The following is a 72089-nucleotide window of genomic DNA, read 5'->3' as shown; positions in this document are numbered from 1 at the left end:
GTGAAGAGTGGGAGAGCATGATGTGGGAATGTGGGAAAGGCTACTGCACTCGTCACAAAATCACTTCTTAAAGTGTAACTAACCTCCAAAACACTTTTTTTCAGCTTTTAACCAATATATATGACTTTGGGGGTGATGTGTGAAGAATTCTGGTCAAAATTTCCACATTTGACACCAAACTGTTGCCATTTGACCATTTGTATCATTTTTCAGCAGCATATCTGGCATAAGCGCCCTCTAAAGGTCGAACACTGCTTTTTTTTTTTTCTCAAATGAATGGGAGATTTGGTACAACCTGACGTCAGGTTGTCCCCAAAGACTATGGGATTTCAAGATAATTACTCCCCTACCCCCCCCCCCCCCCTGTACCCTTTCGGCTCCTCAGAACTCCAAGCCTATTCTTATTGAAGTTTGCTCTTAAAATACTGAACCAAACGTCGTCAAAGTTGGCACATGTCTTAATTATAGTTAGTTTCCCGCTGAATGTGTCACTACTTTATTAATATCTTACCTGGATAAGCTCGAATGATGATGTTTATATTATCAGTCCGAGTTGGAAGCACTGTCTCCAGCCCAGCCAGGCGGGAGCGGGCGGGAGAGAGTCGTACTGTAACCTCATGCACTAGCACCAAGCTCCGGGCGCGCGCGCAGCAGCAGCAGCAGCAGCAGCAGCAGCAGCAGCGTGAAACGCTGTGGGCGGTTCCAGCGGCAGGGGGCGCGAGGTAAATGGACCAATCAGACACGGAAATAGAGCAAGACAGCCTATCAAGATGTAGCATCAAAGCGGCTTTTTCAGCAGGCAAGCCGCCGAGCGCTTCATGATGTGCACGTACCGAGCACAGAGAGCACAGTCTGACATTTCCGCGGCTATCAGTCCGACTTGGAAGCACTTTCTCTCGGCCAGTCTGCTCTCTCATGCACCCGCGGGGGCGCGCGGCAGCAGCACACAGCAGCAGTGAGAGGCGGGGGCTTTCAACAGTCTGACATTTCAGCAAACAAATCTCGTCGCAGTTTAGCGGACATGTAAAATATAACGCTATACTACGACGTGACAATGTGACAAAGCTTCTCTAAACATATCGGCTAATATAATATCATCACTGTGTACAAGCAACGCCAACTTTTCTGGAAATCAAGTCAGCAGAGCAGAGCGACTGGCTCTGTCTGTGTGTGTGTGCTGCTCGGGGGGATTCGCATGGGAACAGTGTGAGGAGGAGAAGAGCTCTGCGCTGCCTCCTGCGCCCTGAGAGGAAAAATCAGAGGTGTTGTAACTTTCAACAAGAATCACGAAAAGCCCCAAAACGCAAATTTTAAAACGGATTTCATTGCGCGGTTTATCTCTAGTTAGACGAGGGAATTACGTGGAGAAATCTCGCATTGTGTTACCCCAGAGCGAGAGGTTTGTCCTCACTGTGTGCTGTGTGCTGCGAGCAGCGAGGCTCTTAACGTAAGTTTAGACAAGCCACGCACACACACATGGGACAAAATGGGACAAAAATAATTAAATTTCTAGTTCGCCACTGAATGGCCAAATTGATATAACTATCAACCATTTCAGGATTTTCTGTTTCCATACAGGCCACCAGCGTTGGCTAGTTGTTGATATTTATAAAGATATCGCCCCTTTCAAATAAATTATTTTTGAGGCAGTAGGCAAACTGTAATGGCGTCGATTTCCGAAAAAAAATCTTGACTTAACACAGCCAAAGAGTCTAGTATAGACAAGAGTATATGTCATTTCTTGGTTTTTTCCATAGGTATTTTCAAATCACTGTTCTAATACATATCTAGGGGGTTAGTCCCCCCTTAAACTGAACCTCCATTGATGATATCAGAGTATCCCAGGGTGGATTTATCCTTTAAAAGGCCAACTGAAACATGTTGGGACCAGTGGCCACTGAGATCAATCAATACGGAGAACCTCCACCTTCTCTCATATGCTCTCGTGAGGCCAAAATACCCAAGATTTAGGAAGCGGATTCTGCGCAGTAGCTCTGTTGGGTAGGAACCATTGACGGTATATATTATCTGGACGATATGAGCGTGACATCACCCATTGGGTTTTGATACAACAAAATCAGGTTGAAATCTCCAGCTTCCTGGTAATGTTTGATTGGATAAATGGATTTTTGTGCTGCGGAAGCAGGCGGGGGAGTAGTGACGTTGACGGTGGGTCTGACCACGTAACCGTCCGCCAGGCTTGTGTCCTTCTTGTGTCTTCACACACACACACACACACACACACACACACACACTCACACTCACACTGTGCACTCTTTGCTTCCTCAGACCCATATGTGAAGGTGAATGTGTATTATGGCCGTAAGCGCATCGCTAAGAAGAGAACGCAGGTGAAGAGATGTACGCTGAGCCCAGTGTTCAACCAGTCCTTCGTCCTGGAGGTGGCGGGGGAGCTGCTGGCCGATGTATCGGTGGAGTTCCTGGTGGTGGACTTCGACCGGACCGCCAAGAACCAGGTGCTGGGGCGTCTCCTGCTGGGCGGACAGAGCCCTGCGCCCATGGGCATCAGCCACTGGAGGGAGGTCTGCGACAACCCCAGTCGGCAGATCGCCAAGTGGCACAACCTGGACGAGTATTAAAGAACTACTTCCCAAAAAGGCTAATAGAGAATAGAGCCAAAATCACGCCCACTTCCGGTTTAGGCATACGAACCAACGGATTTCACCCGCCATTCTTTTATCCATGGACATTTCGTAAAATGCTTCTAAAAATAGTTTTGCTTGGTCAAACTAAGCGATTCTGCTATATTTAGAATCAGGAGAGAACAGAACATTTCACTCGGTCCAAAAAAAAAAGTTTTTGAGTTTTGGTTCGAGTGAAATGTTGTATGGTCTCTCCTGATTCTATTTCTAAATATAGCGGAATCACTTGGTTTGACTGAGTAAATCTATTTGTATAAGCATTTTAGGAAATGTCTCTGGAAAGAAGAATGGCTAATGAAACCCCTTGGTTTGTATGCCTACAGTAAGCCAGAAGTGGGCGTGACTTTGGCAATCTATAAGTGATCATCCGCGATGCCCCCCTTTTTTGGCACCATTTGTTGGTGCTAAAGGGTCATTGCTGTGGTGTTTTTGCACTACACCTCCCAGAACAGCCCAGTACTGTACTGTACTGCCTGCACTGTTCATCATGTTTCAGTTGCTATAGGCGGCTCATGCTAACTATCCACTTCCTATATTTATTCCAAACAAACCGGACACATAATAAAATGCATCACTTCCTGTGTGCCAGAGGATTTTTCCGAGGAAAGACCTACCAGATATCGAGTGTTTAAAACAACAAATAAGCTCATTATTGTGTTATATCTATTGGCAATCGAGAGTAGGAAGATATTTATTTATTTGAAAATATCATGGATTATTACTTTTCTTCAAAATGGCAGAGTTGGTGGTCTTATCCTACAAAGCCGTCCTGACTCTATAGGCCGTTATTAACATAAGACTTGAATGAAGATGGAAAAGAAACCCACGGCTCTGTGATACAAGTGAAAGCACACCTCAACCCCGTATCAACTCAAAGGACCTTCAGATGACCACCGGACTGAACAAACAAACAAACAATGATGAGACTTTTTGGAATGAATCATTACTGACTTGAACATATGTACGGTACTGGAACGTACCAACACAAATTTGCATTTACAGACTGTTACCCATTTGAATTTGTCTCAGTGAACAGCGTGGCGTGGTGTTTGATGAGATGAGTCTAAACAGAATTCATATTAGGATCAGAAAGATCACGCGCTCCAGCCCCCACTCCACCATCATATAGCATACGACTCACTGCATGTCTAAACAAATGAAGAAAAACACGTTGGTAACATAAAACTCTGAGGCCCAAATTCACAAAGAAGCACTGGCGTAAGGAAGAGCGCTATATCACCAAAATGACTATCATCAGTAAGACAATAGCATGGCTAACATCAGTAAGATAATAGCATGGCTAACATCAGTAAGATAATAGCATGGCTAACCACGCTAATCATGTGCCATGAGTGGAAAGCTACCTAATAGTGCTGGTCAAAACAGAAAGCCTCCATACATCAGATCGGCAATACGTCATTTTGTAGTTCACTCTCATGCATGTGCCATTTTAAAACACTTCAAGCAAACTATTTAAAATGGTTTAAATTAATATAGAGAGCCAAAGTGAAACATCACTTCCTGCTTTCTCCCTGTACCAAAATATGAATGGCAGTGAACGGAGAATAACGTTACTTTTTTGATCCTGTTTGAATTGTGCCACCGGGTGCCAACGCTAATTTTGTCAATTTAAAACATAACTTTGCACGTCAAGAAAGACGCAGTTTGTCGTCAAACTCAAACGTAGGGGTTAGTTTCGTATAAAAACTACATAGCTCATGAAAGCTTGTGGCATCTCGCCGGTCTTCAGCTTTGCCGGTAGAGAAAGTGACGTCACTTAGGCGACAGTGTACTGTATGTAGTCTTTCTGATTTATAACTTCTAGTGCAACAGTTTGGTGACAAACTGCGACTTTCTTGACATGCAATGTTATGTTTTAAATTGACAAAATTAGCGTTGGCACCCCGTGGCACAATTCAAACGGGATCAAAAAAGTAATGTTATTCTCCGTTCACCGCCATTCATATTTTTTCCAGCACTGGTACAGGGAGGAAAGCAGAAAGTGACGTTCACTTTGCCTCTATTGATATGCCGACGAGTTGCTCTGTTGTTGGTTTCACTAACAACAATAATAATAATAAAAAGACTGATCTGCAATATTTTCTTTTAATAGAGTAGGGTTGACAATGCTCATATCAATGCATGTAACCTGGTGGAACCCCATCAGTGGGCTGGATACAGCGTTCATATAAGGCAAATACTAACTAGCCACATAATATTAGCTTGCTTCAAAGCTTCTTCCCCCTCCCCTGACAGTCAAATCCTGTCGCTATTTTTGCTAAAACTACCAAGAGATCAGCTAAACGTTAGCTTGCCCCCTTTCCTTATGTGGAGAGGCATCCACACCAAACTCCATTCAGAAACCTGGCCTATCGGAAAATTAAATGCCGCCAGATTACAAACCTTACGAATTGTTAGATGCCACTCTCCAATTCGGTAGGATACATATTATCTCCCAAGAAGCACTTTGTGAATGTCAAATCTCCTGTTTGGAAGCGGTTCACTCTGATGCTAAACTACCGCCCTCCATTTGACTGTGTGTGAGAATCACCGGCGAAACATTTGAATATACTTGGAATGTGTGCTTCTTATTGAAGTATGTGTATGCCGAATTAGTGACAGTAGTCACACAACGTATGTTTCCATAAAAAATCTCAACTTGTATGTTTAAACCATAAGTTGCCAACTTCAAATGGAGACTGCAGACAGGTGGACAGTGTGCTCTGTAACTAGGTCAAGACACAGAATGGACATGAGTCACATGACTTAAGAATGATGGATCAAATGACTATTTTCGATGTATCTTGCTCATTCTATGGCCGGCCGAGTTGTAATATATTGTCATGTCATGGTCTCTTTGGGTCATTTATAAACTAAACTCATTTTCCCCCCCTATCCATTTCTTTTATACCGCTTTTACATTGAAGTCAATAGCGACTTAGCAAGTGGCTTGTGTTTTCCCCCTAAAAGGGGGCGGGACCATATTGCCGTTCTGATGTACCATGCTTGTCATGGACATGATATGCAAATGATCTGTACTGTAGTCTAAATATGATGTTGTCCACATAGGCCCAATTTACTGAGACGTCACGACAGCTGCCCAAAATGATTGTAGCACATTATAAGATCCAATGAAAGGTGATGTCAAACAGATTTCCATTCAGATCGGCTGATATCATTGGCTGCAAGACGCAAGCATCGTTCACAGTTAGTCAGGAAAGCAAGTTGTCTCTTCTCGACCCTCAGGCCAAGCGCCAATTCTAAAGCTAAGGGGCTTTACAACGGTGCCAGCCTCAGTGGATTATAGCTGGACCATGGTATATATAGCTGTATTATATATAGCTGTATTATATATAGCGGTATATATATAGCTGTATATATAGCGGTATATATAGCATGGTATATATAGCTGTATATATATAGCTGTATATATAGCGGTATATATAGCTGGACCACGGTATATACTGTATAGCTGTATTATATATAGCTGTATTATATATAGCTGTATTATATATAACGGTATATATAGCATGGTATATATAGCTGTATATATATAGCGGTATATATAGCTGGACCACGGTATTCACGCTTGCAATTGATTGCAAGGGACTATTTACTTGCGCAGTGCTATTTTTATTGACTTGATTTAAATGAATTTCTTAGTGAACAAGATGGAAACTCTCCAAGCAACTGACCTAAAGACCAGAGCAAATTGCCTCACAATGCAATCTTGGTGTATCTGGACTGCAGTGTTCTGCTTTGATCTGTTTGTATTCAATATCTTTGTCTCTCTTTAGAGGCAAACGCTGGGATTCAGGAAGTGTTGAACAAGATGGCTTTGCAGGTGGCGTATCTTACAAAGGATACTACTGTATGTTGTGGAATGCTATCAAACACTCACAGTTTTACTTGTTTTCAGATGGACAAAATGGAGGTGCTACTGTAGCAACTCATAAGTCCCACTGTGACATCATCACAGTGATGTCATAAACCACTGATGACATCAGTCCTACTGATGACATCATCAGTGATGTCTTAAACCACTGACATAATCAGTGATGTCAAAAACCACTGACGACATTAGTCCCATCATCAGTGATGTCATCAGTCTGAGGATCACTGGAGAGTCTGAGGAGGCTGAGGGAGGCAGGCAAGGCCACACAGCGGCCGAGCAGCGAAATAGAGCTGCAGGACGGGCGAGGCTGAGGTAGCGGGCCCACCCAGTGGGCGAGCCCGCACAGCGGGCGAGCCTAGGAATCGAGCACGCGAGATGCCTGTTATATTACAGTTACTAATCCAAGTAACTTCAAGTTACTATTTTCTCAAGTTACTGCTTTCTCCAGCGCTGGCACAGAGCTAAATCAAAGTGTGCAGATAGAGCTGGCTATGAGAGACTACTGTGTTGCCACAACGTGAACAAATCAACACAAAGTGCAGTTTGGCTGATTGTTGACTCCTCCTGTAAGGTTACTTAGTAAAGAGGATTCCGTTCTAAACAGGTTGTACCTCTCTTTGTCGGAAGGGCGGTGGGCAGCAAAAGTAATAGTAAAGTAACGAGTAACATAACTAATTACTTCTGATACCAAGTGATACACTAAGTCAAATTCCTCGTTTGTAATCTGATTACTTACTGTGGCAATAAAAGTGAAACTGAATCTGAAGTTAAGTAATTGTATTACTTTTTAAAGGAGTAATAAGTAACTAATTACAATTCCTGAGTAACTTGCCCCACACTGGTCTCTAGTGTCGTCACGTTGCGTCCCCTTCATGTTGTCAGCAGGACAGGATGACATCTTGTTGGAATGCCCACCTCCAAGATGACTGAATTTAAAATCAACTTTAAATGACCAAGGTCAGATTAGCACCCCAGGGGCCCCTGGGCACTGAAGATGCCCAGGGGCCCCACATGGTAGATCCGGCCCTGGAAAGGGAAGTGAATCATTGCCACCAAAATGCAGTGAATAATCTCTTGGTCAGAATATGGTAACTGGTAGCATACAGCATTAATAGCATTGGTCGTAGTCTTGATGTGTGTTTGTGTTGTCAAAGCAACTTCAGGGATGCAGTAAACAAATTATCTCTTCATTATAAATAAAGTAGTACATCATTCTCAAGTCCTGCACTTTGAACAGTGGCTTTTTGTGACTGCTGACAATCCCCCCCCCCCCCCCCCTTTGTGAGTGTGGCATTCCCCCCCCCCCTTTGTGTGTGTGTGTGTGTGTGTGTGTGTGTGTGTGTCACTTGTCTAACCCTAACCCCCTTTGTGTGTGTGTGGCACTTGTCTTCTTTTTCTTTTTTTTAAGCCATCCCCCCCGCTCTGTTTTGCTACTTTTTGAAAACTTGTAAATTGTGAAATTGTATTCAAATGGATAAAAATGACCTTACCAAATGGCGGTGACAATGACAATGTTCTTCCTTCCCACAGCTCATATACTCTACACCAGGGCGTTTCAAAGTCTGAGACTGTGGGCCTCCCCCAAGACAAAGCCTGGAAAAAGGAGCCTCCCTCACTCAATTCCTGGATGCCTCTGGGATCATGATGTTGTTGTATGATCCCATAGATACTCAGCAATTGAACCAAGATAGCCTGATATTGCCGTTTAACGTACTTAGTTCAGACTGTACCAAATACATAGAAAAGTCCCTTTCTGATGGCATTTCTTAGTTTCTGACTCTGGGACAAATTCCCCCAAACTATTATATCTCTGAACTATCTCTTTAACCAAATCACACAAATGTAGGCTAGTCTATGTGATCTCCTTTTAATAACTAATCTAATATTTTTCCACTTCCATTCACTGAGCCTCCCTCCCCTGAAACTGCTTGGAGCCCCCCTGGGGAGGTCCGCCTCCCACTTTGAAAACCTGGACAAATATATTCAAATGTATTCAAAATCCATCCAACTTTCATAATCAAAGCCTAATTGAAGCCTGTTAGGTTGGTGGGGTGACCGTGTGGTGGGGTGACCGTGTGGTTAGTGTAGTGGGGTGACTGTGTGGTGGGGTGACCGTGTGGTGGACTACACACATCTGTGTTCAATGCAAGCACACTCCTTCCATGCCTCTCTTTCACTGTTATTTCCTAATTGGTCTCAGCTGATTAGCCTCTCTGCTCCGTGTTTCTAGGGGGAATGCAAATAAAGAACTGTGTTGCACCTGCATAACGCTACTGACTCCATGCTGATTCCACTAACGCTGACTTGTATGTTGGATTTGTTAACACATTGAACGTGCAAAATAAAATAAAAAATCACAAACTGTCAACCTACTTTGGCCTAGTGTTTTTCCCACTGCGCAGGGCCAGCTAGAGGTCCCGCCAGGGTCATAAGGTGGAAAAGTCACTAGTCAGTCATAGACGTTTAGTGAGTAGGGATGAAACGATAACCGGTTTAATCATAAACTGTGATCAAACTCCTGACGGTAACCGTACCGTTTCAAATGTTCATAATCATTAAAAGCGTCATGGGCGATTATACGTTGGTGCACTGGCTGCACGTGCAACCCCTAGTGGCCAGATTTTTTTTTTTTTTTTTTACCTTTTATTTATACAGGGGGAGTCTCACTGAGAGCACGCCCTGTTCACATTCACACACACATTCAGACTTGGAAGCTGACCAGTACAACCACAGTCTGATCTGTTGGCCACTGAGCAGCTCCACTGGAGCGGTTGGGGATAAGGGCCTTGCTCAAGGGCACCTCAGTGGTGGTAATGAGGGAGGGGCAAGCGCTGCCTTTTCACTTTCCCCACCCAGATTTATCCTGCCGGTCCCAGGTATTGAACCGACGACCTTCTGGTCACAAGCTCGCTTCTCTAACCGTTGGGCCACCACTGCCACATAAACGATTTAAACCAAATCTAATCGAATATATTATATATATCATGTGTTGTACATATCTATATGTCGTTGTATTCGACATTATTCAATGCAATTTCTCGATTCATTGTGTTTCTGAAGAAAATAAATCTGTACTTGACCTCTCAACTCAGCTCACGTGATGCGCGCTGGTCGTGGTGCTACGTGCTACTACGTGCTTGCGTCAGACGTCAGCAACAGCGTGTCAACAAAGGAAACATACCGAGACAGACGAGACAGAGATATTTAACATGGCTAAAAGGGTGAACCAAACTCTCGACCGATTCTTCTCTAAGAAAACTAGGACTGATACAGAGAAACATGACTGCAACAATAACACCATGCCGGTCACCTCAGCAGCAGCCGGCAGCAGCAGCAACATTGTTCTCAGTTCGACAGTAGTGTGAGAACAGATCGAGACATCACCTGACTGCAGCTTGGGTAAAGTTGCATCTACTGTAGGTGTCATTCAGCATATTGTGATATGTTGTTGGAGAATGTGTTGTCATATCCTACTATAGCATTCAGTGTCTCCTATACAGTTATCTATTTGTGGAGATACACCACAATAGATTTTGAGCACCACAAATAGATTTTGACTGCCACATATTAATTTCAAGTAGTTGACTGCAAACACCTGCTTTAGGAGCCCACTACATGGTGCTCTGAGGCCCACCAGTGGGCCACGGTTCAGTGGTTGGGAAACACTATCGTGCAGATAGAATAGGCTATATAAGGAGACAATTATTTTTTCATCACTGTAAAGCCACAGCATAGTGAAGAGGATATTAATGTGATGTGTGTAGTTCTTCATATCTACTAGCCTCTTCATTTTGCTCTCAGAGTGCCCCAGATTAATGCATTTTATTTTAAAATTTACAAAATTTCTTTAAACCCCCCTACCGGAGTAATATTGACTACTGGGTGGTGCAACCCCTGTTTGGAAGGTCTATAATCGCCTATGAAAACCGTGTTACCATGATTACAACACTTTGAAAAACACCGTAAATAAGGTCCATTATCAACCAAAGTTAGCAACAGTCTCCCAGGCGCGTGCAGGCCTTGGTGACTGTGATAATTCTAATTTTGGTCACTATAATCATGATATGAAATTTCCATATCTCTTATTAGTGAGTTTAGTGGTTAAAGGGCTACAGCTAGGGACAGGAAGGTGGTAGAGAGTCGGCATTAGAGTCGTGGGTGGAGTAGTGGTCAGGGGGATATGGGTGGTGTTTGGGGGGTACTACAACACTAGCGCGACACGCCCAGTTTTCAGGGTTGGTTTGGGGTCACGTGGAGGCAGAGTCATCCCATGGACCTGAAGGAGAGTGGGGGCCAGCACCGCTGCAGATGCTATCCAAGTCGTTCATCCCAACAGCTGGCCAACGACTTTCAACCAGTTCACAACCTTTTTAGTCTTGTGACCCCACTTTGACATCTCAAAAATCTTGGGACCCCATTGTTGTTTTTTTGCTCAAATTAATTTGTTAATAGTTTGTAATACTATTTTGTGTTAAGCGCGTGAGATGCCTAGTACTGTAAAGTTACATCTGACATGTTTTCCATTCTGCGATTGAAGTCAAATTCTGACTTTCTAACTCAGTAATCTGACTTTAATCTCAGAATTCCGACTTTAAAAATGAGATTATAAGATTTTCACATGTGGCCCTAATCCTCTTCCATAGTTTTAAATTGTGTGTGGCGTTTAAAAAGATTATTATATTGTATTGTTATATATATATATTATATTATATTGTTATATTGTGTGTGGTGTTTAAAAAGAAAAGAACTAAGAAATTGGGTGACCCCATTTGAATTGACCCTAAGGTTGGGAACCACTGGTTTAAACACACAGAGTACCACAGGAACCACTGGTTTAAACACAGAGTACCACAGGAACCACTGGTTTAAACACAGAGTACCACAGGAACCACTGGTTTAAACACACAGAGTACCACAGGAACCACTGGTTTAAACACAGAGTACCACAGGAACCACTGGTTTAAACACAGAGTACCACAGGAACCACTGGTTTAAACACAGAGTACCACAGGAACCACTGGTTTAAACACACAGAGTACCACAGGAACCACTGGTTTAAACACACAGAGTACCACAGGAACCACTGGTTTAAACACACAGAGTACCACAGGAACCACTGGTTTAAACACACAGAGTACCACAGGAACCACTGGTTTAAACATACAGAGTACCACAGGAACCACTGGTTTAAACACAGAGTACCACAGGAACCACTGGTTTAAACACACAGAGTACCACAGGAACCACTGGTTTAAACACACAGAGTACCACAGGAACCACTGGTTTAAACACACAGAGTACCACAGGAACCACTGGTTTAAACACACAGAGTACCACAGGAACCACTGGTTTAAACACACAGAGTACCTCAGGAACCACTGGTTTAAACACACAGAGTACCACAGGAACCACTGGTTTAAACACACAGAGTACCTCAGGAACCACTGGTTTAAACACACAGAGTACCACAGGAACCACTGGTTTAAACACACAGAGTACCACAGGAACCACTGGTTTAAACACACAGAGTACCTCAGGAACCACTGGTTTAAACACACAGAGTACCACAGGAACCACTGGTTTAAACACACAGAGTACCTCAGGAACCACTGGTTTAAACACACAGAGTACCAAGGGAACCACTGGTTTAAACACACAGAGTACCTCAGGAACCACTGGTTTAAACACACAGAGTACCACAGGAACCACTGGTTTAAACACACAGAGTACCACAGGAACCACTGGTTTAAACACACAGAGTACCAAGGGAACCACTGGTTTAAACATACAGAGTACCACAGGAACCACTGGTTTAAACATACAGAGTACCACAGGAACCACTGGTTTAAACACACAGAGTACCAAGGGAACCACTGGTTTAAACATACAGAGTACCACAGGAACCACTGGTTTAAACATACAGAGTACCACAGGAACCACTGGTTTAAACACACAGAGTACCTCAGGAATGAGTCCGGAAGTAGCAAATTGCTGCCATGCTGGTTTGTAAGGGGAGAAGTGAATGGGATTTTTGTATGGCGATTTCAGTTAAATGCATGTTTGTTTGTTTTTACACGATTTTCAGAAAACGCTTCAAAAGTCATAAAAGTGGTGCTTGTTTGTGAAGATGATCTTGCTGAGTGCAAACTTCACTGTTTCATAAACCTTTGTTAACCACAGACCTTATTTCATGCATATAACCAAAATCCCATCCACTTTTCCCCTTATGAACCAGCATGGCGGCAATTTCTGTGTAATACTAAAAAAAATGCATCATCCCTGCGGTACTCTATAGTCATGTCACTACAATCCACATATTTCATTGTGAAATCCTGACATTTTCCAACCACTTCAGATGAACATGAAGTCATCTAGACTGGTGATAACTTCACTGTCTTACCTGATTGGCAGGAAGAAGCCAAATGATGTAACACCAACAAAACAGACAGCCCTCTGCTGCCATCAAGTGGTTATATGTATGGACTTATATTTTCATCAAGTATTAGAATTCAGATCCAATAAACTCATCAAACAGTATTTCCAATGTCAAACAGGCAAAATGTGATGTGTGGTAATTGCACATTATTATTACACAATTACACAAAAAAGTAATTACACAATATTGCATCATGGTATTTGAAACTCAACTATGTTGAAGTGATTATGATTTAATTGGTTCTATTCTCATGTTGAGGCAGATAATTGGAATTAAAATGGGCACACAGCAAAGTTGAAGGGTTGTGAGTCGCCGCTGCGCTGCAGAATTAAAAGAAATTACACCCAGGTGCTGAAGTAAGCGGTGCAGACAATACACCACCTAACCAATTTTAACTAAGAAGAAGACAATTGCTCGAGTGACATCACTAATGCCAGCACAACTGCCTGATGACATCAGTCGAGCAATTGCATGACCTTATTTCCAGTTGAGTGATATGACTTCACTCGCACACACACACACACACACACACACAACTGCCCGACTGACATAATTTCTGTCACAAATTGTGACAGATAAGATCACAGTTGGGCAATTGCAAATGCATTCAACATTTGCTCGAGTGACATCACTGAGACATCAAAACTTCCTGATGATATCACAGTCAAGCACATCACTCGCCAGTGACATCACTCGCATGAGATGGATTCGCCCAGGTCAACTGCTGACCTAGGTGACATCAGGCAGTTGTGATGTCATTACTGATGTCACTCGAGCAATTGCAAATGCATTCAACACACACACACACACACACAACACAATTGCCCGACTGACAGATCTGCCGGGGGGGTCCTGGCCTCCCCCCGACTTCCAAGTCCAGACAGGGGGTTTTACAGAATGTAGGGAAACAGCGGATGGATAAATCCAGAAGCTGGCGGTAATGCAACATAAAGGATGCCAACTGCCATAAAACACCACAGAACAAGAACAAATTGTGACTTAAGATAAGATCACAGTAGCTTGAGTGACATCACAGTTGAACAATTGCACACACACTTCTTCACTTGCTTCACTTGCAGGTGATCTCTTAGTGACTTCTCAGGTGACTACATCAAACTACCTGATGCCATCACAGTCGAGCAATTGGGTGACATAATTTCCAGTTTGATGACATCACTTTACACGAGATGGATTGGCCCAACTGCTGACCTACAGGTGGATACGGACAAAGTCACGCATGGAACCGACGAAGACCAACGGTTGAAACACGTTGCGTTCTTGTGTTTGCCCGTATCAATTGCAGATGTATTCTGGTTTGTAACTCTTTGCAGTACACAGATACAATTACTTCTTATTAAATAATATATTATTTTCAAACTCCAAGTAGCTCCTTTTTTGCCTTGTATTCTATTTTGCCTGCTGAGCTGCTTTGGTCCACATTTTTTGTGCTTTCCTACTTTAATAAGTATAGAATTGATGTCACCAGCGATGTCACTCGTGCACTCGATGATGTCATCAGTGATGTCACTCGAGCAATTGTGATGTCATCAGTGAGTGATCTCTTCGGTGATGTCGTCAGTGATGATGCCACCAGTGATGTCACCCAAGCAATGACAATTACGTTCTGAGCATGCTCAGTTGAGTAATTGTGGGTTGCCGTGCCACGCCACGCCGGAACGTACGATGGACATTTTAAGATCTCTTCCTCTTCCATTGTGACATCATCATTGACAGTGATGTCATAAACCCCTCTCTACCACGCATTGTGACATGTTCAGTGATGTCATAAATGTCATAAAGGTTGTTTATCCTAGGAGAGGAGAAGAGTAACTAGCAGGGAGAGGTACGAGTGTGATGGCAGATTTCTCACCGTATCTCACTAATGTGAGCATTTCACCGGGGCAAGCTATGGACTCTGAAAAGGGCCCGATGCCGGACTTTGACAGTGCGGAGATAGGGCATGGGCGGGTAAGGGTGCCCCGGAGGACCATCTACTTTGCCAGCGGGGAGACCATGGAGGAGTACAGCACTGATGAAGAAGAGCCTGTGAAGGAGGACATCATCACTGTAGACCCGTCCAAGCTGACCTGGGGTCCATACTTCTGGTTCTACCTGTGGAGAGCAGCCGCCTCCACACTGTCAGTGTGCGACTACCTGGGAGAGAGAATGGCCTCTCTGTTCGGCATCACAACTCCCAAATACCAGTACGTTATGGACGAGTACTACCGCAACAAGGAGGAGGAGGAGGAGGAGGAGGAGGACTGGCTGTGTGAGCAGGAGATCTCCCCCAACACCCAGCAACCTCCTTCATACGCCAGCTTTGAACTGGAGACCTCCCCCCTCCCCTCCTGAACATGCACACATACACATGCATGCGCGCGCAAACACAATGCATAAACACACACACACACACACACACACACACACACACAATCATTAACAGACTTCTCTCAGTTGAGAAAGGCTCCCTTTACTTATGTTGTATAGATTCATGTTAATGCTATTTTTGTTGTGTGATTTGATGTTGTAAATAAAAGTCCTCTCTGTACACAGTAAAAAGGATTGTTGAAGACACTGTTTGCTGATATGAATGCAATTCTGTGTATTGTGTAACCAGAGTTGGGGAGTAACGGAATACATGTATTATGTAGTTACAGTTTAAATTGGTGGTATTCTGAATACAGTTTACTTAATAATAAGCCCGGATTTGCTATATGCCAGGCAGCATGTGTGTTACTGATGTCCATCGGGGTGAGGAGACGGTGGGGAGTTATATATATATATATATTATAATATAATATATTATATGTGTGTATATTGTTATGTTATATATAATATATATTATATATCGAAGAGAGGTAAGGAAGGAGATGGAGTGTGAACAGAAGAAGAAGGGAACATGGCATCAGCAAGCTTCCAGCGACGGAGGAAATAATCTACGGAAAAGGAAATAAGAAAAGGAAACAGAAGGATTTGAGTGACTCTGATGACTCAGTGACTCTGATGACTCAAGTGAGCAAAAATGAGTCTTTCTGGTTGGAATGGTGGCTGTGACATGATGGCATGACGGGAGGGATCCACATGAGGTCGGGAAGTTTATTGGAGGAAGTCGGAGATGTTCATTCGATTCGAATCACAAGTGGTATGGTTGTGATTGAGTGTCTGAGAGTCAGAGGAAGAAAGAGGCTGCTAAGAGGTGGAGATGGGAAAGAAATGAAGAAAGGGTGGAAGTACATAAGGAACCGGAGAAGGAAAAGGATGGAACTAGACAAGAAACAGTTCCTGGCCTTCATTGCCGTGGTTCTAAACTGTGCTGCTGGTTTGAGTGGGAAGACGGAGGTTTGAGATTGTGCTCGACGCGGCTAAGAGGTTCCTGGATGAGGTGGACGTATCTGGAACAGAGATAGATAAAATACTGAGGGATGCGTTTGCGCAATCAGGTGATGTTCATCGAGCAATTGTGATGTCATCAGTGAGTGATGTCATCAGTGATGTCACTCGAGCATTTTGAGGATTGTCAGCCAGTCTGCTTCCTTCCTTCACACTCCTTTGCTCCTCCTCCGGCCCATATATATATAGATATATATATATATATATATATATATATATATATATATATATATATATATATATATATAATATCATATATATATATCCTCCGGCCCATATATATATATATATATATATATATATATAATACATGCATCTTCCAAAACTGATTTGACTGGGTTCCCTTGTTGTCCCCTTAGTTACTGATATACTTCATTGCTGGTTTTGTTCGCTGGATTCTCAGTGCAGGATAACTTAACTTAACTTACGGTAACTTAACCTCAGTGCAGTTTCTCCCATTTCTACCAGTAAAGCTCCAATTGGAGGTTTATTTATTTATTTGTTTGAGAAAGGGACAGTGCATATTAATGAACAGTACAGTCAGTACATGTAAATATGCCAGATTATAGCTCGAAGGCTAGTTTCCTTCTGGAGTCCCTTGGCAGGTTGATGTAATTCAAAGAAAAAGCAAAGTGACAGAAAACATATACATACATTACATAGGAAATATACAATATCAGTAATGGTACAATTAGTAAAAGAGAGAAAAATAAAAATAAATGATTAATGGTCAAAGTTAGTACATGTGTGAGCATCCTGCACAATCACACATGGTCACAGGACTGGTTCCTTCTCAGCCACGCCTTCAGATGGCCTTTGAAGGTGGCCAAGCTGGAGCTTCCCCTTATAGAGGGAGGTAGGCTGTTCCATACAGCGCTTCCTTTAACAAGTGTTTTAAGTTGGTCATAGAAATCATTCTTGGCTGAGGGTTTGCGATACATGCAGATGGCTGTTAGAGACATTTCATTTGACAGGGAGATATTAACAACGACACATTCCAGAGTGTTGCCACTTGGCCACACAATCTGATTGCATTTTAATATAACAAACCCCCCCCCCCCCTTCCCCTGGCCCCTATCTTTCCTAAACGTATCATAGCCAGGTAGTGTTCCTGCAGCTTCGGGAGAGGAGCTAGACAGCCACGTTTCAGATAAACCCATAAAATCAATATTAGAGTTGCACAGTAGGTGTTCTAGCTGTTCCCTTTTGGGCACCATACTGCGAACATTTAGATGCCCCCCAAGTAAACCGTACTTGCACACTGGGTCCCAAATTGTCCTCGCTTGATTTAGTGTCTGAAGATGTGTTGTGATCTGTGTCTTTTTAATAACTTAGCTGTGATGGGATGTGTAGTTGTAGGATGATTAGAGTCAGGCAGTGGCAAGGACAGCTGTGATGGCCTGGGCCGGACGTGGTGGTAGCTGGGCTGTTGCTGCTGCTTGGGCCGGACGTGGTGGTAGCTGGGCTGTTGCTGCTGCCTGGGCCGGACGTGGTGGTAGCTGGGCTGTTGCTGCTGCCTGGGCCGGACGTGGTGGTAGCTGGGCTGCTGCTGCTGCCTGGGCCGGACGTGGTGGTAGCTGGGCTGTTGCTGCTGCCTGGGCCGGACGTGGTGGTAGCTGGGCTGTTGCTGCTGCTTGGGCCGGACGTGGTGGTAGTTGGGCTGTTGCTGCTGCTGCTGCCTGGGCCGGGCGTGGTGGTAGCTGGGCTGTTGCTGCTGCTTGGGCCGGACGTGGTGGTAGTTGGGCTGTTGCTGCTGCTTGGGCCGGACGTGGTGGTAGCTGGGCTGCTGCAGGTCCGGAAGATACACAACATACTCAGTGCCTTTGCCTGTACTAACCCAGCCCTGGTCGCGTGGCAATTAAAGTTCTATTCTATTCTATTCTATTTGGCTGCTGTTCCATAACATAAACAGCCATAGTCTAATCTTATCATTGCTCTGTAAATCAGTTGTGTGTCCTGACCTGCACCCCATGTACTTCCTGAGAGGAACCGTATTACATTTATGACCTTTTCACATTTCCTTACAATGCTTTGATCAAAGTGCTGTCCATACATAAACCCTGACATTCAGTTATCTTATTACCAAACACAACATACTTTGTTTTTTCTACTGATATCTTAAGTCCCCACCTGCTTATGGAGCTCATATTCAGACACATTTATGTTCAAGGTTAAAGTTATGATGACATCACTGATGACACACCGCCGCCGCCCCACTTAGCTAATTTGAACTAAAGATAAGATCACAGTTGCTCGAGTGACATCACAGTTGCTCGAGTGACATCACAGTTGAGCAACACAGTGGCGGTGTCACTTCCGTCACTTTCGTGACCAAAATTGTGACAGACAGACTGACAGACAGACAGACTGACACCGCCCACACAGGGAATTTGATATGAGATGGTTCAGAATGAACACCTACATTCTGCTCGAGGGAAAGTGGAAGGCAAGGGAAATGTCCTGCAGGATTGTTTGTTGTCATGATTTGTCTCCTGCTTGCATGACGCTCTGCTGTTTGTGCTGCCAGTCAATGTGATGCTTTTATAATACTTGCTACCAAACCAAGCAAGTGATGAAAGTTGAACTTGAACTGTGCTTGTAGTCTGACAGCTCGTGTGTGTGATTGCATGGAGAGTGAGAGTTGAGCAGTGCATTACTGGGAAAGAACACGCACTCACTCAGCACACATACGTATAAAGAAATAAACGTTTGAAAAGTAGGCCATTGTAGGGCATTTTCTGTGGATGTCCCCTCTAGATCCCGGTGTAAACGAAGGAAGGCAAGATTCTCTGGAGTTGACCCCTCAAAAAAACTAAAGTCAAGTCTGATAGACTGCCTACAAATGTCACTCCTAAGCCTACTGTATAACTGATGCAGCTGATTGATATCCAGCGCATGGTGTTCCTCCATGCAGCCTGGTGTTCCTGCATGCAGCCTGGTTGCAGTGTGGCTGGTCAAGGCTTGGCCACAGCTGGCCCATCAGGGAGTGGGGTTAGCGGGGGAGGGCGGCCGGCCGGCCGGCCAGCGGCCCTCTGTTCAAATGAATATCAATCATGCTGAGCCCCTCCCCTCCCACACCCTGGAGCTGGGATTGGCTCAGAGGAGACCAACCTGCCAGTGGCCGGTGAAAGCTGCTGTATCAATGTCCATTCACCTACAACAATGAGGTTGAATAACTAATGTGTGCTGTCCAGAGTGAGGTGTCTTCCTCCTACTATTCTTAGAGTGGCTTTGGACATGACCAGCAGCCTTCCGCGGGCCAAACCCTGGACCAGGGAATTTAAAGAAGAATAACAATGTTGTAGAAATAAGAATAGCCATTTTTATAGCTTTATCACCAAAGAAGACTGATAATAAGAAGAGATAGTACGACACCTTTGGAATACTTTTTTCATCTATTTGATTTTTGGAGGGTCTATGGGAAATAAGCTTTGACACCAAGGAAGTCGGAACGAAAACCAAAATGAAACCAAGAATTTTACTCACCTTGTTGGCAGCTTTCATCTGTTGGAGTAAGTTTGCTTTATGATCTTTTGAAATCAATCGCTGTTGAAAAGTGTGGGATGAGACTCTGTGCACTCATGTTGAGGGACAGCTTTGACTCAAACCTTCTAGCACACAAGTTCAGAATTGTTCAGTTGACACTTTGGATGTCATACCCATCATTGGAGAACAGACACCTCACTGAAGGTCCAATTATAGGTACCACTGTTTCCTCATCTGATAGCCATGGGAGTGCCATGGAGGCACCCACTAATGATTAAATAAGCAATCCCATTCGTATGATTCCAATCAAGATGATTGGAGACTTTTGTCAATATCCACAATGTTAATTGGTTTTGAGCTTCAGCCATATAAGCACACTATTCAAAGTCTAACCCATGTGTCTTGATGTCAACCTCCAGTAGAACGTTGGATCAGATAAATGTCATGTTTTACTGCTGAAAGTGCATTGAACCATGCCTGATTCTCTCTGTTGTGCTTTGCAAAAGAACTACTGAGTTAAAACTGATGTTGTGAAACTATTATGCAAATTCACTGGCTAACGTGTCAACTTCCACCCATAGTACCCCCAAAGTACTCACTCTATCCATCTATCTATCTATCTTGAAATCAGTGAAAACAGTCAGCTGAATGGAGTTGAATGTGGATGGAGTGGTCTCCTCAGCTTTGTCAGCGAATAACTAAAATCATAATAAACTTGGTAGATATGGTTTAATTAATGACCCAGGCATGTGCATATACATAAAAAGGTTACATTTGGCAGCCATTATATCATCAGTTTAATTTGATTGATCAGAATATTTAATTCATCAGAGTATCGTTCATACAGGCCATACTGTGTTCATTTGGAGCTATACTTTCTGTAGCCAGTATTCATTGATGCTCATATTTTCTATTCAACATGTAAATAAATAAATAAATAAATAAATAAATAAATAAATAAATAAATAAATAAATAAAAACTCTGTGAAAGGATCAGATTTGGAAACCTGGAGGTCAACATTCCATTTTGTCCTAGTTATTTCCAGGCATAAACAAATGTAAATCTTCAAAAAGTTAGTTCTAAGTTTAAGGAGGGCTTGACAAAAATTATTAAGAATAAATAATAATAATAATAATTTAAATGGCACAGAGCTTTTTGCATGAGAAAGGGAATGATCCAGACGGTGTGGGAGACCAGAGCGAGGGGTTAGGGTTAGTAACCTCTAACCTTTTGGAGGGATGGGGAAGGGGGGGGGGGCTCTCAGGGTTGTCCTGGTCATCAGAGCAGTCGGCGGAGGGGAGGGGGGAGGGGGGGGGGGGCAGAAAGAACAGGGAGACAATAGTGTCCACCACACCCCCCGTCTTCAGTGACCTGACCCTCACACCCTCATCTCCATAACACTACCCCCTCGCTCCTCAGTCTGCCCTCAAATTGAGACCTTATTAAAGATGTGTGTGTGTGTGTGTGTGTGTGTGTGTGTGTGTGTGTGTGTGTGTGTGTGTGTGCATGCAGGGTAATCCCCCTACAGCTGCCCATGACCGTGTCCTCAATACCCTCCTCCTGCCAGCTCTCTCTCTCTCTCTCTCTGTGTGTCCAGGGTGAGATAACCCAACAGGCCTCCCCCTGCTTTAATCCACAGTGGGGCACAAAGGGCCTGTGGCGACTGGTGTGACAGAGCAGAGGCTAACGTCTCTATCTGTCTGTGCAGGCTTGATGCTAATGCTAGCATGGCTAACGTCTCTATCTGTCTGTGCAGGCTTGATGCTAATGCTAGCATGAGCGGATTGAATCCTTGTTAACGTGAGATCGCAGTGCTGAGCTGACTTTCCTGTCAAAGCTCACATCCAAGCCCTCTAATCCACCCAGCAGCTGCTGTGTCATGCAGTGTACAGCATGTCCTGTATCTGAGCATACAGGACATGCAGTGTCCAGCATGTCCTGTATGTGCATACAGGACATGCAGTGTCCAGCATGTCCTGTATCTGAGCATACAGGACATGCAGTGTCCAGCATGTCCTGTATCTGAGCACAGGTCATGCAGTGTCCAGCATGTCCTGTATGCTCATACAGGACATGCAGTGTCCAGCATGTCCTGTATGAGCATACAGGACATGCAGTGTCCAGCATGTCCTGTATGAGCATACAGGACATGCAGTGTCCAGCATGTCCTGTATGAGCATACAGGACATGCTGGACACTGACTGTGAGGCTTCACTGGGCCAATTAACTCAAACCAACTCTCAACTGTCAAACTAAATGAATGCTTGCAAAACTCTCATATGTGTGAGATCATGTGCAAAATAATTCAGCATTGTTTTTCGGCAGAGTTCTCAGTAAGGGTTTGCCCAGGGGTGGAGATGGGATTCGAACCCACGCTCTCCCACTTCCAAATAAGTGCACACGCTAAGTGCAACACCAAGAGCTAGCTCCCTTGGTGGAGCTGGTTGACTAGAGTGTTTTTACTCACATGTATGGGTGCATGCTTATCAGTGATAGAGTTAATAATATGAGAGAAATGATCCGAAGCTAACTCGGGATCAGGGATTAAACATAGTCTCTCCAGATCAGAGTGAAATAAATCGTGTTCTGTGAAGTCTTTAATGAGGCTTTCTGATCACATGGTCAGTCTAACACAAGCTATGGCGCAATTGGCCACTAATGCCCTCAGCAAAAACTCCCTCTGAGGATATTTGAATGGTCTATTAGTTAATACGATGTCAATCAGAGTGGATTTAGCAGGACTTTTTATATTTGGTCTTGTGAGATATTGAATGAGTTGAGTTGATACAGGTCCAGTTCCAAACTGCTTTAGACTGATTGAGGTCTCTGAAAGCCAATCCAAGTTCAGGTCACCCAACACTATCAATTCAGAAGAGACGTAATTAGACAGGATCTCCCCAAGATCCTCAGGAGCCAATTTCGGCACGGAGGGTGGGCGCTAGTAGTGATCGTAGTGATGCTCACCTCACTACGAGGTGAGCATCGCCTCCCACACAAATATCCAAAACAATGTACTCGAAACATTTTGGAATGGAGGTTGCGAGAACACGAGTGACTAAATGTTCTCTAACAAATATCACAACAAAAAAACATTTATGGCAACATCTGAATCAGAAATTCTGCCAGATACCCATGTTTCTGAGATGACGAAGATATCGGGAGCGGTATTATTAATTAGCACATTAATACAATCCATTTTAGGTAGCAGACATCTGGCGTTCAAATGTAAGAATTTCAAGCCACCAGCAGCTTGAAACTCTTCTGGTGACTCGAAGTTAGTAGAGATCACATTATGCGAGGGAGCATAAGGAGTATACCAGGTTGCCCTCTGTGACTGCCCTCGGCCTCGAGGTATGGTGAGGAAGACGCACAGTAGAGGGGCTTAGAACAACAATATCATAGAAGTCAAAATCATAGTCATAACTGGCACTAGACAGAAGCACTTCACGACTAGACGAATCAGAAGTAGACAGTTCAGCAGTATAACCCAATAACCCAAGCCCAGATTGGGGGGGCAGTTTGAATGTGTTCAAAAGTCTGGTTGGCTGGGAGGCTTGGACTTCACATCAGAGGGAAGACCTTTTGGTATCTGGCTCGCATCTGAAGGAGTCCAGAGCATATTGAAAATGACTCGAGACAGGTTCAGCACCATGGAGAGCTCCACAGTAGAGGAGCCCCACAGGTGCTCCAGGGAAGTGGACTATGAAAACCCTCTGGGGGAGAGAGGAGAGGCTCCATGCCAACTCTGAGTGAGGCCTGACTCAAATTGAATGTCCAGTCACGCAGGTATTCCTCTATTAAAGATATAACAAAATAACAAAAAAACTATGTGACTAAACTCATGGCCAATTCTAGCCCTAACCTTACCAAAGTCCTTAAACTAGTTAACTGAAGAAGACCTTTGACCCGTGGACTAGCAGCCTAAAGAATACAATATTGGCAGTTTACATTTCTGCAAGCCACAGATACGTTGAATGGCAACTTTGTGAACCAAAATATGTTGCATATATTTGTAGATAATTATGTGTATATAAACATTATATATGTCATAGAGCCTATTGCCTGCTATTGAAATAGCATGGTGGCCAGTAGTAAGGTGTTTTGGTTGAGGTTTTTGTTATCTAACCATATAAACCCTAACCTTAACCAAGTTGTTTTATTTCATTTTATAAGTCCAAAACTGTTGTGTGTAAATAGGATGGACTCTTGTGTGACAGAGGCTTTGCCATAGAGTACCATACGCTTACCCACAAGTCCCTGCACTTCCTGGTTTGTAGGTGTTACTAATAGAACAAAGATGCTCCCTCACACGACACTGTCTCGCCTTCTCTGGAGAAATATTTTATTATTATTCATCAGGTATTATGTAAGTATAATATTGATGAAGGTCTGATGACCGAAACGTCTGATAGCATCCAATAATAAACAATATTTCTCCAGAGAAGGCGAGACAGTGTGTGGTTGCATCCTCCTCCTCCTCCGACGCACCTGTCATACACTTAGGTGTGCAGAGACTTTATTCAATGGGGTTTTTGTGGGGATTTAGGTTAAATGGATGAAATAAGGTCTGTTTATGAAACAGTGACGGTTGTGTTCAGCAAGATCATCTTCACAAATGAGGAAAACTTGTATGACTTTTGAAGCGTAAATGCTTTTTTTAAGACTTTTGAAGCGTAAATGCTTTTTTTAAGCAGGATTTTCAGAAAACGCTTCAAAAGTCATAAAAGTGGTCCTCATTTGTGAAGATGATCTTGCCGAACACAAACTTTGCTGTTTCATAAACTTTTGTTAAGCACAGACTTCAGATTCCATGTATTTAACCCAAATCCTCATACAGAAATCACATTGCCTTTTACACCGATGAGCCGGAAAGCGTCCAGGTCTTCCGGACTCATACCTGCGGTCCTCTATAGATCACACAGTCTTTTTCAGACAAATTATTAATTAAAGTATAGTCTATCTTAAAACATGTTTAGAGGGGATCTTTTAAGTTTAATAGTCTTCAAATTATATTAATATGAGTTTAATGTGAGTTTCTGTTATAGCTTTGCACAGAATCATACTTATACTTGAGTAAACAAGTTGAATCAGTATTTCTACTTTACCAGGCTTTTTATACACAAGTAAATCTAGGCTACTTCTACTTATGTAAAGAATGTGTGTACTTTTTCCATCTCTGCTTATATGTGAGAGAGAGAGATCCATCTGAAAGCCCTCAGGTTGTGTGTGAGAGAGCCAGTCACTCTCCTGCTCATGTGTGAGAGAGCCAGTCTCTCTCCTGCTCATGTGTGAGAGAGCCAGTCGCTCTCCTGCTCATGTGTGAGAGAGCCAGTCTCTCTCCTGCTCATGTGTGAGAGAGCCAGTCGCTCTCCTGCTCATGTGTGAGAGAGCCAGTCGCTCTCCTGCTCATGTGTGAGAGAGCCAGTCTCTCTCCTGCTCATGTGTGAGAGAGCCAGTCGCTCTCCTGCTCATGTGTGAGAGAGCCAGTCTCTCTCCTGCTCATGTGTGAGAGAGCCAGTCTCTCTCCTGCTCTTGTGTGAGAGAGCCAGTCTCTCTCCTGCTCATGTGTGAGAGAGCCAGTCTCTCTCCTGCTCATGTGTGAGAGAGCCAGTCTCTCTCCTGCTCATGTGTGAGAGAGCCAGTCTCTCTCCTGCTCATGTGTGAGAGAGCCAGTCTCTCTCCTGCTCTTGTGTGAGAGAGCCAGTCTCTCTCCTGCTCATGTGTGAGAGAGCCAGTCTCTCTCCTGCTCATGTGAGAGAGAGCCAGTCTCTCTCCTGCTCATGTGTGAGAGAGCCAGTCTCTCTCCTGCTCTTGTGTGAGAGAGCCAGTCTCTCTCCTGCTCATGTGTGAGAGAGCCAGTCTCTCTCCTGCTCATGTGTGAGAGAGCCAGTCTCTCTCCTGCTCATGTGTGAGAGAGCCAGTCTCTCTCCTGCTCTTGTGTGAGAGAGCCAGTCTCTCTCCTGCTCATGTGTGAGAGAGCCAGTCTCTCTCCTGCTCATGTGTGAGTGGGGCACCAGGCTTGATGTTTTTGTTTTTTCACATAATAAGAGTCACTGAGCCCCTTCTGTAGCCCCGCCCCTCACTGATTAAATCAGGACAAACATGGAGACCTGGCCTCTCCATCACATTGGAGATTATTGCTTATTGATCTGCATAGCTAGTAGGGACCTTGTTTTTGACCAAGCCCTTTTAACCAGTGACCATCAGAAAACCAGCCTATCTCCAAATGCAGATGGGACATTGTGGTCCCATGTCCCATGGGTCCAATATCAATCAATGCGTGTAAGCCTGTTATTGATTTTGGTGATGATATTGGTTAAGACATTGAAGGCTTGCAGTAACCCCCTCCCCATTTCCCCTTTGTTCCTTTTTTTTAATATAATACAATGAGCCCATTTTTAGATACAGTATCTCTAAATGTTTGTTGTACTCAAATACAAATTGTGTATTGGAAAGTTGCCCTGTCACCAATTTTGCAAGCGGCTTTTTCCAGGATAAAGCTATCTTGGAAGTTTGCTTATTAGCACTACATCCGCATTCATGTGCTCCTCGGATATATATATATATATATATATATATAAAAATATATACAGATATATGGGATTTAGCAGGGGTGACATGATCATTACGAAAGGACCCTGTTCAAGTGCTCTTGGGTCGGAAAGAGCAACAAACATGGACACTTGTTTTCTCGTGGCTGGTGTTTTCTTACTAAAAGCAAGTAGTGGCTCATCATGGTATAGCTACAACTAGTAAAAATAAATGATAGCTACTATGAACAGAATAACAAAATATAACTTTTTACAGTCAGTTGGTGCCACGGACTCCATATTTCCCGCCATTGTTGTAGTCCCGAATCCTCATGCAACAACGTCAGAAACTCGTGTAGCATCGAAATCTCCGAAATTCCCACTGGTAAATACAACATTGAAGGGCCGTTCATGTGCTCACAACACGTAAATACGGTAATCCGATATATCCGAGGAGCACATGAACATGCACATGCCTGTGTCCTGCCCACATGCCCATGTTGCTCTCTCTCTCTCTCTCTCTCTGAAACACTGCTGTTTCCTCTAGACTTTGAACTTGGCATATGACTTAATGACAATCAATGGCTTAAACAAAGCCATGCAGGCAGCCCCCTAGCAGCCACTACAATAGCATGTTTACAGCAGAAGGAACTTGCCACCTCCGAGCGAGGAGGAGAGTTTAACTCCCATTAGAAGGACAAAGGAGAAAGGCCCCGGGGCAACGCGCTTCACGCCTGCCCAGATATTCACATTTGCCGCCCACTGTTTAAACTGCCCTCCCTCCTAATGTCATGGATAAGATAGGAAACCAAGATGGCCATAAGAGAGGAATACTATGGTGTATGTTATTCATGCTGCAAAAATAAAAAGTATGTGTTTGTGTGTGCGTTATATGTATATCATGTTTATATATATGTGTATATATATATATATATATATATATATATATATATATGTATATGTATTAGGGCATTCACGACTAGTGAATTTTACTAGTCGACTAGTCGTCCCTAAAGGTAGTCGACTAGTCGACTAACCGTTTTTAATTTATTTTTAATAAATTTTTTTTTTTTTTTTTTTTTTTTTTTTTTTTTTTTTTTTTTTTAAATCTTTAAGAAAGAACATGAGGTATTTACACGACATACAATACATGGACTATCATATCCCATATCCCCCACAAAGAACATCAAAACACAACAAAACAAAACAAGAAAACTGCATAAGATACACAATAATCCAAGAACAAACAAGACTATTGGACAAACAACCAAACAAAAACAATGCATTCAGCTCCTATCCTGATAAGCCTAATGACACTGGGGTAAAAAGTTCTTAAAGTCAAACTCTGTATGTGGTTGCCATATTTTGGGGATGTCTAAGAATCTGCCTTTGCTCTTGTAGTAAATGTTATCCAACGTATGGTAGCTTGAGAGTTCATTCCACCAGTGAACTACAGCTGGGGGATTGGATGGTTTCCAATTTAAAGCTATGCATTTCCTAGCTGCCAACAGGGCAAGATCTATGTATTTACTTTGAATGCATTGTTTTTGTTTGGTTGTTTGTCCAATAGTCTTGTTTGTTCTTGGATTATTGTGTATCTTATGCAGTTTTCTTGTTTTGTTTTGTTGTGTTTTGATGTTCTTTGTGGGGGATATGGGATATGATAGTCCATGTATGTTCTTTCTTAAAGATAAAAAAAAAAAAAAAAAAAAAAAAAAAAAATTTTGCTAAAACGACTAGTCGACTACTAAGCACAGTGTCGACTAGTGGTTTTACTAGTCGACTAGTCGACTAGTCGACTAGTCTGTGAATGCCCTAATATGTATATGTATAATATCATGTTTATATATATGTGTATATATATATCATTCCTGTGAGGTGTATGGCAGGTCAGGGATATGTATGTATGTGTGTATATATGTACTGTATATATATATATATATATATATATATATATATATATATATATATATATATATATATATATATATATATATATATATATATATACAGGGATATGTTGAGGGTGAGGGATTGGAGGAAGCATTTGTGTATACTTGCTTGTTTTATCCCTGGAGCCCAGGACAACCCCCCCATCTACTCTCCATTTTCTCTATCTGTTCCTTTTTGAGGGTGGGGGTGGGATGGGGGGTGAGGGTGGGGGTGGGATGGGGGGTGGGGGTGAGGGTGGGGGTGGGGGTGGGATGGGGGGTGGGGGTGAGATGGGGGGTGGGGGTGAGGGTGGGGGTGGGATGGGGGGTGGGGGTGCTGTGAAGTTTAGGGCCAGCAGGCTGCTAAACAATGGCAATGGAGGGTTGGGGGGAAGGACCACAAGCTGTCTCTCCTCCTCCATCCATCCATCCATCCTGCTCTCCTCCAACTCTCTCATGACCCCGGAGAGGCTAGGCCTAGGGGTTACACCCACAAGGTGCTGGTGTGGGGGTCGCTGGACAGTCCCCTCCTTAAAGAGAAAAAAAAATCTCATTACGGTCACCCCCCACATTGAAAATGGTTTCATCCCCAATGCTATGCACTTAATCACACCCCATGCCCTTTCGGCATGTTTGAAATGATAATCTGCATAGAGGAGTCCATTTTAGCTGCTCAGACTGGCTTTTCTCAATCTAGCATCCTTTAGCCTTGCAACTCTCTATTCATCCTTCATCTATGTTGATGTTGACAGGCTTGGAGGCCTCAGCCTACAAAAGAAGGGGAACTTTGATTGATCCCATGTCAAAGCTAATATTTCAAGCTCCAAACCTCAGAGTGGCTAATTAATAAAAGCTACTGAGGGATATATTGGTATGCAGTGTTAGCCTCTAACCGTAGCATATTGTAAAGAAGCCATAGGATAACATGATCATCTAACTCATTGGCTCTCAGCCATGGTATAGACTATGTGGTTTTACAACCAACCACTATGGCAGCTGATTCCACTGATCAGTTCTTATCTCTGATCAGTTCCTTATCTCTAGTTGAAGGTGTGTTTCAGTTCCTGATCTCTAGTTGAAGGTGTGTTTCAGTTCCTGATCTCTAGTTGAAGGTGTGTTTCAGTTCCTGATCTCTAGTTGAAGGTGTGTTTCAGTTCCTGATCTCTAGTTGAAGGTGTGTTTCAGTTCCTGATCTCTAGTTGAAGGTGTGTTTCAGTTCCTGATCTCTAGTTGAAGGTGTGTTTCAGTTCCTGATCTCTAGTTGAAGGTGTGTTTCAGTTCCTTATCTCTAGTTGAAGGTGTGTTTCAGTTCCTGATCTCTAGTTGAAGGTGTGTTTCAGTTCCTGATCTCTAGTTGAAGGTGTGTTTCAGTTCCTGATCTCTAGTTGAAGGTGTGTTTCAGTTCCTGATCTCTAGTTGAAGGTGTGTTTCAGTTCCTGATCTCTAGTTGAAGGTGTGTTTCAGTTCCTTATCTCTAGTTGAAGGTGTGTTGACTTGAGTTGCTGTAGTGTTTGGCTGCAAGGAAAATCTGCATTATTACATGTTAATGGCACATGGTTGAGAACTGCTGATATAACGCAATTATGTCCGCTTTGGGATGGCCTTTGGTTATAGGTTAGACTTGAAATGTAAATGCTTCTGGAATGACACGTTTATAAGAATGTTCTCTTATAACACTGTTTATAAGAATGTTCTCTTATAACACTGTTTATAAGAATGTTCTCTTATATAGCCCCTAAAGTCTTCCTTAGATGTCAACTTGCCATTTGTGGCATTATGTTTGATTATCAAGTAGGAACAAGTAGGAACAAGTAGGAACAAGTAGGAACAAGTAGGAACGTGCCACTGGCCTGGTTAAAGCTGCCATTCACTCCTCATCAAGCGTCTATATTTCACAAACCAATAAGCACAAAGTGTCCTTGTATGACATGTTTGTGTACAAAGTGTCTTTGTATGACATGTTTGTGTACAAAGTGTCCTTGTATGACATGTTTGTGTGTCCTTGTATGACATGTTTGTGTACAAAGTGTCCTTGTATGACATGTTTGTGTACAAAGTGTCCTTGTATGACATGTTTGTGTGTCCTTGTATGACATGTTTGTGTACAAAGTGTCCTTGTATGACATGTTTGTGTGTCCTTGTATGACATGTTTGTGTGTCCTTGTATGACATGTTTGTGTACAAAGTGTCCTTGTATGACATGTTTGTGTGTCCTTGTATGACATGTTTGTGTACAAAGTGTCCTTGTATGACATGTTTGTGTGTCCTTGTATGACATGTTTGTGTACAAAGTGTCCTTGTATGACATGTTTGTGTGTCCTTGTATGACATGTTTGTGTACAAAGTGTCCTTGTATGACATGTTTGTGTACAAAGTGTCCTTGTATGACATGTTTGTGTGTCCTTGTATGACATGTTTGTGTACAAAGTGTCCTTGTATGACATGTTTGTGTGTCCTTGTATGACATGTTGTGTGTCCTTGTATGACATGTTTGTGTACAAAGTGTCCTTGTATGACATGTTTGTGTGTCCTTGTATGACATGTTTGTGTACAACGTGTCCTTGTATGACCAAAGTGTCCTTGTATGACATGTTTGTGTACAAAGTGTCCTTGTATGACATGTTTGTGTGTCCTTGTATGACATGTTTGTGTACAAAGTGTCCTTGTATGACATGTTTGTGTGTCCTTGTATGACATGTTTGTGTACAAAGTGTCCTTGTATGACATGTTTGTGTACAAAGTGTCCTTGTATGACATGTTTGTGTGTCCTTGTATGACATGTTTGTGTACAAAGTGTCCTTGTATGACATGTTTGTGTGTCCTTGTATGACATGTTTGTGTGTCCTTGTATGACATGTTTGTGTACAAAGTGTCCTTGTATGACATGTTTGTGTGTCCTTGTATGACATGTTTGTGTGTCCTTGTATGACATGTTTGTGTACAAAGTGTCCTTGTATGACATGTTTGTGTACAAAGTGTCCTTGTATGACATGTTTGTGTGTCCTTGTATGACATGTTTGTGTACAAAGTGTCCTTGTATGACATGTTTGTGTACAAAGTGTCCTTGTATGACATGTTTGTGTGTCCTTGTATGACATGTTTGTGTACAAAGTGTCCTTGTATGACATGTTTGTGTACAAAGTGTCCTTGTATGACATGTTTGTGTACAAAGTGTCCTTGTATGACATGTGTGTGTGTCCTTGTATGACATGTTTGTGTACAAAGTGTCCTTGTATGACATGTTTGTGTACAAAGTGTCCTTGTATGACATGTTTGTGTACAAAGTGTCCTTGTATGACATGTTTGTGTGTCCTTGTATGACATGTTTGTGTACAAAGTGTCCTTGTATGACATGTTTGTGTGTCCTTGTATGACATGTTTGTGTACAAAGTGTCCTTGTATGACATGTTTGTGTGTCCTTGTATGACATGTTTGTGTACAAAGTGTCCTTGTATGACATGTTTGTGTACAAAGTGTCCTTGTATGACATGTTTGTGTGTCCTTGTATGACATGTTTGTGTACAAAGTGTCCTTGTATGACATGTTTGTGTGTCCTTGTATGACATGTTGTGTGTCCTTGTATGACATGTTTGTGTACAAAGTGTCCTTGTATGACATGTTTGTGTGTCCTTGTATGACATGTTTGTGTACAACGTGTCCTTGTATGACCAAAGTGTCCTTGTATGACATGTTTGTGTACAAAGTGTCCTTGTATGACATGTTTGTGTGTCCTTGTATGACATGTTTGTGTACAAAGTGTCCTTGTATGACATGTTTGTGTACAAAGTGTCCTTGTATGACATGTTTGTGTGTCCTTGTATGACATGTTTGTGTACAAAGTGTCCTTGTATGACATGTTTGTGTACAAAGTGTCCTTGTATGACATGTTTGTGTGTCCTTGTATGACATGTTTGTGTACAAAGTGTCCTTGTATGACATGTTTGTGTACAAAGTGTCCTTGTATGACATGTTTGTGTACAAAGTGTCCTTGTATGACATGTGTGTGTGTCCTTGTATGACATGTTTGTGTACAAAGTGTCCTTGTATGACATGTTTGTGTACAAAGTGTCCTTGTATGACATGTGTGTGTACAAAGTGTCCTTGTATGACATGTTTGTGTGTCCTTGTATGACATGTTTGTGTACAAAGTGTCCTTGTATGACATGTTTGTGTGTCCTTGTATGACATGTTTGTGTACAAAGTGTCCTTGTATGACATGTTTGTGTGTCCTTGTATGACATGTTTGTGTACAAAGTGTCCTTGTATGACATGTTTGTGTACAAAGTGTCCTTGTATGACATGTTTGTGTGTCCTTGTATGACATGTTTGTGTACAAAGTGTCCTTGTATGACATGTTTGTGTGTCCTTGTATGACATGTTGTGTGTCCTTGTATGACATGTTTGTGTACAAAGTGTCCTTGTATGACATGTTTGTGTGTCCTTGTATGACATGTTTGTGTACAACGTGTCCTTGTATGACCAAAGTGTCCTTGTATGACATGTTTGTGTACAAAGTGTCCTTGTATGACATGTTTGTGTGTCCTTGTATGACATGTTTGTGTACAAAGTGTCCTTGTATGACATGTTTGTGTGTCCTTGTATGACATGTTTGTGTACAAAGTGTCCTTGTATGACATGTTTGTGTACAAAGTGTCCTTGTATGACATGTTTGTGTGTCCTTGTATGACATGTTTGTGTACAAAGTGTCCTTGTATGACATGTTTGTGTGTCCTTGTATGACATGTTTGTGTGTCCTTGTATGACATGTTTGTGTACAAAGTGTCCTTGTATGACATGTTTGTGTGTCCTTGTATGACATGTTTGTGTGTCCTTGTATGACATGTTTGTGTACAAAGTGTCCTTGTATGACATGTTTGTGTACAAAGTGTCCTTGTATGACATGTTTGTGTGTCCTTGTATGACATGTTTGTGTACAAAGTGTCCTTGTATGACATGTTTGTGTACAAAGTGTCCTTGTATGACATGTTTGTGTGTCCTTGTATGACATGTTTGTGTACAAAGTGTCCTTGTATGACATGTTTGTGTACAAAGTGTCCTTGTATGACATGTTTGTGTACAAAGTGTCCTTGTATGACATGTGTGTGTGTCCTTGTATGACATGTTTGTGTACAAAGTGTCCTTGTATGACATGTTTGTGTACAAAGTGTCCTTGTATGACATGTTTGTGTACAAAGTGTCCTTGTATGACATGTTTGTGTGTCCTTGTATGACATGTTTGTGTACAAAGTGTCCTTGTATGACATGTTTCTGTACAAAGTGTCCTTGTATGACATGTTTGTGTACAAAGTGTCCTTGTATGACATGTTTGTGTGTCCTTGTATGACATGTTTGTGTACAAAGTGTCCTTGTATGACATGTTTGTGTACAAAGTGTCCTTGTATGACATGTTTGTGTACACTCCACTTACTATATCCACCAGAGATGCTATACTGCCCCCTTCCATCACAGTGATGCACACAGTATTGGCAGAGATGGACAATGGCCTCTAAGGCCTTGCAGGTTGCTACGCCGTGTGTTCGATAACCGTGGCCGTAGCATGTGATGCAAAGTCCCCCCTCGGGACTCCTGAATGTCATTACCAGCCCTGAGGGAGGGAGGGGGGCTGTAGGGGGGCAGGAGGGGGGAGGGAGGGGGGCAGGACTCAATCAGTCCATCCAGGCACAGCTGACTGGAACACCTCTCTGCATCTGCTGGGTGGGGGTCCACTCATTTGAAGGGCTGCAGATGGTGATTTCTTGATGCGACAGACGAGTGAAGCCAATGACTGGCATTACAGGCACGGGGCAGGCTGCTTGTGACTGCATTACAGGCACAGGGCAGGCTGCTTGTGACTGCATTACAGGCACGAGGCAGGCTGCTTGTGACTGCATTACAGGCACGAGGCAGGCTGCTTGTGACTGCATTACAGGCATGGAGCAGGCTGCTTGTGACTGCATTACAGGCACGGGGCAGGCTGCTTGTGACTGCATTACAGGCACAGGGCAGGCTGCTTGTGACTGCATTACAGGCACGAGGCAGGCTGCTTGTGACTGCATTACAGGCATGGAGCAGGCTGCTTGTGACTGCATTACAGGCACGGGGCAGGCTGCTTGTGACTGCATTACAGGCACGAGGCAGGCTGCTTGTGACTGCATTACAGGCATGGAGCAGGCTGCTTGTGACTGGCATTACAGGCACGGGGCAGGCTGCTTGTGACTGCATTACAGGCACGGGGCAGGCTGCTTGTGACTGCATTACAGGCACGGGGCAGGCTGCTTGTGACTGCATTACAGGCACGGGGCAGGCTGCTTGTGACTGCATTACAGGCACGGGGCAGGCTGCTTGTGGGAAAGCTCAGGCACGGGGCAGGCTGCTTGTGGGAAAGCTCAGGCACGGGGCAGGCTGCTTGTGGGAAAGCTCAGGCACGGGGCAGGCTGCTTGTGACTGCATTACAGGCACGGGGCAGGCTGCTTGTGGGAAAGCTCAGGCACGGGGCAGGCTGCTTGTGACTGCATTACAGGCACGGGGCAGGCTGCTTGTGACTGCATTACAGGCACAGGGCAGGCTGCTTGTGGGAAAGCTCCATAGCTGCATTACAGGCACGGGGCAGGCTGCTTGTGGCATTACAGGCACGGGGCAGGCTGCTTGTGGGAACATTACAGGCACGGGGCAGGCTGCTTGTGGCATTACAGGCACGGGGCAGGCTGCTTGTGACTGCATTACAGGCACGGGGCAGGCTGCTTGTGGCATTACAGGCACAGGGCAGGCTGCTTGTGACTGCATTACAGGCACGGGGCAGGCTGCTTGTGACTGCATTACAGGCACGGGGCAGGCTGCTTGTGGCATTACAGGCACGGGGCAGGCTGCTTGTGGCATTACAGGCACGGGGCAGGCTGCTTGTGGCATTACAGGCACGGGGCAGAAGGTGCTGCTTGTGGGAAAGCTCCAGAGCTGTATTTGATAAACGATGTGTACCAAACTGTAATCCAATGGGCTATTACAGAATGTCAAACAGCCATTTTGCATTAAACGCCTCGTCAACAATGTATTTTCAAATGTACATTAATGTCAAGAGGAATTGCAGTTCAACAATATAACGTCAAAGAGGCCATGTTTGTGGTATTTGTAGCAACATACGTTTCCATAATACAATCAGAGGTCCAATTTCAATCCATACCATTTGCCAGGCTTTCTTGTGCAGAGTGGTTTTTGTTTAATCAGAATCAGAATCACTTTTATTGCCAGGATATGTAAAGATTACATACAAGGAATGTGTCTCAGTGCAAGTACTGTATGTATCAATATTCAGAAGATAAATGAAGATATGACAAAATATAGACAAAATTGCAACTGCAGTCCAAGATACAATATACCGGTATACATGAATATAAGGAGTGTCAAATAGCCATTAAATAGGAACTTACAGTCCAAGCGGTGAACGATGAAGTTAACAAGAGTAATATAATAAAGTAAAAAGTTCTGGTAGGACAAACGGCTATATAATACTTAATGTAATGTAGTGTAATGCATGATTCCATTGATTTGCTCTGTTTTATTTAGAGGATACTGGTATCTATAAAAGTAAGACAAAGTAGAATCTAGTACAATTATTAAAGTAAAGTAGTAAAGCATTGGGCAATATAGTGCCTACACAGCTGGGCTGGTTTGGGTTATACTTTAGGAAGAAACCATTGGTTATGGAACCTAAACATCGAGGAGAGAGGGATGATGAAAACCTAAGTGTGTCCAGATCATTAGCAAACAGTGAGGGGAATACACATCACCTCAGGAAGGAATCCAAAGTCAAGTTCAGCTCCAAGCTGCTGTGTGTGGGAAGAAGAGATCTTCTGAGTGTTTTGGGATGAGTTGGCTGAAAACAATAGCTGCTGTCTCAGGGCTCACAGCTGAGCTGGAAGCAGTAAGGGAGGGCTAATGGTGGGCTAACAGATGCAAAAGCACACATTGAACTTGATCATCATGCAGGTTCAAGGCCAGACTGTGATTGTTCTTGCCACAGCTTCCCCATGCCTCCCAACAGCTGGAGAGAAACGCTGGCTATTCCAAGGGGTCAGCCAGGGTGGGGCTTTTTAAATCTGGGAATATTCACCGCAAATAAGGCTTAGAGAATATGGGGAAGACTGGGAGTGTCACAGAGGTCAGCACGGAGAGGGGACAGAGCCAGCCGATGGCATGGGAACGTCACCTCGGAGATGGGACTGAAAGGGAGGCAAGGGACGGGAGGGGTGGAGGGGATGCATAAGAAGGGGCAGATGGTGCCCTTGCACTTGGTGGCTGGTGTGAGTTTTTACAGAGGTTATTGGGGGTTGGGTGGAAATAAGTATAGTCACAACACTATTGTCACTATTCGCTGCTGGTTCAATAGAAGCTCCCCTAACTTGACCCCAGCAACCCTCGCTAGTGTTCTCTTCCCGGTTCAGGTATTGTTGTTGCCCCTAACCCTAACCCTAACCTCTCTGGCTGGATGGCTCAGTGGCATTCAGTCGATTGTGGTGGCTTTACGTTAAATGTGTTGGAAGCCGCAAAACCATCCGAGCCATCAATCAAATGCAATGGTTTTTGGTGTCAAGTGAAGCTTTTCTGAGGAAAAAGTTTGGCCCCAGGCTTGGTCTTTGTTAGAGAGGTCTCCCCCTGCGCTGTTGTGTCTCAGCATTTAGTCACAAACAAATATGGGAGGCCGGTCCCGAATCCAACTTTCTATTATTCACTGTCCATTTCCTAGAAAGATATTTTGGAAACACTTCCTGGTAAAAACACTTCCTGGTAAAAACTTCATGAAGTAGAATCGCAAAGGTGGAGTTCCATAAATACAACTGAATTATTTTAGGATCCTAAATGCTTGAATCTCATTGGACTCTTAACCATCTTACTGGACTGTCTGATAGGATCCTATAAGAAATGTGAGCCCTATTAGGTCCTAAAATACTTTTCTTTACTTTTAGACCACATAGATTTTTTTAAATCTTTTAGAACCACTAAAAGCACCATGATAGCATTATTCTCATTATTATTACTTTGACTAGTTCATTCAGTTTGAAAGGTATCCTCAAGCAAGCAAGCAAGCAAGAAAATGCTCACATTACTGAAATAGCAGCATTATAAATACATAAATATAAATACAGGCCTATGTCAGAAAGAGAGATTGCTGTAATAGAAATGCATTTTAATTTCTAGTAATGGGAGTGGTTACATTTACATAAATCTCACAACCAAAAAGTAATTTAGCACAATATCTAGAAATAAGAAGCACTTGTGTTTTCTATTTCAAAATGTGACATTTTGGAATTGTGACCTTCCCAGTTGAGTCTTCTTTACTAACCAGTAGCCTCTCTTCCCTCTGTTTGCAGATGTCTGCCTAGCCTCCGAGGCCGAGCTGGCCTTCCTTCTGGAGCCCAGTGATGTGATCGCAGTGAGGGACCGCCCCCTGATGCTGGACTGTCGGGTGCAAGGCGAGGAACCCATTATGGTCACATGGCGTAGAAATGGGGTGCCTGTGCCCACCGGTCCGCGGGTTCAAGTGCTGGAGAACGGTACACTCTTCATCCAGAGCTTCCAGAAACGCAGAGATGGGAATGACCCGGATGTGGGCGAGTACGACTGCGCCGCCCAGAACCGCTACGGCATGCTGGTCAGCCGCAAGGCCAAGGTCCAGATGGCATGTAAGTGTGTCGCTGTGCAGTACAGTACAGGACCGGCCTGACAAACAGCTGCTGTGGACCCTGTGCAGTACAGTACAGGACCGGCCTGACAAACAGCTGCTATGGAGAAGTTTGGAGTTTTACTTCCACAACATTACGGGCAGAGCTGTTAATGGGTAGAGCCACAGTTTTTTTTAGCACAAGTTGGCTAACTGGCAAACTTGAATGATAAAGAAGAAACTCTGGTGAAAATAGAACTTAAAATTATGAATGGTTATGATTTATTTTAATTTGTTCAAGATCATGACTCTTATGAAGATCAGCATGGTACTAATGAGCTTGCCCAGATAGCTAAATCCTAATAAGGCTATTTAAAATGGATTCATTTTTAAAAACTAATAATAAAGCTAGATAACTTAAAGCTAATAAGGCTAGTTTGAATTTGGATGGCAGCTAGGCTAGCTAACATATAACTTAGTATGGCTAGAATCTTTGTAGGCATAATATTAGCTATCCCTTAACCCTTACAGTACCTTTTGAACTCTTCAGTACAATGTCACAGAAAAACGGTAGTTCTTTCAACTCTGACCATGAGGTTTAACTCAACCAATGAGATATGTATCTGCATCAACCAATGAGATACTATACCTGCCTCAACCAATGAGATACTGGATCTGCCTCAACCAATGAGATACTGTACCTGCCTCAGATAAATGTTTCTTACGGATCTGTCCAATCACAGAGGACTATCTCATCATACTATTATGCTTCTTACATTCCAGTTTTTCCAGTTACCACTGTATTACTGTATCTATTTTATGGTTTCCATGACAACTGGGTATTATTATACAGCAAAAGACATATGCTCCAGATTCATAGGTTTGGTCTATTCTCCCTTGAAGAACAAGGGTTTGCACACAAAATAAGCACAGTCAATATGAAGACAAGAATAGAGTAGTACCACAGGCATGAGTCCAGAAGTAGCAGTTTGGTTCATAAGGGGAAAAGTGAATAGGCTTTTAGTATGGGGATTCCAGGTTCAATTCATGAAATAAGATCTGTGGTTGACAAAACCACTTTTTATGACTTTGGAAGCCTAAATTAATGTTTTTAATGTGATTTTCAGAAAATGTTTAAAAAGTCATCAAAGTGGTCCTCGTTTGTGAAAATTATTCTGCTGAACACAAATTTCCACTCTTGGCTTGTGTTAACCACATACCTTATTTCATGCATGAAATCCCCATTCTAAAATCCCATAGCCTTTCCCCCCTAAGAGCCAACATTGCGCCGATTTCTGGTTGAGCCTACAAGAATATCATCCCTGTGGTACTCTATCCTCATCAAGTCCCATGCGAGACTACAAAGTCCCAGGAAAAGAAAAAAAAAATCAGAGTTAACAGCCCTAAGTTGTAGAGGAGCAGTTATATCGATGTGTTATTATGCCAAAATTTGTTTTAGGGAAACATTATTTTCTTAATATATATTTCCATTCCCAAATTATATATCTATGTAAAAAGTGTTATCAGAAAATTATATCCACCTTTCTCCCAAAATGTTGCATTTCTGGCCAATCTCTTTTTCTTTAATAATAAGTCATGATGTTCATGTAACATGTAGATTTTAATTATCATTAAAACTGTGAAAAACACAGTAAAATTACTGACCATCATCAACCAGTTAGCAAAAGTCTCCCAGACGCAGGCGTGCATCCTTGGTGAAATGATTTCAGTGAGTGTATCAGTACTTTTTGAACATTTTCAGGACATTTAACAATACTGTCATAACACTGATAAAGGTGATCATTTTGGTGTGTGAAATTTTCATTTAATCTCTAGTCGTGAACATTTATTCACATGTCCCTCTAGACAGTTAACACACAGGAGATCACAAAATAATGGTTCCTCGTGAAGGTGATTTAGATGAGAAGGCTAGAAGAGAACACTATAGGCCTTTTTATATCCATGTCCATACATTACCTAGAGGTGATAAAAAGAGCACAGAGAGCAGAGAATGCCTTTTGGTCTTGCCCCCAGATCGTCACTGCATGTTGCCTCATCTCTGTCAAAACATCCCATAGTTTGGGTTATAAATGATGCCTCACATGGTGAACACCTCTGACTCTACCTGGCAACCACAGACCCCCTCTGACTCTTTCATCTTTTGTGTGTTTTCATATGAACAGCCGCCCCACGCAGCGGGCTGCTGGACTGTTCACACACTCACTAAAACACACAATCAAACATACAGTATACTGTAACTGTTACAGTGTAACTGTTACATGAGAACACACACCTACACCGTTTACTTTCAATTCGGTTTTTTTTTTTTAAATGCCTAGTTTAGTTGAGTTTTTTTTATTAACAGTGGTTTTAGTCTTTTTTGTAATATGGGTTTTTTGTCAGGGATAAGATTCAAAAAGAAAAAATTGTAATAAAATGTAATAAAATGTAATAAAAAGTCAACAAAACATCATTTAAAAAAAAGTGTATGCCAGGCGAGGGGCGGAGACTAAAACAGAAAAAAGGTATCCATCCAAATTGCCCCCCCCCCCCCCCCCCCACACACACACACACACAAAACCTTCTCCCCTCCCCCCACCCCTTCCTTGAGTCAAATAAAAGCAGGGGTTTGTGGGTAATCCAGGAGAGTTATGGCTGTCTCTGGTGGTCTTCCCTCAACGCAATGAGTTGCCATGGTGACGTTCTCTCATTTGCAGACCCCTCCCTTAGTATACACCCTTATTGATTATAACCACCAGGTTATTAGAAAGGAATCCTCTGTGTGTGAAGGAAACGCTATTGTGTCGTTTCTTCCAGAAACTGTCCTCGTGTAAAGGGCCCCTCAGAGTTTGAAAACCCCTGCCAGAGACTCTTCACAGCAACTGTTTTGAGGTGGTAAAGCAGATGTAATCAATAACATGAATGAGGGCCCTGGCACTGGAACGCCTAAATGGAATGGGACCATCATTAACGTATTGGTTACACCTGCTTTACTTCCTGCTTTACCACCTCAAAACGGTTGCTGTGAAAAGGGTCTATATATTGATGATTAAAAAGAGAAGCTACGTGGCTATGTGGCCTAAAAGAAAAGATGTGTTGTCTTTGTTCCTCAGCACTGCCTAAGTTCCACACACACCCACAGTCCATGGCGGTGGATGAGGGGGGCGTGGCCCGTTTCCAGTGTCAGATCAACGGTGTGCCTGAAGCCACAATCACCTGGGAGAGAGAACGACTGCCTCTCAGTACCTCCAACAACAGGTAGCATCACACGCACACGCGCACGCACGCACGCACGCACGCACGCACGCACACACACACACACACACACACACACACACACACACACACACACACACACACACACACACACACACACACATATTATACAGTATATATATATGTGTTATACGCGCACGTGTGTGTGTGTGTGTGTGTGTGCGCGTGTGTCTGAAAATTTACTAAGGTGTTTTCGTCACCAAACACATCCTACTAGACCTATTTCTGGTCGCTGAGCACGATGGTGCTGTTGGTTTTTGGATACGCCCCCCAGGAGGCCCAACCCTAACCCTAGCCCTAGCGTTCCGGAGATATCGCCATTCTGAATCCCCATTGTGAGCGAAAATTTACTAAGGTGTTTTCGTCACCAAACACATCCTACTAGACCTATTTCTGGTCGCTGAGCACGATGGTGCTGTTGGTTTTTGGATACGCCCCCCAGGAGGCCCAACCCTAACCCTAGCCCTAGCATTCCGGAGATATCGCCATTCTGAATCCCCATTGTGAGCGAAAATTTACTAAGGTGTTTTCGTCACCAAACACATCCTACTAGACCTATTTCTGGTCGCTGAGCACGATGGTGCTGTTGGTTTTTGGATACGCCCCCCAGGAGGCCCAACCCTAACCCTAGCCCTAGCGTTCCGGAGGTATCGCCATTCTGAATCCCCATTGTGAGCGAAAATTTACTAAGGTGTTTTCGTCACCAAACACATCCTACTAGACCTATTTCTGGTCGCTGAGCACGATGGTGCTGTTGGTTTTTGGATACGCCCCCCAGGAGGCCCAACCCTAACCCTAGCCCTAGCGTTCCGGAGATATCGCCATTCTGAATCCCCATTGTGAGCGAAAATTTACTAAGGTGTTTTCGTCACCAAACACATCCTACTAGACCTATTTCTGGTCGCTGAGCACGATGGTGCTGTTGGTTTTTGGATACGCCCCCCAGGAGGCCCAACCCTAACCCTAGCCCTAGCGTTCCGGAGATATCGCCATTCTGAATCCCCATTGTGAGCGAAAATTTACTAAGGTGTTTTCATCACCAAACACATCCTACTAGACCTATTTCTGGTCGCTGAGCACGATGGTGCTGTTGGTTTTTGGATACGCCCCCCAGGAGGCCGAACCCTAACCCTAGCCCTAGCGTTCCGGAGATATCGCCATTCTGAATCCCCATTGTGAGCGAAAATTTACTAAGGTGTTTTCGTCACCAAACACATCCTACTAGACCTATTTCTGGTCGCTGAGCACGATGGTGCTGTTGGTTTTTGGATACGCCCCCCAGGAGGCCCAACCCTAACCCTAGCCCTAGCGTTCCGGAGATATCGCCATTCTGAATCCCCATTGTGAGCGAAAATTTACTAAGGTGTTTTCGTCACCAAACACATCCTACTAGACCTATTTCTGGTCGCTGAGCACGATGGTGCTGTTGGTTTTTGGATACGCCCCCCAGGAGGCCCAACCCTAACCCTAGCCCTAGCGTTCCGGAGATATCGCCATTCTGAATCCCCATTGTGAGCGAAAATTTACTAAGGTGTTTTCGTCACCAAACACATCCTACTAGACCTATTTCTGGTCGCTGAGCACGATGGTGCTGTTGGTTTTTGGATACGCCCCCCAGGAGGCCCAACCCTAACCCTAGCCCTAGCGTTCCGGAGATATCGCCATTCTGAATCCCCATTGTGAGCGAAAATTTACTAAGGTGTTTTCGTCACCAAACACATCCTACTAGACCTATTTCTGGTCGCTGAGCACGATGGTGCTGTTGGTTTTTGGATACGCCCCCCAGGAGGCCCTACCCTAACCCTAGCCCTAGCGTTCCGGAGATATCGCCATTCTGAATCCCCATTGTGAGCGAAAATTTACTAAGGTGTTTTCGTCACCAAACACATCCTACTAGACCTATTTCTGGTCGCTGAGCACGATGGTGCTGTTGGTTTTTGGATACGGCCCCCAGGAGGCCCAGGTCCTTAAAAAATGTCGTTATAGCTCAGTGTTTAACCCATGTCTTGCTTGTCCAGGTACACCCTCCTGCCGATGGGGATCCTCCAGGTGACGGGGGTGAGGGAGACTGACGGGGGGGTCTACCGCTGTGTGGCTTCCAACATGGCCAACACCCGCTACAGCCACGAGGCCAGGCTCAATGTCACGGGTAGGTGGACAGCATCTGAGATAGCTACCATGACCCGTTTTGAAGCCTCAACTTTGCCATTTTCACCATTGCCATCTTGGTTATTCGGAGCCAGAAGTGATGTGAATTTGGACACGATCCCTGGATCCCTGGACAGGTAGTCTCGCTGGCGCCGCAGGTCTCCATAGTGGGATTGCGATGGGCGGCGCTTAGCGGCAGTGCCCTTGGAAAATAGTTTCAAACAATCCAACTTGCCGTTTTCAGCGTGTAGCAACGAGCTAGCATGTAGGTTTCTGCCGTTAGCTTGCTGGCTAGTTAGCGTTGTTGTTTTCACTGAGGTGGCAGGGCACTGTTTACAGTGACACACAGGGAGGAGGGAGCGGAAGCCGCTCTGATTGACATGGTCGGAGCCAATGACAGAGTTTGTAATAAGCCGGGAGCGGACATCCGGCTGCCACCAAAACAGTCGCTCCAATGGGAGAGCAGAGTAGAGCAGGGGAGGGTTTATCCCAGTTGCCTGTTTCCGTGGTGCCAGACTCCTCTCCCGGTAGGGAGGGGAGGCTGGCCAGCGAGACTACTGGACAGGCAACCTGTCAATCACGTCCCAAAACAGTCTGACTGCTTGATCATCTATTTGACTGGAAATGGGCCCATAATTGACCAAATGAACATCAGGCTGTATTGAAGAAGTCTTGAAAGTGGCGATTGAGACCATCAACTCATTAGGAAAGTGTTTACTGACGTCATCATTCAAGTGAGAAGTATGGCCATTTTCTAATTCACTTCCATGTAACCAGAGATATTGACGTGCATCTAGCAAGGAAACGGTTTGAACTGACATGGAGCAGGCCACCTTGAGCAGAGCAGAGGGGAGGTCCGTCTCTCACACCATGCTATAATCACTTGCCAGTAGGGGAACAACCCCTCTATGAAAATGGGCCGGCCCAGTGCAGTGCTGGGCCGGTTAAGTTGATTACTATATATTATTTTTTTCTTTCTGCGGTCCAGTCCGGCCCGGTCCGGCCCGTACGCACACCGGCCGTTCTGGCATTTGCCAGAACTGCCAGATGGCCAGTCCGGGCCTGATTGGCCATTTTCCAATTCACTTCCATGTACCTGGACTTCTTTTTGCAGCCGGTGGAGTTGCCCCCTAAAAGTAATTTGTGGTGTGCCTTAACGATGGACAACATATTTTAGATGTTTTGGTCACTCAGTGGTGTTTTGAGACTGACCAACATTGTTACAGGCAGGGGGCTTAGCTAACGTAGCAAGCTAACACGGCGCAGTGATACTGCAATGCGGTTGTGTTTATAGAATATTTTACTTTGAACGCAGCTAAGCCAATCACAATCCAGGACCAGAACTATCTGTTTTATAACATGGATGTTGCCGTAGATAAATGACCTATAGAGATCATCTCTTTGTCTCTCTTTAGGTGGAGCTCCCAGGACCTACAAGGAGCCGGTCATCCTGTCCGGACCGCAGAACCTGACCATCACTGTCCATCAGACGGCCATCTTGGAGTGCATCGCCACAGGAAACCCAAGGCCCATCGTCTCCTGGAGCAGGCTAGGTGTGTGTGTGTGTGTGTGTGTGTGTGTGTGTGTGTGTGTGTGTGTGTGTGTGTGTGTGTGCGTGCGTGCACGTGCGTGCGTGTGTGTAGGTGCGACCACATTAACACAGTGGATACAAGTGGATGATCACGAAGTACTCATTTAAAGGACTCACACCTGGTTAACACCTGGTTAACACCGTATCACGTTTCTGAACCAAAAATACTTTACATGTTTCTAGATTGTGCATAATCACATTATACGTTATAGAGTCTGCTATTGAACTAGTGCCGTGGCCAGTAAGGGTGTTGTGGTCAGGTCATTATAGTGCAGTGGCCAGTAAGGGTGTTGTGGTCAGGTCATTATAGTGCAGTGGTCAGGTCATTATAGCGCAGTGGCCAGTAATGGTGATGTGGTCAGGTCATTATAGTGCAGTGGTCAGTAAGGGTGTTGTGGTCAGGTCATTATAGTGCAGTGGCCAGTAAGGGTGTTGTGGTCAGGTCATTATAGTGCAGTGGTCAGGTCATTATAGTGCAGTGGTCAGTAAGGGTGTTGTGGTCAGGTCATTATAGTGCAGTGGCCAGTAAGGGTGTTGTGGTCAGGTCATTATAGTGCAGTGGTCAGTAAGGGTGATGTGGTCAGGTCATTATAGTGCAGTGGCCAGTAAGGGTGATGTGGTCAGGTCATTATAGTGCAGTGGCCAGTCAGGGTGTTGTGGTCAGGACATTATAGTGCAATGGCCAGTAAGGGTGATGTGGTCAGGTCATTATAGTGCAGTGGTCAGTAAGGGTGATGTGGTCAGGTCATTATAGTGCAGTGGTCAGGTCATTATAGTGCAGTGGTCAGGTCATTATAGCGCAGTGGCCAGTAATGGTGATGTGGTCAGGTCATTATAGTGCAGTGGTCAGGTCATTATAGCGCAGTGGTCAGTAAGGGTGATGTGGTCAGGTCATTATAGTGCAGTGGTCAGGTCATTATAGTGCAGTGGTCAGTAAGGGTGATGTGGTCAGGTCATTATAGTGCAGTGGCCAGTAAGGGTGATGTGGTCAGGTCATTATAGTGCAGTGGCCAGTAAGGGTGTTGTGGTCAGGTCATTATAGTGCAGTGGTCAGTAAGGGTGATGTGGTCAGGTCATTATAGTGCAGTGGCCAGTAAGGGTGTTGTGGTCAGGTCATAATAATAATAATAATAATAATAATAATAATAATAATAATAATAATAACTTTATTTATAGAGCACCTTTCACAGACTGAAATCACAAAGTGCTTTACAAAGCAAAAGAAAATACAGAGAATACAATATTAAAATCGAGAATAAAAATAGAGGTCACTGAACATAGTGTTCAGGACAGTAAACAATGGGGTAGAGCAAAACTACACACTACAAACGGACCACGTTGTTAAAGATACATCATTCAATGAACAAACAAATAAACAAAACAGGGATACAGGGCAAGACCGGCATCAGTCACTGAAAGCCTCTCTAAAAAGGTGAGTCTTTAGGAGACGTTTGAAGGACTCCACAGAAACAGCTGATCTAAGTGGTGGAGGCAGGCTGTTCCACAGTTTAGGGGCCATGGCCTCAAAGGCTCGGTCGCCACGGGTCTTGAGGCGTGTACGAGGAACCTGAAGCAGGTTTAGATCATTGGATCTGAGGGAACGAGCAGAAGGGGGTGAAGTAGGTCCGAGATGTAATCAGGTGCCTGAGAGTGTAGTGCTTTGTAGGTGAGGGTGATGATTTTGAACTGGAATCTATAGGCAACAGGTAACCAGTGAAGTGACTTGAGTACCGGGGTGATGTGTTTGACCTGGTGAGCAAGCGCGCGGCAGCATTTTGAATGGCCTGCACGCGGCGTAGAGCGGATTTACTGAGCAGTGGGAAAAGAGCATTGCAGTAATCTAATCGTGACGATATAAAGGCGTGAATCAACATTTCCATCTCAGGAAAAGAGAGTGTGGATCTAAGTTTACCAATATTCCGTAGGTGGAAAAAGCATTTTTTAGAGAGCTGTTTTATATGGACGTCTAGTGAAAGAGAGTGGTCAAAAAAGACCCCTAAGTTACGTAGGCTAGGGCGGACGGCAGAGGAGAGAGGGCCAATCCTATTTTTTATCGTGGATGTGACACTATCCAGAGCGATGATGAGCACCTCGGTTTTGTCCTTATTTAGCTGCAGGAAATTTTCAGCCATCCATGCATTTATCGCACTAATACAGTCTAGAAGTCTGGAAATCTGATCTAACTCGTTTGGTTTGAAAGAGAAGCGGAGCTGGATATCATCGGCATAGAAATGATATGAGATATCAAAACTGTGGATTAGTCTCCCCAGTGGAAGCATATACGTTCCAAATAGGAGAGGCCCCAGGATCGATCCCTGTGGGACCCCACAGAACAGGGGAGCGGAAGAGGAAACAAAATTATTGATCTGTACACTAAAGCTGCGACCTGATAAAAAAGACCTAAACCAGTCTAAGGCAGTGCCTGAAATGCCCACCCAGTCACGAAGCCTATCGATCAGGATAAGGTGGTCCACAGTGTCGAAGGCGGCACTGAGATCTAGGAGAACTAAAATCTGGTACTCTCCAGCATCGGTGGACGTAAGCAGCTCATTTGTTACCCTCAGGTAACAAATGAGCTCATTAGCTAATGGTATTTGATCTTCTCTAGAGCTTCAGGGTGAGCACTGTGTAGAGTGTGATCTTCTCTAGAGCTTCAGGGTGAGCACTGTGTAGAGTGTGATCTTCTCTAGAACTTCAGGGTGAGCACTGTGTAGAGTGTGATCTTCTCTATGTGTTTCTACAGATGGCCGGTCCATCGGTGTGGAGGGGATCCAGGTTCTTGGGACGGGGAACCTGATGATCTCAGACGTGTCCCTGCAGCACTCTGGGGTGTACGTGTGTGCTGCCAACAGGCCCGGGACCAGGATGAGACGCACCGCGCTCGGCAGGCTGGTGGTACAAGGTGAGGCCAGATGCAAATTTCTGCCAAGGTGTCCATGAGCAAGACTTAACCCGTTGATACCTGATGCAGCATTTGTGTGTATATCCCTCATTTGTGTGTGTATCCCTTTAAGACCGCGTGACGCGGTTCGCGGTTTTAAAGGGATACACACACAAATGAGTCAGAGAGGAGGAGATGCTTGTGTCAGAGAGGAGGAGATGCTTGTGTCAGAGAGGAGGAGATGCTTGTGTCAGAGGAGGAGATACCTGTGTCAGAGGAGGAGATACTTGTGTCAGAGGAGGAGATACTTCTGTCAGAGAGGAGGAGATACTTGTGTCAGAGGAGGAGATACTTGTGTCAGAGGAGGAGATACTTGTGTCAGAGAGGAGGAGATACTTGTGTCAGAGAGGAGGAGATGCTTGTGTCAGAGGAGGAGATACCTGTGTCAGAGGAGGAGATACTTGTGTCAGAGAGGAGGAGATACTTGTGTCAGAGGAGGAGATACTTGTGTCAGAGGAGGAGATGCTTGTGTCAGAGGAGGAGATACTTGTGTCAGAGAGGAGATACTTGTGTCAGAGGAGGAGATACTTGTGTCAGAGGAGGAGATACTTGTGTCAGAGAGGAGGAGATACTTGTGTCAGAGGAGGAGATACTTGTGTCAGAGGAGGAGATACTTGTGTCAGAGGAGGAGATACTTGTGTCAGAGGAGGAGATACTTGTGTCAGAGAGGAGGAGATGCTTGTGTCAGAGGAGGAGATACTTGTGTCAGAGAGGAGGAGATACCTGTGTCAGAGAGGAGGAGATACTTGTGTCAGAGAGGAGGAGATACTTGTGTCAGAGGAGGAGATACTTGTGTCAGAGAGGAGGGGGAGACAGGCTGATCTTTAATATATTCATTAATTTATTGATTATATCGCTTTTTGGTTTGGGATCAAGAAGAACAAAGAGCTTTAGGTAACATGGACACCCACCAATGTTGCTTAGCCTGAGTGTTTTGGCCGTTGAATGACCTCATGTTCCTCATGTTCCTCATGTTCCTCACTGCCACTCTACTGCTATCATTGAATTGATTATCAGCTTCAAGCAACTTGCCCCCAAGAGGAACAAGAGGAGAGCATTTACAAAAATTCCTGTAGGCTACTCATGGTAGTTGTCAGTGACAATGTCCAAAAAGTAAGGTTATCAGGAGAGCTGAGATTCCAGGAACAAACAGTAATAAGAAAATATTTATGAATGGGAAATATGGGCTAAAGTATGGATTAGTAAGAGTACAGAATATTAACAATGTGATAACAATTGTATAACATCACAAATATGAGAAATATACCAAAGTAAACTAAGTAAATATGCAGCAAATAAATGCGTACAGTGTGAAATAGGTCATAACGTTAGCTCTTGGACATTTTCAAACAGAATTGCTATTTTTAACTGCAAGGAACATGAACTGTTTTGCTAAATTAGCCTGCTGCCTAGTTAGCTAGCGAACACTTTAGCTACCTCTTTTCAAACTACTGTACAGAGTGTTTTGGAGACAAATATTTGGACTATTTACTTCCAGTAGCTTAATAACTTGGATCTGCCACAGTTATTTAGAGATTGAATAAAGCCAATTCTGCATTCTCTGAAATTTGTGACAAAAATGGAAAGCTAAAATGAAAATGAAAAAAGAAAAAGAAAAGAGAAAAGACAGATGTGTGAATTTACAGCAAACACAAAGTATGTATGTACAAATGAAAAGGTTTGAAAGTAAGACTGCAGGTCAACTTGACTGAAACAAAGGACGTCAGTGTCACTGCTGCTGCTGTGTTTCTATCAGGAAGGTTAGTGTGGAGGCCAGCAAGGTCCAGACTTTCACACTGTCTGTCTGTCTGTCTGTCTGTCTGTCTGTCTGTTGGTCCATGGTCATGGTCAGCATAAAGGGACAAAGAGGACACGGGAGACAGATGCACGGAGCAGAGAGAGAGAGAGAGAGAGGGGGGGGGGAGGAGAGCTGGTGGGTCAGTCTAGGTGCCGGAGGGGGATGGAGGGTGGAAGGAGAGGATGGGGGTTGAGGTTGACCTGGCAACCTCTGCCCTTCACCCCTGGCCTTGACCTGAGAGGACGCGGGGGTGGGGGGTGGCTGAATGGTGTATGGATCAATGTTATTATCGTTAATGCAAACTAACAAAATAAAAAAAATTGAATCTGTTTTGTGTGTTTACAGAAGTAACGTTCCCTAAAATTATCTAAAATTATACAGAAAATGGTAGTTTTCATCTTTGTCAATATACTGTATTTCATAAATAAGCCTACAGTCTCTAATTAATGATACAAGCAGACGGACACATACTGGATGGAACATTTTTACAAACATTTTTTAAATGGGAGGTTTTGTTGTTTTTATTACACTTTTTCTGACCTTTTAGAATCTCGCCCCTGACAAATACCCCATATTACCAAAAAAGAGACTCAAACTAACACGGAAACTAATAACAACTCAACTAAAACCAAGCATCAAAAACCTAAACTCGCTTTACAAACAAATTAAAACTAAACTAAAATTCAAAAAGTTAAAACAAAATAAAAATGATAAACTATTGACAAATGCAAAACTATAATAAGCTTAAAATGGACGGACAGATAGGGAAGTTGAGGGGGACAGGAGGTATGGTTTCAGGGTGTCATGGGGGGTGGGTGTGTGTGAAGATGGATGGTGTCCCCGTGGACGGGTGAGCGTGACCGGGGTGTCACCGCACAGAGGAGGGGTGAGGGTGACCGGGGTGTCACCGCACAGAGACACACACAAAGGACCACCGGCCAGAAGAGATGGCTGCTGCATTAAATATATTCACCCCCCCCCCCCCTCTGACCCCCCCCTCTGACCCTTGGTGTTTTTTGTCTGAATATTTTTTCCTATGAAAAACGCTGAGATGGTTTTAGGGTTTAGGGTCACAAAGCTTTTATAATGCAGATCCCAGCGAGGGGGGAGGGGCCTCTCTATATGACCAACAGCATAAACGTCCTGAAAATATTTCCCACACTCGGCCACAGACACTATTGATCAATTGTTAAATGTATAAACACCGAAATTTAGTTGTCAAATTATCGGATGTCAGAGTGAAGAAAACTAAGTTTCTACCAGTAACGTTTACATTTACTGATAGTATTCAGGATACTTGCATCCTTTTAAATCAGATGTATTCTAAATATTATTATGTATCATATAGTGACCCAGATACATTTGTACCCGAATGGGACAGCTTAAATGTGCAAATATGAGCCAATTCTGAGCCCTGTAGGCTACAATTTGTCCCATGTTGGCTTTTAGTCCAAGCTGTCATTGCAATATGCTGAATCTTTTCTTAATGAATGTGTTACAACTGTTACTTTATTTTCCCTAAGATATTACAGTGTTACAAAGACATTACAAAGTTACTCTTTATTAAAAGTAGCATGTATGTTCCTGCAGCAATATAACGTGTGCAGTCATGTGTGTGTGTGTGTGTGTGTGTGTGTGTGTGTGTGTGTGTGTGTGTGTGTGTGTGTGTGTGTGTGTGTGTGTGTGTGTGTGCTGTCCTCATTGCAAAACTACACATTTTTTTAAACAGGAAGCCAATCTCATTTATATCTAACAATAATCCAATTAAGTTACAAAATATCACATTTCCTCCAACAATAATGAACAAGCCAGGCCATAATACAAGCTCTTATCTGGACACATACTTCATACCATACAGGGCAGGGTAAACATAGGTGCAACCAAAACATTAACGAGGGCCCCAGCACTGGAACACCTAAATGGATTGGAAATTGGAAACCCTCATTAATGCTTTGGACACAGAATGGCTGCTGTGAAAAAGGCCCATGAACTGCATTTAGACATAATATATATATATATATATATATATATCTATATATATACTATATATATATATATATATATATATATATATATATATATATATATATATATATATATATGATTTTCAGTCCTATACTGAAGGATCACACATATTGAATTGCCCTTGGGTAAATCAAGTTGTTAGATCCATATATGTGAGAATCTAAGCATGGACTTCAGCCCCAAAAGGCTGCAAAACAAAGACTCTAAAGCTAATGAAGAATGACCCCTGCTGAAACTCAAGGTCACGCCTTAAAGACCAGCCGCTCGATACAGAGTATGGATCAGCCTAACATGCTGGACAGACGAAGGGGTGGACAGCTAGTCCCCTCTGTAATGACCACGCACGCACGCGGGGGCGCACACACGCACGCGCACACACACACACACACACACACACACACACACACACACACACACACACACACACACACACACACACACACACACACACACACACACACACACACACACGATTCCTTTCTTGGACAAAGGAAACATGAGCCTTGAACTTGTGCTGGGCCACATTGAAATGATTTGTTCTGGTTCTTGAATAGTTTGTTTAGTGTCTGAATGCACAGTATGTACTGTAATGTACTGTATACTGTATATATATATAGTATGTACTGTAATGTACTGTATTGCTTCACACAGTATGTGCTGTAATGTACTGTATATATATATATATAGTATGTACTGTAATGTACTGTATTGCTTCACACAGTATGTACTGTAATGTACTGTATATATATATATAGTATGTACTGTAATGTACTGTATATATATATATAGTATGTACTGTAATGTACTGTATATATATATAGTATGTACTGTAATGTACTGTATATATATATATAGTATGTACTGTAATGTACTGTATATATATATATAGTATGTACTGTAATGTACTGTATATATATATATATAGTATGTACTGTAATGTACTGTATTGCTTCAGCAATCTGGAGGAAACACTAATGCCAGTATTTTTTGATACATTAAAACTATAGTAAATCTCGGCACATGTAATTACCAAGTAAATACCAAGTATTACCAAAAATATGACTCCAGTTGACAAGCATCTGAGTTATGAAAGCAGCTCTGAATCATCACGCCACAAGTCCTCAAGACAGGCCTGACTATTCTTTGTAGTTTTTAGTCTCTCTTAAGAAAAAGTGTTGGAAATGTCCAACTGTGTTCCATGCTGTGCTGATCTAAAAGTCACTGCATTGGCATAGCCAAGGCATATTATATTTACATAGCCAAGTCATATCATATTTACAAGTCATATTATATTTACATAGCCAAGTCATATCATATTTACAAGTCATATTATATTTACATAGCCAAGTCATATCATATTTACAAGTCATATTATATTTACATAGCCAAGGCATATCATATTTACAAGTCATATTATATTTACATAGCCAAGTCATATCATATTTACAAGTCATATTATATTTACATAGCCAAGTCATATCATATTTACAAGTCATATTATCTTTACATAGCCAAGTCATATCATATTTACAAGTCATATTATATTTACATAGCCAAGTCATATCATATTTACAAGTCATATTATATTTACATAGCCAAGTCATATCATATTTACAAGTCATATTATATTTACATAGCCAAGGCATATCATATTTACAAGTCATATTATATTTACATAGCCAAGTCATATCATATTTACAAGTCATATTATATTTACATAGCCAAGTCATATCATATTTACAAGTCATATTATCTTTACATAGCCAAGTCATATCATATTTACAAGTCATATTATCTTTACCATAGCCAAGTCATATCATATTTACAAGTCATATTATCTTTACATAGCCAAGTCATATCATATTTACAAGTCATATGATCTTTACATAGCCAAGTCATATCATATTTACAAGTCATATTATATTTACATAGCTAAGTCATATCATATTTACAAGTCATATTATATTTACATAGCCAAGTCATATCATATTTACAAGTCATATTATATTTACATAGCCAAGTCATATCATATTTACAAGTCATATTATCTTTACATAGCCAAGGCATATCATATTTACAAGTCATATTATATTTACATAGCCAAGTCATATCATATTTACAAGTCATATTATATTTACATAGCCAAGTCATATCATATTTACAAGTCATATTATATTTACATAGCCAAGTCATATCATATTTACAAGTCATATTATCTTTACATAGCCAAGTCATATCATATTTACAAGTCATATTATCTTTACATAGCCAAGTCATATCATATTTACAAGTCATATTATCTTTACATAGCCAAGTCATATCATATTTACAAGTCATATTATCTTTACATAGCCAAGTCATATCATATTTACAAGTCATATTATCTTTACCATAGCCAAGTCATATCATATTTACAAGTCATATTATCTTTACATAGCCAAGTCATATCATATTTACAAGTCATATTATCTTTACATAGCTAAGTCATATCATATTTACAAGTCATATTATCTTTACATAGCCAAGTCATATCATATTTACAAGTCATATTATATTTACATAGCCAAGTCATATCATATTTACAAGTCATATTATCTTTACATAGCCAAGTCATATCATATTTGCAAGTCATATTATATTTACATAGCCAAGTCATATCATATTTACAAGTCATATTATCTTTACATAGCCAAGTCATATCATATTTACAAGTCATATGATCTTTACATAGCCAAGTCATATCATATTTACAAGTCATATTATCTTTACATAGCCAAGTCATATCATATTTACAAGTCATATTATATTTAATCTCATCAAACATGTTTTCTTACAGCCTAAATCAGTTTCAGAACCCCCCAAATGTGATGTTACCACTGACATCCCACCCACCTCTACATCGCCCCCCTCTGGTGATAGAACATAAAAACAACATTACACCTACCACTCTCTCAGCCCTCCTCTTCCTATTGGCTATTGTGTGAGTGAGGCTTTAGAGCAGTGTTTCTCAAATATGGCTACGTTGAAGGACTGCAGGGGTACTATGATTTTCCTTCTCCATATTGCTTATGAACAATTGTAAATAATGCTATCTTGATCAATGTATTAAATGTCAATAAAAGAAGACCCTGGGCCCTTTAGATCCAATTATTGATCCAAAACTGCCTTTTCTGCCATGAAGCAGATCAAAACAATGCAAAAAGGTGAAGCACGAGTATGTGTTGATGTTGATCAGTCATTTGTAAAAGCATTGCACATTTAACTGACCAACCCATTTCATGTTCATGTTCACTCTGCCAAATATGCAAATACATTATAATATTTTTTTATTATTTTCCCCCTCTCCAAAATGTTTAGTGCTGGTTAAAAGGGTACTTGGCTAAACACATATCTGAGATGGGGTACAACGTTTGGAAACGAGTGCTTCAGAACTGAGACCCAATTCTAATGAAATGAGTTTGGGGCATAATAATAATGATAATAATAAGAAAAAAAATCTATGGCTGCATTGATTTATGTGTCCGTATTGAAATGAGCAACTCATTGACACTTCACCCCTCCAGATCCCCTCCGTCCTGACTCCTCCCCCCAGCCCAGGGGAGGGTGCTGTGTGTGTGTGTGTGTGTGTGTGTGTGTGTGTGTGTGTGTGTGTGTGTGTGTGTGTGTGTGTGTGTGTGTGTGTGTGTGTGTGTGGAGGGGGGGGGGGGGGGGGGTGACAGTGGGTGTCGGTGTCAATAGATCAATGAGATGCTGGGGCAGCCTAGTGGAGGGGGGATATCTGCAGCTCTATTGTGTGTGTGTGTGTGTGTGTGTGTGTGTGTGTGTGTGTGTGTGTGTGTGTGTGTGTGTGTGTGTGTGTGTGTGAGATGGAGGCTGCCAGCCACATCTGTCCCAGGACAGATGACGGAGGTGGGGGGGGGGGGGGAGATTCAGCAGCAAGGAGGGGGGGGGGGGGGGGGGGGCGCTCTGTGTTTATAGTGTTCCAACAGAACAGAACACAGTGCAGTGACATGATCTGCTGAAGGAGCTAACAAAGTAGGCAACTGTGAAATAACACAAATCAAGATAAAAGGTTGTTTTGGTAAAAAAAAAAATATATATATATATATATAGGATCACTACTTGTTCAGGAAAACCCAGGTCTTTTCACAACGTTTCAGGGTGATTTTCTCTGAATGTTGCTTTTAGAAATACAAACATTTAAATAAGCAAATCTTCTTCAACCATTTTCAGATTTCAATCTATCATACATTACATACATCATGTATGACATCATGTATGACATCATGTATGGCACAGCATTTGAACGCTTGCGCTTTTTCATCAACTGTAAAAACTGAAAAATGACCATGGCCTACTTGTTACCCAAAACACGAGCTCCTGTCACCCCTGAGCGATAGAAATTATGATAATGATAGAAATGACTAATTGTATTTATGCTACTACATATACTTTGTATATACTACATATAATTGTGTTTCATATACTGCTTCTAAAGTGGCCTAGTCCCTAAATTACTTTTTTACCCATAAATGTGTGTTTACTAACTAAAAGTGATTCTGATCAACGTTCATGTTTATTCTCTGTTCCTGTGCTTTTACTATTTATATGCCTCTTCCTATTCTGATGCTCTTTGTTGCTTGTATCTTCTCTCAACTCATCTTGCTCTCTTCTCCCTCAGCTCCTCCTGAGTTCCTGCAGTGGCCGCAGTCTGTCTCTAAGCCAGCAGGGGGCAGCGCTGTGTTCACCTGTGTGGCTCAGGGGGTCCCTGAGCCACACTTGATCTGGCTGAAGAACGGCAAGGTGCTGACCCCCGGAGACAACGTCAAGCTCACCAACAACAACAGGTAGACCATGTTTTGCTAGTGTCCCAATTCTCAACTGTTCATTTGATTCACTATATAGTCCACTATAACATACCCACAATGCACTGTCTGCAATTTCTAGTTAACAGCGAATGTACCCTACATTTTCTCCTATATACCACAATGCAATGTGGTTGTGTTTACCTAAGGAGAAGAAGAGAGATAGTGTCTGAAACTTGTCCATATAGTTCACTATGATAAACACTACATATAGTTCACTATATTATGAACATATAGTTCACTATGATAAACACTACATATAGTTCACTATATTATGAACATATAACGTTCACTATGATAAACATATAGTTCACTATGATAAACACTACATATAGTTCACTATATTATGAACATATAGTTCACTATGATAAACACTACATATAATTCACTATATTATGAACATATAGTTCACTATGATAAACACTACATATAATTCACTATATTATGAACATATAGTTCACTATGATAAACACTACATATAATTCACTATATTATGAACATATAGTTCACTATGATAAACACTACATCCATCCATCATCCATCCATTGTTAACTGCCTAACGGCCCTATCCTATCCATAGCCTATAAAAGCACTATAAATTAAATGTATTATTATTATTATATTATTATTATTATAGTTCACTATGATAAACACTACATATAGTTCACTATGATGATAAATACTACATGGGGAATAGAGAGTGAACAGGTCTTGTGTGTGTCACCCTGCAGCACCCTGGCTGTGACCCGCATCACCTCAGAGGACGAGGCCATCTACCAGTGCATCGCTGAGAACAGCGCGGGCACCAACCAGGCCAGCGCCCGGCTGGCTGTGAGCCAGGCTAAAGACCTGCCCTCCTCGCCCCAGGGCCTGGCAGCCTCCGCCCTCTCCCCCTCCACCCTGCAGCTGCTGTGGAAACAGCCCCCCCCACAGGTCACTGACGGTATCATCGGATATGTCCTGCACATACGCAAGATCGGAGGTGAGTCGCAGGATACGCGCAGTGTTACTCAGATGAACACATCTTAAAGACCCCATGAAGTCATGTTTTAAGATTATGTATCAAATCAATACTTTGAATAATAATTTGTGTCTGATATGGTTTTTCCACACAAGAAAAGTTAAAAGGGACATGCCAACATTTTGAGAGTTTAGGCCATTTGCCATAATGCCGATATCAAAACTATAATGTAGATGCCTTCATCTTCACTCTGCGTGCAGTACAAACTGCGGTAGAGCCCTCACTGCTACTTAGCTTAGCGCTACAATGGCACTCTATGGTACTTTTGCCTATTCAGTCGACCAAAATACACATTCCAACAGCGGCAGAAACACTCACATGTTGTGACTCGTGTACTCATAATAATCAGAAGTTACATGAAACGGTCATTTTCGTAGTAAATCCACACCGAGAACTAACAAAGAGTAACTGAATCTAACAGAGTATAACTGAAGTTACTTCCTCGTTTGCCATGAGGCGCATGCACTGAGTGAAGTCTCATCAGTACAGCGCATGCGCCTCATGGCAAACAAGGAAGTTTGGTTATACTCTGTTAGTTCAGTTATTCTTTGTTAGTTCTCGGTGTGGATTTACTACGAAAATGACTGTTTCACGTAACCTTGGATGATTCTTTCATCACGTGATGGTGAGTACACAAGTCACAACATGTACATGTGAGGTGAGTACACAAGTCACAACATGTACATGTGAGGTGAGTACACAAGTCACAACATGTACATGTGAGGTGAGTACACAAGTCACAACATGTACATGTGAGGTGAGTACACAAGTCACAACATGTACATGTGAGTGTTTCTGGTGCTGTTGGAATGTGTATTATGGGCGACTGAACGAGAGTAGGCAAAAGTACCATATATAGCTGTTTGTACTGCACGGCACGCAGAGTGAAGATAAAGGCATCTACATTCTAGTTTTGATATCTCAAAATGTTGGCATATCCCTTTAAATTATCTTGTTAAAATCCTTAAAATGACATCTATTGCCGTCATAAAAAATTCCAGAATCTCTGAATATGCAAATATATTTCATCCCAAAAGTGTTCCTGCTGGAAACAAGATGTCTCCTACTTCAAAGTCCATTCTCAGTGTCTCAGTGTATGTGTCTCAGTGTATGTGTCTCAGTGTATGTGTCTCAGTGTATGTGTCTCAGTGTATGTGTCTCAGTGTATGTGTCTCAGTGTATGTGTCTCAGTGTATGTGTCTCAGTATATGTGTACTGTCAGTGTATGTGTCTCAGTGTATGTGTCTCAGTGTATGTGTCTCAGTGTATGTGTCTCAGGTGTCTCAGTGTATGTGTACTGTCAGTGTATGTGTCTCAGTGTATGTGTCTCAGTGTATGTGTCTCAGTGTATGTGTCTCAGGTGTCTCAGTATATGTGTACTGTCAGTGTATGTGTCTCAGTGTATGTGTCTCAGTGTATGTGTCTCAGTGTATGTGTCTCAGTGTATGTGTCTCAGGTGTCTCAGTGTATGTGTCTCAGTCTATGTGTCTCAGGTGTCTCAGTGTATGTGTCTCAGTCTATGTGTACTGGAGGCTTCAAGTTAAACATCCAACTGAAGGAACAAGAAAAAAAAACATATTTTTGACTTCAGAGGGTCTCTCTAAATAAAACAATAATCAAATAATCGTCATGAAATATATTGAAGTATAATAATAATAATAATAATCTTTATTTATAGAGCACTTTTCGTACAAAAGTTGCAGTTCAAAGTGCTTTACAATAGGTAAAAACAAGAATAGGAATGATTGATTTAAAAAGAATGGAAGATAAATAGAGAGGTATAGTCTAATTTAATCTGCTGGTTACTGTGCCGATGTTTAGTTAAAGGTGTACTTCTCACATTTGGATCAAAGCACATATGCCCATGTTTTTTTCTGTTTTGAAAAGAACACGTGTAGCTTCTGTGAAACGCTGAATGCAGCTTATTATCAGAGAGAGAGGGATTCTATAGTTGATTTTCTTAACGGGGTCGTTAAAAATGTGTGTTTCAGAGCCTGACAGTCAGGAGCTGCAGGAAGCCGTCAGTAAAACCACCTTCCAACATGACCTGGCCAACCTGGAGCCAGCCACCACCTACTCCATCTACCTCAAGGCCTACTCCCCTCTGGGAGCCAGCCAGCAGTCCAGCACTGTGGTGGCCACAACACTAGGGGGCGGTAAGAAGCCTTTCTCTCGTCTATCTGTCTTTCCATAGGCTCTTTCACACATAGATCGCGCAAAAATTGCCGTTTAGTAGTCCCGCAAAGCTCGCACCCTCGCCACAGAAATTGCTTTCACACAGAGCCAAGCAGCACAGCCACTTTCCCGTGCTGTGGTGTACTTTCAGGTGAAATCCTCTGCTCCCGGATTGAAAGGCGAGCGGAGGGATTTCCAGCTCCTCCTAGCCCAAATGAATATTTTCATAGGTTAGTGTAGCCTAGGCTACTGTATGATGAACGAATTAATTCAACAACAATACTTCCCTCCTTCTCCTAGTCCGCTGAGCTGGGAGGATAGGTGCACTCGCATGGTGGGCGGACTCGCCAAAACGGGCTCCGCCGCCGCACTCGCAAGGTGGGCAGGCAGATCGATATGGTGTCCTACTAAAATTGAAATGATACACGACCGCCCGCATATCAAACAGCTGCAGTCTGCATAACGTTCGTCGGGGGAATAGTATGGGCTATAAATGCACATGACTACTAACGTTAGTAGTTTTTGTTTGCACAATAGAGTTTACAATAGACCCTTTTTGGTTTACACCTCAAAATGGTTGCTGTGAAAAGGGCTTTTTCACAGCAACCATTTTGAGGTGGTAAACCAGGAAGTAAAGCAGGTGTAATGAATACATTAATGATGGTTCTGTTCCATTCAGGTGTTCCAGGGCCCTCAATGGTATTAGTTACACCTGCTTTACTTCCTGCTTTACCCCCTCAAAATGGTTGCTGTGAAAAGGGCTAATAGGAAGTAGTAACAAAATGGCAGGAACATAGGTTAGGTGGGCGGGGCATGAAATAATAAAGACATGGCGTGATGTTGACTCATGTGTTTTATGTCAATCTGCATGTTTGTTTTCATTATTATTGGTCTCCAAACAGATCATGGCTCTGTGGGTTAGGGTGTCCAGCAGCTCCATACAGCTCAACTCAAACAGATCATGGCTCTGTCCAGCAGCTCCATATAGCTCAACTCAAGCCGCCGTTTGTTCCAAAATAGAGCTAGATTAGCTAAACTACATCATGATACATGTCAACATCACTTAATGTCTTTTCTTTAATCTGGTCGAAGCATTTTTCAATCAAAAGTGAAACGACACAGATATGATGGTTTATAGTGGGACTGAACCTGCCCGCCCCATTCACTTCAATAGAACTGGCCCCAAAGCAAAATGTGAACGCTGTGATGCAGGTGATGTCTTATCCTTCTATTTTAGTCCGTGTGATGCAGGTGATATCTTATCCTTCTATTTTAGTCCCTGTGATGCAGGTGATGTCTTCTCCTTCTATTTTAGTCCCTGTGATGCAGGTGATGTCTTATCCTTCTATTTTAGTCCCTGTGATGCAGGTGATGTCTTCTCCTTCTATTTTAGTCCCTTATCCGTGTCTCCATTGTGTGTCCATGTGCATGCAGTGCCCGCCGCCCCCACCTTCTTCACCAAGGTGGTGAACTCCAGCTCGGTGCAGGTGCTCTGGGAGCTGCCCAGCAAGGCAGGCAAGGCTGAGGGCTTCAGGCTGTCCTACCGCAGGGTCCCCCAGCCAGACTACCAGGAGCCCATCACACTGCCCTGTCACAGCAACCTCCATGTCATCTCCCAGCTTGGTGAGTGTGTGTGTGTGTGTGTGTGTGTGTGTGTGTGTGTGTGTGTGTGTGTGTGTGTGTGTGTGTGTGTGTGTGTGTGTGTGTGTGTGTGTGTGTCCTTGTATTTCTTCACTTGTTCAACAGGCTACATAAGGTTCGATATGTGGTGGTAGATATCACCATGTAGACATGCTTGTAGATAAGGGGTAGGAATAGCTTGTGCCGTGCAGCTGGGCTATAATTACCCGGGTACGTATTGACACTCCGTTTTTAAGTATTACCACACTCTCAAATCAGTTGCTCAAAGGAAAGCTAGAGAAGGGTTGCTGGTTTGAATCCAAAACACAAACTAGTTCAACACTTGAGCGAGGAAAGTGCAGGAGTAACATATGTATGGGGGTCTCTCTTTCAGAACCGGGGGCAGTGTACGAAGTGAAACTGGTGGCCTACAATGGAAATGGTGAGAGTGAAGAAAGCTCCAAGAGACTGGTGTCACTGGCAGAAGAAGGCACACATGCCCAAACCACTGGTGAGTGAAAAACACTGCTTCTTACCAGTGTGAATGCTGTGTCCATGGGAACAAAACACTGCATCTTACCAGTGTGAAGGCTGTGGCCATGGGAACAAAACACTGCTTGATAATGTCCAAGCTTGATGCACTTTCTTCCTATCTACAGTCTCACAGTCTGCACTGCACTGGGTCATTGCTGGTCGCCTCGGCCTCAGTCTCACTCTGCACTGCACTGGGTCATGAGACTTGTATATGTGAACATCTCTGTGAATTATTGGCCCATACTTTTTTAAATAATTTGTCCTTGAAAAGTGCTTGAAATCTGTCATTACAAAAGAGTGGCAGTCCTGATTATTGCTCTATTGCTATTATTGATTATTGGTTTAAATCTGTATGATGTGCTATGCAGATTTGGTGACTGTGTGTTCTTTGATGAACAGGAGGGAAAAGCCCGTGTCAGTGCAGGGATGCAGAGGGCCCTCTAGGGGGCATCGTCATTGGAATTCATATAGCCATGGCCTGCATCATCTTCTGTGTCCTCTTCCTCATGTTTGGATACCGTCGCAGGTAAGACTACATCCCTTATACTGTATACTGTAATAATGCACTATTACATATACTGTATACTGTAATAATGCACTATTACAGGTAAGACTACATCCCTTATACTGTATACCAGGAAAACTCAACTTGCTTTGCCCGGGGGCCACTTTCGTGAAATGATATAAGGCCAGGGGCCAGTTAATAAACAATCAATATACATTTTTCTGTAGCGGATTGTAGGTGTCAGACGGAGTTTAGTCTGACAATGTTGTGCATAAGTGCCTGGGTAGCGAGCAGACGGCGGTATTTGACAATTTAGCAGCTAAATCATAGATTATTGAAAGATATTCCATATTCCAGACTGAAATGCTATAACAGAAGTGTGAGTATTGGCCAGAATGACATGAACATTTGGACACTTATTCAGCGGGTATCTTGTATGTTGCGTTCAGGTGCACTGTAAAAAAATATTTTTCGCAATTCCATCGCGGGGGGCGCCATGCGGCCCGCGGGCCGCAAGTTGAGTATCACTGCTGTATACTGTATTAATGCACTATTACACGTGAGAGAATTCAGAATGAGTTATGAGGTAATCCATCCTGTGTCATGTTTTTAAATGCCTATCCTATTGTTAGCACTTCCTGCCTTTTGAAAATTGTGATCCCTTACATGAGTTAGTGGGGGAGGTAATCAAATGACAGTAACATGTTACTGAGTAATGCATTACTGACCAACACTGTTAATGACCAACCAAGACTAAACTGCTCTATCAATTCTTTTTTCAATTACGACTGACGTGTGGAAGTACAGTATATGGAATGGCTTGTGATTCTGACATTAATAGTTTCATATGTCATTTACTTGTACTCATTTATCAACAAGAGGATGCTGGTGTCAATCTCTCACACTCAAAATACAACAACTCACAACAACTCAACAAGTCAAAAAATAAATATATATATATATATATATATATATATATATACATACATACATACATACATACATACATACATACATACATATTGACATATATATATATATATATATATATATATATATATATATATATATATATATATATATATAAAATACAGTCTAAAAGCTTTTTGAATGTCTTAAAAGTGGGCTTGCTTATTTTAACCTCCTGAAAATCCAGTGCTCTTTTAACAGCTCTTATAACTTAACTCTTTAACTTAACTCTTTAAAGCAGCTACGAGCAACTTTTTCGATTGTTATTAAACAGTATAAATTTAATATCAATGCATCACATCTTACCTCTAATAGTCGACGAGACCAACGCAGAGTAGTCTCGCTTGAACCCCGAGTGAATCGGCCAGTGTTAGTCTGTCTGTAGCCAGGGCAGATCAGGAAGTGAAATGAAACGGTTTGCAGCAGCCACTTCGGCCATAACCACAAAATAACTTCCAAAAAACCTGTTAGAATATAACGAGAGATGTTCCCGAGAGTATGCGTGGCGTTCACAATGTTTATGCTATGTTGCTAGGCAGCGCGAACGGCGTAGGCAGGCAGCTGCGTTTCACTTCCGGGTTTCACTTCCGCGTTTCACTTCCGGGTTACCCGGTCCGGTCTCTCTAGAGAGCCCCCTGTTGACGCGAGTTTAGACAGACACAGACTTAATAATCACCTAAGGGAGCAATCTCAGATACACACGGCTTTGGTCTCAGCTACTATTAGAGGTAAGATGTGATGCATCAATATTGTAATTATACTGTTTAATAACAATCGAAAAAGTTGCTCGTAGCTGCTTTAACTTAACTCTTATAACTTAACTCTTATAACTTAACTCTTGAACAGCTGTTGTCTTTGGAGAATTCAAGGCTTGAACAGATACTCTATTGATTAATTGATTCCTTTAAGATGCCTTGTTTTGTTTGTTTGTTTGTTTGTTTTGTTGTTAAGATTTGTTCTTCTGCCATGCTAATGTTGATGTTACGCTAATGTCATCACAAGCTTGTATAGAATGTGCACTCAGAGATGCGGCCTCTTTCCAGTTTGTTTTGCAGCAAAGGGACTCAGGACAGCTGGTCTGTACCAAGGGACGACGCGGGCCATCACGGACACAACGCCATCCCCAAAGATGGAGCAATTCGGCCCAGAGTCGAATCAGTGCCTCAGGTAGTTCTTCAGACTCACAATATATTGTTGTAGGTAACTTACTATTTAAAATATTTATTCTGTTTACCAGTGCATATAATGAATTGTACTAGAAGCTGATAATGTAACTGGATAATGTATGTGCTGGATAATGAAGTAATATCTAGCACACACACAGGCTCACCCGCACCCAATATGTCAAAATGCAGCTAATGAAATATCCCTCTAAATGGGGTTAGGGTTACAGAAATAATCATTGTATTGTTTCAATTACATTTTGACAAGTTATTGACAAAATCTAACAGTTATTACATTTGCAGTTGTTAAGGGTCATTGGATAGGTTGTCAGCTATTGCAAAGAAGCAGTTAAAGGGGACAGTCTTAATGGCATTTCCCACTGGAAGGTTTTAGAAAAGGTGATTGCTTTGGTTGTACAGATCAGTTGCAGTCGTGCTGTGATGCAGTTCTTGTATGGATCTCAGCTGGCAATATAGCTGACTCAATATAAGTAGGCTACATTGCTTATCATGTGTCTAAAACGTAGCAACAGGTCAACAGCAGCTGGGTACTGGTTCATAAAACAACCAGATTTACTTGATATAAAACAACGTCCACACAGCGACCACCGACATACTCACAAAGCAGCTGATGTAACCGTGCGCCTTTACGCACAGCCACCGCCACGTTCACATAATATCTTGATAAGAGCATCAACCACTGACATATAATTCACAAGCAAAGCAAAGCAAACTAACAGTTAGCTGCAGGAGAGCGCAGAGCTGATATGTACTAGTTTGTTTACATGGCGTCACCGCTGCCGGACTGTGTCACTATGCGTACACCGCGCGTCTTTACGCATGGTTACACAGTGGAGTAGGATAGGCTATATACAGTATAGACAGCAGCTCACGTGCATTTATACATACTGCACGGCAGCAGTGAATGAAAAATGTGTCTTACCTTCTTATGCTGATAGATAGTAGGCCTACTTCTTATGCTGATAGATAGTAGGCCTACTCCAAAACGTGTTCTTCCGCTCGGGAGTAACACTGATGAAAGTTTTCATCATGTCTGGAATGTCCAACTTTTCCACTATGGGTGCGTTCGAAACAGCACTCTGAGCGCACAGAGCGCACAGAGCGCACAGAGCGCACAGAGCGCACACTGGACCGTTTGTTTGTAAAGGGAGCGCCATTGTAATGTACCCTACCTTCAAATCAGAAATTCTCCTTTGCTGCTTTTTTGACGACGCCATCATCTTTGTGCTGAGTAGAGTGTGCGCTGTGCTCTGTCATTTCACTGTGCTGTCGACTGTCAGTGTGCGTGCTTGAATGCTGCCCGCCTTGGTTTTCGGCAGGAAGTGTCGTGTTGCGTGTGGTCTCGTACTCTCGTACGTGTGACGGGACGGGGCGTATGATACGTAGGGACACTCACGCGTCACGGGCAGCACGAGGACCCGGAAGCGGGGGAAACTCCCCATTCAAAACAATGAGCGCTAACCCCCACGCTACCGTTCGTTGCGTAGCAACAGACCAGAAGTCTCCAGAGTGTGACTACTATTCATTTCTTTAAGACCCATTATTAGCCACTTACTGAAGTCAAAATATTGTTAGAATATGAACATAACCAACAAAAATTTAATTAAACTTTTTTAAACAATTTATTTTTATTTGTAAACATGCCAATACTTCCAGCATGTTATAGCTGTAGCACCCCTCAGCACCCTCACTTCCCACAGCCTTGAGAATGTGAATCTGTATTTAGGTGCAACACATGTAGCCTACCTGCCTACTGTCACAGTATTAATAGAGCTACCAATATCTTCTGACAAATTATTAGAGCCTATTACAAATACTTCAGAGTCCGAATGCATGAATGCCTGAGTCCAAGTGCGATCATGGGTGCTCACTGCTCAAGTCCAAGTTGAGTCACAAGTCCTGAAAATGAGTCCAGGGCTCGGACTCGAGTCGTGTACAACTCTGGATCAAATCAATCAATCTCGTACTATATCAACAATGTTCACAGTTTTCAGTGTACATTGTCGTCTTCTGACCAGACGCTGTCAGAGAAGACAAATGTGACCATGTCAGTTGCCAATATTTGAGGTTGCATGCGTCCATCATCTTCAGTGTCTGAGTGTATGAAAACCATTCAAGTATTGGATAAAGATTGATGCTGTTATTCATCCATATGACACAATGATATACAGTACATGACCTAAGGGGTACCACACAGTTAAATCAACACCAACAGATGTAGTCTGATGACACCATGATTTGATATTATTTCCATGAGATGTATCATTCTTTGCTTTAAACTGGCCATAGCTTCTAGTAACTCAGGTTATTATTATCAGATACTGCAGGGTTGCCACTCCTTCTTAAACATCAAATTAAATGACTTTTCAAGCACTTTCCAGGGCCAATTCCCTTCAATTCAAAGACTTAACACGGCCTAGTTTGAGACAGCTAAGGTTCATTAGCCTACTGTTACAACACAGAAGATCTATAATGACAGTAGCTTTACAGAAGAAAGAGAGAGGCTTGAGTGTGTCAACACTTCTCAACTGTGCTGTGTGTTCAGTTAAAAAATCTCGATTTTGCACAAAATACATTTAAGCACTTTCAATTCCCAAACGTTCAATGATTTGAAAGACCCCTGAGAGAGTCAGTAAAGAAAGGAAGCCTTGAGATCGTTGGATGAGTGCGTCAGAAATCAATGCTCTCTTATAATTTCTTCTCTCTTTTCTTGTCTCTCCATCTCATCATGACTTTCAGGAAGTGACGTGTCCAACCCAATGCCAGGTCATCATTGAGCAGCACTCATCGGGTTTGCCTGGCACGGGCGCTGGCTAACACAACCCTAACCTTAACCCCAACCCTCCCACCAACAGTCTGCAAGGTTCCTCCACCTCACCTGGCCAACCAACTCCCCCCCTTAGACTCCACCCCTTCTTTCATGCCCTTTGATAGGGGTCAGCCATATAGTTTTAGTCTTGCCCCAAAACTGCTGCTAATAAACAGAAGAAACAGCTGTAACGGCTAAACTGATATGGTCACTGTTTATACTATAGAGTACCGCAGGGATGACATGTTTTTATAGACCAACCCAGAACTCATGCACTTCCTGGTTCCTTCGTCTCAAAGTTAATGGGATTTTTGTTTGAGGATTTAGCTACGTTAAATGTGTGAAATAAGGTCTGTGGTTAACAAAAGTTTATGAAACGGCGTACTTTGCAACAAGATAAGCTTCACAAATGAAGACCACTTTTATGACTGTTTTTTATGAAAGTGTTTTCTGAAAATTGGCATTTTTTTAAATCATATTTATACTTCAAAATTCCTAAAAGTCGGCCTAATTTGTGAACATTATCTTGCTGAATGCTAAGTTCACCCTTTCATAAACTTTTGTTAACCACAGACCTTAATTCAGGAATTTACCCAAAATCCCCAAACAAACATCCCATTGACTTTGAGATGCGGGAACCAGGAAATGCTAACATCCGGGTCTCAAGCGGGTCTTAGCGGTACTCCATGGCTCAGGAACATCCTGACAACATGATCCATGCACTGTTTTCCTGCATTTCCCGCCCCTTCCCCACCTCAAACCAAAGCTTATTGCCTTTATTGCCTGTGCACATGTGGCATGTGTATGTATGTAGAATGAAAGCCTTGAGAAAAGATGAAGTCTCGTCACTCACAATGATTTGTTGTGCAAAAGCTGGCGTCACATTTCCAGCGGGAGTTCCTTCCATAACCAAAATGTTGCCTCTCACGGATCTCCCCTGGTAAAGTGACGTGCTGCAGTGCACTATGGTCTTAAAGCCTCAGATGATGCCAAATATACTGACCTAATGGGGCATTTTTTTATACCATTCATTGTGACAGAGCATTTTTGACTTCACCTTCAAGTAGCATTTAAAAGGGAAGAAACATAGCGGCCTTTGTGATAGCCTTATGGAGGTTTGAGCGTGATTAGAAAATGATTGTCTTACCACCGTAGCCTCGAGACAGGTCGATTTGGAGGAACCACGTACGCAACTGTCCCTTTACACCCCCGTCCCCAATCCACCACAACCAAAAGCTGCATACCTCCAAAGATAGCTACCTCAGTCTGACGAGAATGTCCAAGCCATAGTTGAGGCGAACGTTAGCCTGTTGATGCTGCTTGTGCTAGCCTACCTCAACCAAAAAATTATTAAATCCCTATACCCTTCAGCAAATACTCCCCCCACTCGTGCCAATGCCAGTGTACCGTGCCAGCCGCCAACAACGCCCATCCAGATAGTGCCCACCGGGATGACTGCCATGGAGAGCGTAACGATGGCAGAGTCTGACTGTCACTGTCACCCACGTCCTGTCTACTTCCTGTCTACTTCCTGTCTACCCTCGCCTCAGCAAGATCTTGTTTCATCCTTTCTGCCAGAAGCTCAAGCCATATCCTGCCAGAGACCAATAGAAAGCCAAAGTCCCTCCCCTTCCGGTAGGGCCCTATACAAACCAGATTTTTTGATCACAGTTTGTCGTAAATCTGTTGCACTATAAGTTATAAATTAGAAAGTCTACACACAAACATAACTTTCTCTCCTGCCAAACCCTTCAGACAACGTATATTGTGTGAGACGAGAGATGTAGTTGATTGATCGGCTTCATACAAAACTCAACGTTACATTTTAGTTTTATGGACAAACTGTCTCAAGTTCACACATGTGTACTTAAATACTTAAATGGCACAATTCAAACGGGATAAAATTTTTTTTGTCTTTTGCGTTCACCACCACTCATATTTGTTCTTGTTCGTATAGTATGCTGAAGCAGGTAGTGGGTGTGACTTTGGCTCTCTAGTTTGGCCTCGTGTTTCCATCAATATACCATGTATGTTTGAGGGAGTCTGATGCAGAATAGAGCTCATAGTAACCTGTAGCCTGGATCTGATCTGGATCTGGATCTGATCTGGCCTGGATCTGACATCGGATGTCCTTTTTGAAAGATATGAAGCAAGCAGAGATTGGCCATGTTGCTCCATTGGCTTTCAAAACCCCTGATTCACAAGTGTCCATCTCCAAAGACATGAACCTCATGGGAAATATAAACCTCACAGAATGCCTCTCAGACTCTTTCAGCCCTCCCACGGGATAAGAGATGTATTCTATGAAGTCCATCAAAGAAAACAAGAAGATGCTATTTTTCACATGAACAGGATAGGATGCTTGTTTTTTCTCCACAAACTTGATGGCATTTCGAAGGTAAGCCAAATAAGTGATTGTCGTCAGCCATGCTGCCACGTTAACTCTCCAGATGCCAAATCGGTCACCGCATGGGAACTTGATGGCGCGGAGTTGGCGGCTGAAAATGTTTATTGAGAGTTTGAAGGTGAGACTTGCCTGAATGCACGGACATGGCACGTTTCACCTCGTCAGCCTATCCAAAAAAAGTTTTGATATGAAAACCAAGCTGAATGATACCCAAAGATGTAAACATTTTGATGGTTTTCTTTCTTTTCCCTCATATTATTTTAAAAATACATTGCTTTGAAATTTAAATTGTTCCTGTTTTTAAGGGGTAGCCAGTATGAAAAGTGCTTTAACTGAACCCAAGCCAAAAATGTTTGTCATGATTTCTTTACCATTTTTTATAAAGATGAATTTCCAGTGTTCCAGGTCTACCCCTTCAAATTGGAACTCTCTCATTTTGTTGATTATTATACAGTAACATTTACCTTTTAAAGAGTGACCAAATGAAAATGTCTTATATTTTCAATGAGATTTTCTATGTTAATACAAAAAGGAATACTTGCTTTCTCTTTAAAAGTAGTTTAAGTTTTTTTTGCCAAATACTTAGCTATCTTACAGAAATATGTAACCAAATACCTCGACCAACCCGATCTCCAAAAAATTGTAAAATAGCAATGTTTTGGACCAACGTTGCTATGTTACAATTTCGGCTCCAAAATTATAAAATGGTAAAGTTTTTTTCTGGGAGTCCCCAACCCTGGGGACCCCTCTAACCTACCCTCTCCCACCCCCCACACCTAACCCTAACCCAGACCCTAAACCTAAAACGTTACCATTTTACAATTTTGGAGCCGAAATTGTAACATAGCAACGTTGGTCCAAAACGTTGCTATAAAACTTTGGAGACTGTGTTGCCCTGACATGTTTTAACATTCATAGTCTTTAGCTTTGATGACACCTCCTCATAACCAAAGCACAGTAACATGCGTGTAAGTGTGATAATATACACTGTGTGTGAATAGCTGACAGTATGTGAACCTTGAGGGCAGTAGCTTTGAGGAGGAACCTGAGATTCAGCTTTAAGACTCTTTTTCTTAATTGTTTTGTGATATTAGTTGGTTATCCAAAGAACACAACTAAATTTAATTAAGTGGAATATCTCATTGTGAAGAAATGTGAAATTTGAAAGCTTTGGACCATTTTCTCCTATCCATGACAGAAAGAAATCAGATCTAAAAAAAGAGACCGAAAGAGTGGTCACCTCGACGTTTTATTGCCCTCAAGGTTGACCTTAACCCTTAATGAGTGTTAAAGGTTGACTCAAAAGCACTGCAATATTCTCCTCTCCTTCTGCTTTCTTACAGTATTGAAAGGTGTAAAAGAAATGTGATGCCAAAAAAAGTGTATTTGATACGGAAGATCTTCTTATAGTGTGAAGTGTGTAGTGTAGATTTCTCATTTTCTTAAATGGAAAACATTTGTTGGTTCGGTTTGGAGAATTTTATTTCTCTTTTTTGTTTGAGTCTTTGACTTTAATTCCCCTTCCTGTGTACAGCATAAGTTGCCAAAACAAAATATATGTTTGTTTTATGTTTATTATTATTATTATTGTCAATATTATTAGAACTGATAACAGAAATATAACAATAATTTTCAGTCAACCCATTTTCCCATGATTTGTTTTATTTTATTTTATTTTATTGCTGTGTAAGGATGATGTGAAAATGTTAGAATTATTTTGTGGTGGTCTTTGAGCAAGTGAGGTGGGTTTTCTATAAAGGATCATTTCACGATAAGTGGAGAGGAGTATTATTAGATGTTTTGAAGTAAAACGCACCTGCTGCCCTAAAGACCTACTGACTAGAAGGAAGAAAAACTACAAAAAATGTAGGGAAGTAGGAACAGGCTGCTAGTAGGCCTACCAATGCTTTAATAATGATACATGATTTTCTGTTTTCTGTAGGCATTCCACTGGTTTATTATAGCCAACTGAAAACCTAAAGCTTTAACATGTGTAGAGAAGGAGTCTGTCCTTGTCTTTGGTTTGGAGTGGAGTACAAACAGGATGACAGAGACAAGCTGCAGCCAAAACCAGAGACCAAGTTGTAATTCACAAAGTGTCTACAGTACTTTTCATGTCGCTTTATGGAAACACTGTTACTGCCACATATTTATTTATTTATTTATGCAATGGTTATTACAAGACAACATTAGCACTTCACCGCCACATAGAAAATGTGGAGTTCATACGACAA

General features: G+C 42.7%; 2 protein-coding genes and 1 pseudogene across 3 annotated transcripts in view; all 3 read left to right on the top strand.

The window, feature by feature from the left end:
• syt11a (synaptotagmin XIa) overlaps positions 1 to 2600 on the top strand; it is a gene marked incomplete at both ends in the record, with an annotated part of 14350 nt that extends 11750 nt beyond the window's left edge. Inside the window, one exon of the mRNA XM_083646098.1 lies at positions 2290 to 2600. Coding sequence (XP_083502224.1) covers positions 2290 to 2600 — 311 coding nt within the window. The remainder of the gene's footprint in view (positions 1 to 2289) is intronic.
• Positions 2601 to 14848: 12248 nt separating this feature from the next.
• Positions 14849 to 15346, top strand: LOC310785115 (protein FAM177A1 pseudogene; annotated as a pseudogene). Its single transcript has one exon. The product of its transcript is annotated as a protein FAM177A1 pseudogene (transcript).
• A 22362-nt stretch (positions 15347 to 37708) lies between these two features.
• Positions 37709 to 67456, top strand: LOC310784694 (immunoglobulin superfamily DCC subclass member 3; the record flags this gene model as incomplete). The annotated part of the gene is made up of 13 exons (XM_083645722.1): positions 37709 to 38009; positions 41101 to 41245; positions 43282 to 43412; positions 44827 to 44964; positions 47746 to 47904; positions 56448 to 56613; positions 57363 to 57613; positions 59644 to 59808; positions 61262 to 61450; positions 61842 to 61958; positions 62381 to 62507; positions 64499 to 64622; positions 67382 to 67456. The coding sequence occupies exons 1-13, from the start codon at positions 37778 to 37780 to the stop codon at positions 67454 to 67456; spliced, it is 2019 nt and encodes a 672-aa protein (XP_083501848.1). The 5' UTR covers positions 37709 to 37777.
• Positions 67457 to 72089: the final 4633 nt, after the last annotated feature.

This window comes from Poromitra crassiceps (genome assembly GCF_964638095.1).
Source record: "Poromitra crassiceps genome assembly, chromosome: 11".
In the NCBI taxonomy this organism is placed as follows: Eukaryota; Metazoa; Chordata; class Actinopteri; order Beryciformes; family Melamphaidae; genus Poromitra; species Poromitra crassiceps.
The sequence above is the reverse complement of the archived record's forward strand: the minus strand, read 5'-3'. Positions and strand labels throughout refer to the sequence as shown.